This window comes from Lissotriton vulgaris, chromosome 12 (assembly GCF_964263255.1).
Source record: "Lissotriton vulgaris chromosome 12, aLisVul1.2, whole genome shotgun sequence".
In the NCBI taxonomy this organism is placed as follows: Eukaryota; Metazoa; Chordata; class Amphibia; order Caudata; family Salamandridae; genus Lissotriton; species Lissotriton vulgaris.
The window spans coordinates 402,016,805-402,088,893 of NC_141700.1; positions in this window are offsets into that span (position 1 = coordinate 402,016,805).

Sequence of the window (72,089 nt, forward strand, 5' to 3'; positions counted from 1 at the left end):
TCAGTAGGAGGAGATCACATCAACAGCTACCAGCTCTCAGCATGTCCAGCATCAAGTGTGTTTTCTCATTCCCTGTAACTGTATCTTGAACTCACGTAAAGCCCAAAGTTGGCACAAACATTATTTGTGTTATGACTAACATAGTGCGAGGATCAGGCCTACAGCAACCTTGTGTTAGAGTGTGCAGTTCTCAGTGTGCAGACAGTTGTACCAAGTGTTCCAGGCACGACTGATACCAGTACAATAATATAATATTCTGAAATAAATCACATCTTTCGTCTAGGTTAAAAGCTGTAATAACAATTAGGTGTCGTGTGCAAACCGAAGCAGAAAGAAAATATGGCGTTTAAACATTTAATAAGCACATGCTAACTTAACACAATCTATGGAAACGTAATAACCATATGACAGTATGCATCCAAAGACATGGCCACTGCCGGTGAAATATGGAATATCTAGAAGATATAGCAATAGCATGGCTATCAGGTGATCAGAGGGAATATTTAGCTCTGCCAATCACGGAAGAAGAGGTACAGGATGCTATCAAAACATTGCCCAATGGAAAAGGCCCAGGGCCAGTAGGTTTACTGGAGAATTTTACAAGGAATATCAGGAGATAATATGCCCCTATCTAGTGGATATGTATGGAGATGCTTATGATAAACAAGTTCTTCCTCCTACGTTACAAGAGGCGCTGATAATAGCACTACTAAAACCAGATAAAGAGCTGGATCTTTGTGTATTGTAATGTCCATTGTCACTGATCAATACGGATACAAAAAAATTAGTGCAAATTCTAGCACAGAGGTTACAACCCCTTATGAAGAATATTGTGGCCCACATGCATCAAAGCAGAAACTGGTCGCAAACAGGCAGATTCTCAGAATCTGCCCCTTTGCCACCGGTATTTATGCATTTGGGATACATCATCCCAAATGCAAACATTGCAATTTTAGTAATCTCTAAATTGGACTTACTTAAATTAGGATTGCATTTAAGGAATCTCAAATTGAGATTCCTTTAAGGGAATGCATTAAAGTAAAAAGATTAGCGAATTCGCTAATAGGGGTAGCAAATGACCATGAAGTTGAACTTCATGGTAATTTGCAAAAACCTTGAAAAATGCACTAAAGGGCATTTTTCAAAGTTCTATTTTACATGTATGTGCAAGATGTACTTGTATGCAGATTTCAGGGGTGCAATAGGGTGTCCTTTTGAGATCTTGCACCCTTCAAATTGCATTCTCAATTTGCGATTCTCTAATTGAGAATCGCAAATTGAGAATGTCATCCCATTGTTTCCTATGGGCCTCTTATTGCGACTCACAATTTGCGAGTTGCTGGATTAAGGAATGTTTACAAATCGCTATTTTTTAAGCAATTTCTACATGCACAGCCTTCTGCTATTCCTTATTAGCGAATCCTTATTTTTCACTAATAAGGAATCGCAAATGGCATTGTTGATGCATGTGCCAGTATATTACCAGATCCATCAGGTTTTATACCAACTAGGTCCACCTCACACAATATATGTACTTTATTTGCTTTATCACACCAGAATAATCTAGAGTTGGAGGCGGCGGCGGAATTACTTGATGCTGCCAAAGTTTTCAATTCAGTTGAGTGGTGATGCCCAGCGGTGCTCACTAGCCTATATTGTGTGAGTGTGTTTATGTTTATCTTTCATTAAATAATTCTTGATTCTCTGCATAAATGACATTTTCCTTTTCGCTCCATACATTTTGTAAGTTATTCTTCTTATGTATTCTTGTCTAGCAAAACCTGAATATCTCTTATCTGGGCGATTCCTTAGTAAAGTTGGATTGTATTTCCGCACACAAACTCTGTTATCTATTAAGATCACCACTCCTATTTTTGTCAAATAATTTTTTGTTTACACTAGGGTTTCTTCAATCTATTGCTGCTTTTATTCTTCCATCCAATCAAGCTTAATTATACAAAATTATTTTATCCAATCTTGGCGAGGCTCTATTGTGGCATCAGTATTCACTCCTCACTACTGACCCCTCCTTTACAATCCTCTGTAACTCGCACGCCTGCTGTTTCGACCAAACCCAGTGCGGCACTCAGTGATGTCAGCACAACCACTGAACCTCCCTTTACAATTCCTTGTCTTTGTCGCACACCCGCTGCTTCAACCAATCCCAGCGTGGCACTCTGTGACATCCGCGCAACTCCGGCAGCTGACCCTCCCCTCACAAGGTAATACGTACTTTCTTTAAATCTTTCACCAAAATTTAAATTAATGACAAGATATAAACATTCGCTAATCTGTTGATTTCATAAACCAAAAGATTATTTGATTCTTTCCTTACAAGTAAAACCCTCGGCTAACTCCTCATACACCGCGAGTATAACCTTTCCTTTTACCCTTCACTAAAGCTTAGTCTAACCTGTTACTCTTTCAGTGTTACCCTTTCTAGGTGATATAACATCAAACTTTAAGCAGTGAACTCCTTGCTTAACAATCACTCCCACTTACTCACAACTACTCACTACTCACTACTTTCTAAAACCGACAAGTAACCTCACTGCAGTGTGATTTCCATTCATCGCCCACTGTACACTTCCTGGGAATTTCCAGACAACATAAAACAATATACAGACGCATTTTGTAAATACATAAATCTATAACCAATAATCACAAAATTAATCAATAAAAACCATACCTCTGAAACCAGCAAACTCATCCAGCGGGTGTTGTGACCGTGTTTTTGGCTCTATTTCTGAGTGATGGCGACTTTAAGCTTGCTACCATCCTAGATCCCTATTCTTGGCTTGTGTTGGTCCTTTTCAGGCCTTTTTACAGACCTAGAAGCATAAACTAGAGGATAGCTGCTTTATATGATGATAGATCCCTTATTCTTGACTCTAATCCATCTATTGCCTATTGGCTTTGACATAATTATGTGTCCTTTCATCATCCTACCTATAGTAGAGGGTGGATCCTGTAGTCCTGACTTTATATTATGGTTTGTGTATGTACTCTGACAGAGCTAAGTGTATATTTCATCCTTTTCGGGCCTACAAGGCCCAGAACTAGAGAGACTCCATTTTGCTTTCTGTCCCTGCAGACTGAGATGCTTGCAGGGTAAAGGTGATGTTTTAGTTATGAGGTGTTGTTCGCTCTTTGCAAACTGGAGAGAACCGTCTGGAGCTGAATCTTATCAGGAAATGTCCCTGGGCTCAGGTCTCTAGACGAAACAAGCAGTTGATCACTGTGGGGGCGTCTGGAGCAGGCAGCCTGGTGCATGGATTCGGTGAGAGGAGGCTGATGACTGGAACTTTCCATGAGGAGAGAGCATTCCATATTAGCGAAGTGCAGAAGAGGAGTGTCAGTTGGAGCCGGGGAGAGGAGTCAGTCAGTTGGTGTTTGGAACAGAGAGAAGTCAGTACAGAGAGAGAGAGAGCAGTCAGTTGGTGGCTGGAGTTATCAGAAGCAGTTGTGAGCAGATGGTGTTTGGAGCTGGAGAGAGAAGGCAGATGATGTTTGGAGCTGAAGAAAGCAGTCAGAAGCAGTTACTTATCAGAAGGAGTTGTGATCAGCTGGAGTCTTGAGTGATGCCTTTTGGAAGAGACTGAAGTTATATCGTGGATTAGTCTGTGGGAGCAGCTGGAGTCTGTTGGACATTGGAGCTGGGATAATCAGACAGAGTGAAGAAGCTAGTGGAGCAAACGGTTATCAGAGCGGCAGAAACTATATCATTAGACTGAAGTTTAAAAGTGAAGACAGTTCGTGGTGGAGAGGAATCCAGTGCAGAGTGATCAGCGCAGATGCGTGTCCAAGAGTGCAGGGAAGAATCTAAGACGAGCCAAGGCACAGACTCCGCAGATCTGTGTATGTGTCTATTCCCCTTTAATTTTCAGGCTATGTGTTATAGTGCAGTATTATATTGTTGATATTGTTATAATAAAGGAACCCAGTTCTTCATGAACAGCTGTGTAGATGTTGTTATTATAATAGGGTTAACCCTTCTTCTAGTCAGATGCTGTTATGTGAACGGATGCGACTCCCGTCCAGGTAAATGGTAACTGAATAATGAGGGGGAGAGGAGAACTTGTGTTTGATAATAACAATTGCATACTGTGATTTGGCCATTCTTGTGTACCACATAAAATATAACAATTACATCCCCAGTAGGTATTAGATGTATGAGAGAAACTTCCTAACAGAGAGAGAGAGAGCTAAAGGTATTCATAGGAAAGTGATCGTCGTTGTAAGGCGGCGTTAATGAGAGCACCGTGGGGGAAACCGGTGTGTAATGAGATTGCCTCTAGGGAAAGCGGCGTTAATGAGAGCATTGACTGAGGTCGATGTGTATACCCACAGGATTGTGGCTTGTGTAATAGTGAGAGGACTGAGTGTGTCAGTGTGTAATGAGATCGCCGCTAGGGAAAGTGGCGTTAATGAGAGCATTGGTTATAGTCAATGTGTATACCCACAGGATTGTGGCTTGTGTATGTATGAAATAGTGAGAGCACTGGGAGGACACAGTGTGTATGTGGCTAGTGAGAGCACTGATTGTGGTCAGTGTGTAATGGTAAGTTATTGGAACTGCCCCCTTCACTATGAGTAGGAGGGTAGCATAGTCTGGGTCTGAGTTGCCGCGAGACTATAAGATATGAGTGTGGTGTAGGGCATGGACGTCCTTAGTAATCAGTGAGTATTCCTAGTAATCCCTATAGATTTAGTGGTGTTTCTGATGATATGAGCTTGTATATTGCTAATTCCCCATCCTCAGGTAGGTACCCAGGTGCCTGGATATGGGTCCTGAGGAGGGAGGTGGTTGCGTTTCGGCTGGGTTGGTGGTGTCTTGGTGAGCTGATTCTATCTGGTCCGAAAATCCGGTCGTTACAGCGGGCCACCCACCTGTGGACATCTATCACTAAATACTCATCTGGGCCCATAAACATGCTCACACAATATAGGCTCGTGAGCACCGCTGGGGATCAATTTTAGGGCTAAATTTGTATATTCATTGCTTATCAGTTCTTTTATCTACTAATAATACAAAGCCCTTACTATGACTAATGGATCTATCTTAGTTGATTTGATTTGATGATCAAGACATAGGTCTTAATTACCTGATTTTGTATAAAAATTACAACAGACTCAGAATAGTTTTAAATGTTTATCTAAATTATTCATAAAGAGCAAACCAATTTATAGTGTTAACTTCATCTTTCAGAGGAAGTAGAATCTGTCTATCCAATTAGTAATAAATTCACAATAGCAAGTGCCTCAGGAAAAGAGACCGAAAGCACATGGACACAATACACAGATTTATATTTACCTAGAATGATGCGAAAATCAGACCCCACTTACCAACCGTTAGGGGCCCCTTTAATAGATTCAGATGACAGGTTCTTCAGGACAGGATAGGGCAGGACAGATGACCTCTTCTGGATTCAATGCCCGCGTCTCACCCCTCTCTGATACTAACTTCCTCCTTGGTTCTTCCACGACCTTCTTCTAAAACCTACTACCTTCTTGATTCTTCCACAAACTTCTTTTAATTCTAATTTGTTCATAAAATTCTAAGACTGCTTCATCAGGTATTTAATTAGGATGCGGACAGCATCTGTCTCTCAGCGTTCTGGCAACGACTGACCTAACTAAACTAACTACCCCTATTATACTTTCTTAATGGCATGTTCCACCCCCAAATGTTTCAACCTTATAAAATGTGTTATTCTGATTGGACAAGTCGAGGGGATGATCATTACACCATGCTAAGTGTTATACTTTTTTCTTAAGAGCATTGTCTTATGTTCCCGCCCATTACTTTGTCCCTCCCAAGCTTTATTTCCCACCCATGTTCATAATGTTTCAATAATAATGTATATAATTTTCACAGTTGTCCATTGAATCTTCAGGATGTTCGGCTGGTTCCCAGGGCATGTAGAAAGAGTGTCCTTGGCCGGGTCCCAAGACTTGAGATCATTGCTTTGGAGTTGTCTCTACAGCACATGCTCACATCTCACATGGTTTTCAGACCCTTGCAATTCACGGAGGCCCAAATACGAACTAACAGTGAGGTCAAAAAGACAAAGGGGCCCATTAGGATGGGGGGCGAACACAGTTCCATTGTGTAAATGGACCACCAGCCATAAGGGCGGGGGTCCCCCGGGTGTTATTAGGATGCATACGCCACAGTGGCAGGCCCATCCTACATCCCTAACATTGTGGCGGGCGGTGCTTAGTGCACCGTCCGCCAGAATGTTAGGGAGGTATGTTGTGCACTTGCATGCACAACATGGCAGGCACTGCGCGGTGCCTGCCATATTGTGCATGGAACCGCTGGGGGTACCATAGGTACCCCCCGTGTGAACCTCCCACCCCCGGATTGCCTGGGTGCCCACAACGGATCCCCCTAGCAGCCTCTGCATGCCTGCCACCTAAGTATCGGCGGAAAATCCGTTCCGCTCGCGGATTTTGCGGATTTTCGGTAAATTCGCAATCCGCGAGATTCGCGAATTTCCCGCAAAATCCGCAAATCCACGAGCAGCGGATTTTATGGCTTGCTCGCACTGTTGCGTGAGTTCGCGGCTTCCCAGTTCAACTTCGCGCCCCGCGAATAAGCGCTAAATTGCAGAAATACGATCTTAGCAAAACTGAAACTACTTACCAGGTTCAAAAGTTAAAGCTCATCATTAGTAGCCATTTCCTGTAGTGCTTCCTGAAGGGCCCCTCCAGAGTTCAGTTGCCTACTTGCAACTATTATGTGACTCTGCTCTGACCCGCAGAATAGTTATACATATGCCACAAAGGTCCTGAATTACAGCTAAGGGAGACAAGCAGGAGCCAGGCTGGAAGTTCAAATCCAGTGACACATTAATCAGCCCCTAATTCATTATTGTCAGTTGGGGCAGGGCAGGTGTTGTAACTAATTTTGCAACAATGAAAGCACTTAGCAAGTGCAAAAGATCACTAATCAGGAAGCACTAAGGAAGCAGGTGCCAGCTAAAAAAATATTCTGTGACACATTAATCAGCCCCAAATTAATTCAGGTCACTTGAGGCAGGGAAGGTGTGCTTTGCTTTGCCATAATAATGTACTCTGGACAACCAGAGGGTGCTGTGATGAAACAGAGGGTGGCATGGGTGGGCCAGAGGGTGGCATGAGTAGTCAGAGAGTGGCAGTGGTGACAGAGATTGGCAGTGATGAAGAAGAGTGTCCCAAACAGGCTGGACACGTAGAAACAACAAGTTCGCAAAACTTGCGACCCGACAGGTAAGTTTGTACAAAACCCTCGCGAACTGGCAGAAACCCGCGCGAACACAAAAAAAAATCCGCAAATTCGCGAGAATTCGCGGATTTTGCGGATTGCGAGTTCGCAAATCCGCAAAATTCGCGAACGCGAGATTCGCAAAATTCACCCATGCTTACTGCCACCACAGAAAGGCATTCCTCAAATCACATTGTAATATGTCTGGCGGTGTCAAACGGACACCGCCACCATATTGCAGCCTTTTCTGCCCGGTCGCAAGTCGACCGAGGCAGAAATGCAGCGGATGGTCTTTCCGTCCGCTGGGGACCCCCCTGCCATAATAATATGGCGGGGGTTCTTTCCTACAGGGATGGCGGGCGGATTGCCCCTGCCACCGGCGGTGACCACCTCTAGCCCAGCGGGGGCAATCCGACTGCTATCCTAATGGGCCCCAAAGTACTAGATTCAAATAAAATGAATTCACTGAACACCACCTATCTCTACTCTAATCCCATTTACTTATAAAGACCATTCATGTATTAGCATTTAGTATATAACACAGTTTAGTTTCAGCAAAGCAGATGCCTAGCACGTGAGTCCTCAAGCGGCTATTTTGGTTCCTATTGCGCAGAAGCAAAGTTTTTCCTCCGAGCGTTAAGACATCATGCAGCTGACGCATGCGCAGTTTATTTTCCCGCGTTTTAGCAGCCATCTTTAGTTGCACTCTGGTTACATCTTAGTAAAACACATAGGCAAGCTTCCCCCTTTTCTAGAAAATGCAAAATGTTGAGTCGAATCAGTATTACAAACATTATTAATACTTTATTACAAGATTATATGAGAGGACCACATCAGAGCAAGTCTCTTATTCATGAGTCCTTGCTCCATCAGTGGGACTACCTCTTTACTGTGCTGACTAAAATCGGTATGCCCTCTAGCCTTATGCGATGGATTAAGATTCTGTATACCAAACCAGTGGCACGCATGAAAGTGAACAAATATATATCAGCCCCAATACAAATAACGCGAGAAACAAGACAAGGAGGCCTATTATCACGGCTTTTATTTGCAATTGCGCTAGAACTGCTGGCGTGCAAAATTAGACAACAGCACAAAACCACAGCCCTAAAATTCTCACAACGTCCCATAAATATCTCACTTTATGAGGATGATATGGTCATATATGTGCATGAGCCTAAAGTGAGCTTACTGCCTCTCCTACGGGAATATAATAAATGTGTCAGACACTCAGGGCTCCAGATAAACTGGAGTAAATATATTGTTATTCCATTAATGGAAATATCCAAACCCCACCCAATAGAATATCCAATAGAATGGCAAGTGACACCTGTTAAATACCTGGGGATCTGGTATCATCGAGACCCAGCTACAGTAATACAAACAACCATAATGAAATTAGAGGACCAAGTTAAACGGTGGATTCAGCTACCACTATCACTGGCGGACATAATGGCCATAGTCAAAATGGTGATACTGCCAACATTTCTATATTCATTTAACAATATTCCCATAACACCCTCAGAACCAATATTTCAGAAGCTAAAGACACTGATAATACGTTTGATTTGGGCTGGTAAGCAAGCGTGTATTGAACTACAAACGCTAACTCTGCCATATTCCAAAGGGGGATTCACTGTGCCAGACCTATTGTTAAACTTCCTCTGCACACAGGCACAATAGGCACATTATTGGTATCATCCAGTACCATCCATGGCACATGTGGCAGTGGAGGATGGAGATGCACACCCCAAACCACTCAGCAGTATCCTCATGCATCATCGCCCCTACATAGCAAGAAATGAAATAAATACTATACTGACAACTAATTAAGAATGGCACCGCATGGGTAAATTGACACACAAACTACCATTATATGCACCAGCAATACCATTGAAACACTATCCAGCCATCTTGGTGTCACAAGAAGAGACAGGAATGAATATGCTATAGCAAATAGGACTAGATACGTTGGGAGATTTATAGAGAAGAGTGTTTTTAGATAGCACTGATTTCAGTTATATTAGAAACCTGTCCCTATTATTGAAATTCGCCTATCATAGATTGAGAGGAGCAGTCAGGCAATTATATCCAGACTTTCTTGCAGAGCCACCAACCTTAACAGCACTCCAAATGATTATCACCACCCCGAATAATGTGCACTGAGTCTCCCAACGATATAAATGATTGCAAGAAGATATAGCAGGGAAAACAGAGAAAGCTAGGGAAAGATGGAATGTGTATCTAGACACACCTCTAGAAGAGGTAGAATGGTGTAGTTGCAGTGCAATGACTGAAATGCTGACTCCTAACAGAAACCTGAGAATAATAATTTATAAATATCTACTCCAAACATATCATACTCCCTTGAAGCTGCAGAAATGTGGATTAAGAGACGATGCTCGGTGCAAAAGATGTGGGACAAACAATGCTGATTTTATTCACTGAGCGTGGCACTGTATACATGTTAGGGAATATTGGGAGGAGGTAGTAAATATATTAAGCAAAATATTAGCAAGTACAGTGGAGTGTACAATACCAACCTGTCTCTTGGGCCAAGTGAAGCATCTGTAATCTGTGAAGAAAATACTGTGCACTATAGCATTGCTATTAGCCAAAAAGGATCTCCATATGTTGGGATAGTAAAAAAAGTCTGATTAGTGAGCTATGGCTAAGGGACATGGTATATTGTGAGGACACATTGAAAACCTACGAAGAAGAGCTACAATCAGGCTCAAAACCAAGAGATTATTGGGAACCCCTTATAGGCTCTCCGCTCTCTGCCCGCTTCAAAGCTTTTATGCTTCAACACCGACATTCTCAACTCGCAGAGGGAGCGAGGAAGTGAGAGGACATCATCCTTTTGCCCCTTGCTCCTTGCTCCTGGCTCCTTGATGCTCCCAGACTCGAGAAAACATTAAAAAAACTTAGGTAAAATTGCAGGAGCTTACTACAAGATGCTGGAGTTTGGCGTTGGCGTTTCAAAGGATAATTACTGCAGCAAATTACCACGGTAGACAGCGGCAGCAGGATCGAGGAGAGCATGAGCTGTGGCAGATGCAGCAGGCAGTGGTCCAGGACAAACTATGGTGGCAGACTAAGGCATTGGCACCACCGAGTATCCAGCAGCAGTGGCAGACCCACCTGTAGTAGAGGCAATAGAAGTTAAGGCAAAGCTAGTTACAGTGTTTCTTTGTTTCTTTGTGGCATTTGGGCAGTTGGGCAGTGAGTGAGGGAGTAGTCAGACTCTCTTGACAGGCATTTAAGAACTCTAAACTGCGTGGGCCCACTGACCCTACTGGTCGCCTGTCTGCCTGTCTGCTGTCCATCAGCTTCTTGTCTTCTGTTTGATTCCAGTCCTGGTCTTGCAAGGGACCTGACATGAGTGCGGGAGAGTGGGAGAACAGCGGCAGCGGGGCCAATAACCGGGCTCCACAAACTAGGAGCTGAACAGGGAGGTGCATTAGGAGCCGTAGGAGGCCGCAGGACCCCCGATGAGGCTAGTGGAGATGCGTGGTGCATCAGGAGAGCTTGGCGAGAGCTTGGGAGAGGAACGGAGCAGGAGAGGAGCAGGTTTTGGAGAGAGCTCGGTACAGATAGACCTGACATACCTGGAACAGAACAATACCCAGCCCGTCCAAGCCCCGCCAAACAGTTCAGTTCCAGCGGCAAAGTAATCTGCGGTGAGCAGGGCTACAGTATAATGCTTAAATCACAAAAGCACCAGATGTGGCCAGTTGGTGAGTTGGTGAGAGTGAAAACCAGTGAAACCTGAATGTTCAGAACTACCCCTCCCTCCCTCACATCCCCTCTACATCCCCTAGTATGCTCAAACCCTCATCACATCCTCTACGCTGCAGGACCTTGCACTGCCCCACCAAACTTTGCTGAGGAAATGGGAAGGGGCGCTTTCTCTTACCGGGGGCACACAGGACACAGGAGCACAGTGGTGGTGGCTACAGACTGTCGGTTTGGAGTGAGCTTTGTGGCAAAGGAGCCTTGGGGGTGCCGCAATCAGGAACAAAAGGACAAAAGGGCAAAATGACAAAAGGTTTAAAGGCAGCGTAATTAGCAGAGAAAGCTGCCGGAACAAAGGCATCCCACTTTTTGTCTCAGCCCAACTAACCAGCACAATCACGTGGCTAGCAGAGGGGTCTAGGCAGCGCATGTAGAAGAGTGAACATATGAAACAGCCCTAAAAACTAAGAGAGAGATAAAAAAAATGTGGTCCAGAGATAGAGAAATTCATCTTTGCTGAGCATGTTACAATTATGCCATTTCCCTATTAGTCTGTCATAGCTCCGGATGCTTTCCAAGTATACATCGTTAGTACATTTGACGTAGAACGTGGTGTCATCTAGTTGGCGTACGGCTTCGGATCTATAGTATTCTCTAGTAAGAAGTACAACATTACCCCCTTTGTCCGAAGGCTTTATGATGATTTTTTCATCCTTCATAAGATCTTGTAGGGCCATTTTTTGTTGCTCTGCAATGTTGTACTTGACAGGATGGCTTGTTTTTCTGTATTGCATGAGTTCTTGGGTCATGGCTTCAGAAAAGGCGTCGATCGCATCCCAGGGCATCTGCGGGACAAATGTTGATGGAGGTTTGTATCCGCTCTCTTCGCGGTCTTGTTCTATGCCCAACGCAAGAGCTCTTTGTCCTCTGTTCAGGGGCCCAGATGGGTCCTGTCTAAGGTCTTCTTCACACAACTCTCCAAGGGTTTCAGGAGCTTCAATTTCCCTGCCTGTGAGGGCATCCGTAGCTGTTGCTCTAGTCCCTACCCCTGCCTTTTCTTTTAGGTGGGGTCGTAGTTTGAAGTACTTGTGCAACTTCAACTTGCGTGTGAATCTGAAGAGGTCTATTCTTGTTTGGGTGTATTCGAGGGGGGTGCTGGGGCAAAACGTCAGTCCAAGGCTAAGTAGATTTGTTTCGGTATCGGTTAGAATTCTTTCGGTCAGGTTAACCACCGTCAGATTTTGTCTGGTGGTTTCTGCTGCCTGAGTCAGTTCTTGTTGCTTCGTGTCCGATTGCCCCAATTGTTGGGCTTGGCTCTGCCTCTTCCCTTTCCACCGCCGCTTGCCGCCGCCCCCTCTCCTTGTCCGCCTTGTTTTTTTGTTGTTTTCTGTGGTTGTTCTGCCATGTCCGGTGGTTTTGTCTTTCCGCCTCTTAACCAGGTCCCCTTGATAATATCGTACACCTGATGAAAAGGGGTCTTTTCACTGTCATTTTGCATTGGTCTTGATTTCTGCCGTGCTTTGGCTGGCACCCTTGTAGTTTGCTGTTCATCCCCGGATTCATTTTCCGTTACATCGGATTCAGACGTAAGGAGGTCGGGTGCTGGGATATATATATGACATATATCAATGTCAAAGCACTGCTCGACCAATTATATAAACAAACAATAAGAGAGGCTGTAGAGGAAAACCTCTCCCTAAATGAACAATCGATGGACGACGACCGCCTGCTCTGGGAGGCTTTCAAATGCCACAATATGTGGTATCTGTATAAGTAAAAAAGCTGGGATTTTGAAAGATATACAACAACAGATTACTAGATGTGAAAAAAGCTTGCAGGACTGGAGCAGACATATTATCACATGCACGACACGACTACTCTTGCCACAATCAGAGTAACACTGTCTGAATATCAGGATTATGCTGAAATTGAGCTTAAATATGTCACCAATACACATGTAAGAAAAGCTTATGGAGAAGGGGGCAGAGCAGGTCGAATATTAGCATTAAAAATAGGCAAAGACCGTCAACCCCACACAGTCATTAAAATAGAAGAAAAGCAAGACACCTCTGGCATACTAGAAGCCTTGATGGACACATAAAGTGAAATGTATGCATCCAAAGACATGGCCACTGCCAGTGAAATATGGAATATCTAGCAGATATAGCAATAGCATGGCTATCAGGTGATCAGAGGGAATATTTAGCGCAGCCAATCATGGAAGAAGAGGTACAGGATGCTATCAAAACATTGCCCAATGGAAAAGGCCCAGGGCCAGTAGGTTTACTGGAGAATTTTACAAGGAATATCAGGAGATAATATGCCCCTATCTAGTGAATATGTATGGAGATGCTTATGATAAACAAGTACTTCCTCCTACGTTACGAGAGGCGCTGATAATAGCACTACTAAAACCAGATAAAGAGCTGGATCTTTGTGTATTGTAATGTCCATTGTCACTGATCAATGCGAATACAAAAATATTAGTGGAAATTCTAGCACAGAGGTTACAACCCTTTATGACGAATATTATGGCCCACATGCATCAAAGCAGAAACCGGTCGCAAACAGGCAGATTCTCAGAATCTGCCCCTTTGCCACCGGTATTTTTGCATTTGGGATACATCATCCCAAATGCAAAAATTGCAATTTTAGTAATCGCTAAATTGCGATTACTTAAATTGCGATTGCATTTAAGGAATCTCAAATTGAGATTCCTTTAAGGGAATGCATTAAAGTAAAAAGATTAGCGAATTCGCTAATATGGGTAGCAAATGACCATGAAGTTGAACTTCATGGTAATTTGCAAAAACTTTGAAAAATGCACTGAAGGGCATTTTTCAAAGTTCTATTTTACATGTATGTGCAAGATGTAATTTATGCAGATTTCAGGGGTGCAACAGGGTGTCCTTTTGACACCTTGCACCCTTGAAATTGCATTCTCAATTTGCGGTTCTCTAATTGAGAATCGTAAATTGAGAATGTCATCCCATTGTTTCCTGTGGGCCTCTTATTGCGACTCACAATTTGCGAGTTGCTGGATTAAGGAATGTTTACAAATCTCTATTTTTTAAGCGATTTCTACATGCATAGCCTTCTGCTATTCCTTATTAGCGAATCCTTATTTTTCACTAATAAGGAATCGCAAATGGCATTGTTGATGCATGTGCAAGTATATTACCAGATCCATCAGGTTTTATACCAACCAGGTCCACCTCACACAATATATGTACTTTATTTGCTTTATCACACCAGAATAATCTAGAGTTGGAGGCGGCGGCGGAATTACTTGATGCTGCCAAAGTTTTCAATTCAGTTGAGTGGTGATGCCCAGCGGTGCTCACTAGCCTATATTGTGTGAGTGTGTTTATGTTTATCTTTCTTTAAATACTTCTTGATTCTCAGCATAAATGACATTTTCCTTTTCTCTCCATACATTTTGTAAGTTATTCTTCTTATGTATTCTTGTCTAGCAAAACCTGAATATCTCCTATCTGGGCAATTCCTTAGTAAAGTTGGATTGTATTTCCACACACAAACTCGGTTATCTATTAAGATCACCACTCCTAATTTTTGTCAAATATTTTTTTGTTTACACTAGGGTTTCTTCATTCTATTGCTGCTTTTATTCTTCCATCCAATCAAGCTCAATTATACACAATTATTTTATCCAATCTTGGCGAGGCTCTATTGTGGCATCAGTATTCACTCCTCACTACTGACCCCTCCTTTACAATCCTCTGTAACTCACACGCCTGCTGTTTCGACCAAACGCAGTGCGGCACTCAGTGACGTCAGCACAACTACTGACCCTCCCTTTACAATATCTTGTCTTTGTCACACACCCGCTGCTTCAACCAATCCCAGCGTGGCACTCTGTGACATCCGCGCAACTCCGGCAGCTGACCCTCCCCTCACAAGGTAATACGTACTTTCTTTAAATCTTTCACCAAAATTTAAATTAATAACAGCATATAAACATTCGCTAATCTGTTGATTTCATAAACCAAAAGATTAATTGATTCTTTCCTTACAAGTAAAACCCTCGGCTTACTCCTCATACACCGCAAGTATAACCTTTCCTTTTACCCTTCACTAAAGCTTAGTCTAACCTGTTACTCTTCCAGTGTTACCCTTTCTAGGTGATATAACATCAAACTTTAAGCAGTGAACTCCTTGCTTAACAATCACTCCCACTTACTCACAACTTAATTTCTAAAACCGACAAGTAACCTCACTGCAGTGTGATTTCCATTCATCACCCACTATACACTTCCTGGGAATTTCCAGACAACATAAAACAATATACAGACGCATTTTGTAAATACATAAATCTATAACCAATAATCACAAAACTAATCAATAAAAACCATACCTCTGAAACCAGCCAACTCATCCAGCGGGCCACCCACCTGCGGACATCTATCACTAAATAATCATCTGGGCCCATAAACACGCTCACACAATATAAGCTTGTGAGGACTGCTGGGGATCAATTTTAGGGCAAAATTTGTATATTCGTTGCATATCAGTCATTGGATCTACTAATAATACAAAGCCCTTTCTATGACTAATGGATCTATTTTAGTTGATTTGATTTGAGGATCAAGACATAGGTCTTAATTACCTGATTTCTTATAAAAATTACAACAGACTCAGAATAGTTTCTAATGTTTATCTAAATTATTCATAAAGAGCAAACCAATTTATAGTGTTAACTTCATCTTTCAGAGGAAGTAGAATCTGTCTATCCAATTAATAATAAATTCACAATAGCAAGTGCCTCAGGAAAAGAGGACAGAGACCGAAAGCACATGGACACAATACACAGATTTATATTTACCTAGAATGATGCAAAAATCAGACCCCACTAACCAACCGTTAAGGGCCCCTTTAAGAGATTCAGATGACAGGTTCTTCAGGACAGGATAGGGCAGGACAGATGACCTCTTCTGGATTCGATGCCTGCATCTCACCCCTCTCTGATACTAACTTCCTCCTTGGTTCTTCCACAACCTTCTTCTAAAACCTACTACCTCCTTGATTCTTCCGCAATCTTCTTTTAATTCTAATTTGTTCATAAAATTCTAAGACTGCTTTATCAGGTATTTAATTAGAATGCGGACAGCATCTGTCTCTCAGTGTTATGGCAACGATTGACCTAACTAAACTAACTACCCCTAATATACTTTCTTAATGGCATGTTCCACCCCCAAATGCTTCAACCGTATAAAATGTCTTATTCTGATTGGACAAGTCGAGGGGATGATCATTACACCATGCTAAGTGTTATTCTTTTTTCTTAAGAGCATTGTCTTATGTTCCCGCCCATTAATTTGTCCCTCCCAAGCTTTATTTCCCACCCATGTTCATAATGTTTCAATAATAATTTTCACAGTTGTCCATTGAATCTTCAGCATGCTCGGCTGGTTCCCAGGGCATGTAGAAAGAGTGTCCTTGGCCGGGTCCCAAGACTTGAGATCATTGCTCCGGAGTTTTCTCTACAGCACATGCTCACATCTCACATGGCTTTCAGACCCTTGCAATTCACGGAGGCCCAAATACGAACTAACAGTGAGGTCAAAAAGACAAAGGGGCCCATTAGGATGGCAGGGCGGGGGTCCCCTGGGTGCTATTAGGATGCATCCGCCACAGTGGCAGGCGCATCCTACATCCCGAACATTGTGGCGGGCGGTGCTGAGTGCACCGCCCGCCACAATGTTAGGGAGGCATGTTGTGCACTTGCATGCACAACTTGGCATGCACTGCGCGGTGCCTGCCATGTTGTGCATGGAACCGCTGGGGGTACCATAGGTACCCCTCATGTGAACCCCCCACCCCCGGATTCCCTGGGGGCCCACAACGGGCCCCCCTAGCAGCCTCTGCATGCCTGCCACCACAGAAAGGCATTCCTCAAATCACATTGTAATATGGCTGGCGGTGTCAAACGGACACCACCAACATATTGCAGCCTTTTCTGCCCGGTCGCAAGTCGACCAGGGCAGAAATGCGGCTGGTGGTCTTTCTGTCCGCCGTGGACCCCCCCTGCCATGATAATATGGCGGGGGTTCTTTCCTACAGGGATGGCGGGCGGATTGCCCCTGCCACCGGCGGTGACCATCTCTTGCCCAGCGGGGGCAATCCGCCTGCTATCCTAATGGGCCCCAAAGTACTAGATTCAAATAAAATTAATTCACTGAACACCACCTATCTCTACTCTAATCCCATTTACTTATAAAGACCATTCATGTATTAGCATTTAGTATACAACACAGTTTAGTTTCAGCAAAGCAGATGCTGAGCACGTGAGTCCTCAAGCGGCCATTTTGGTTCCTATTGCGCAGAAGCAAAGTTTCCCTCCGAGCATTAAGACATCATGCAGCTGACGCATGCGCAGTTTATTTTCCCACATTTTAACAGCCATCTTTAGGTGCACTCGGGTTACATCTTAGTAAAACACATAGGCAAGCTTCCCCCTTTTCTAGAAAATGAAAAATGTTGTGTCAAATCAGTATTACAAACATTATTAATACTTTATTACAAGATTATATGAGAGGACCACATCCGAGCAAGTCTCTAATTCATGAGTCCTAGCTCCATCAGTGGGACTACCTCTTCACTGTGCTGACTAAAATGGGTATGGCCTCTAGCCTTATGCGATGGATTAAGATTCTGTATACCAAACCAGTGGCATGCATGAAAGTGAACAAATATATATCAGCCCCAATACAAATAACGCGAGAAACAAGACAAGGAGGCCTATTATCACAGCTTTTATTTGCAATTGCGCTAGAACTGCTGGCGTGCAAAATTAGACAACAGCACAAAACCACAGCCCTAAAATTCTCACAACGTCCCATAAATATCTCACTTTATGAGGATGATATGGTGATATATGTGCGTGAGCCTAAAGTGAGCTTACTGCCTCTCCTACGGGAATATAATAAATGTGTCAGACACTCAGGGCTCCAGATAAACTGGAGTAAATATATTGTTATTCCATTAATGGAAATATCCAAACCCCACCCAATAGAATATCCAATAGAATGGCAAGTGACACCTGTTAAATACCTGGGGATCTGGTATCTTCGAGACCCAGCTACAATAATGCAAACAAACCATGGAACAACCATAATGAAATTAGAGGACCAAGTTAAACGGTGGATTCAGCTACCACTATCACTGGCGGAAATAATGGCCATAGTCAAAATGGTGATAATTCCAAAATTTCTATATTTATTTAACAATATTCCCATAACACCCTCAGAACCAATATTTCAGAAGCTAAAGACACTTATAACACATTTGATTTGGGCTGGTAAGCAAGCATGTATTGAACTACAAACGCTAACTTTCCAAAGGTGGATTCACGGTGCCAGACCTATTGTTATACTTCCTCTGCACACAGGCACAATAGGCACATTATTGGTATCATCCAGTACCATCCATGACACATGCGGCAGTGGAGGATGGAGATGCACACCCCAAACCACTCAGCAGTATTCTCACGCATCATCGCCCCTACATAGCAAGAAATGAAATAAATACTATACTGACATCTAGTTAGGAATGGCACCACATGGGTAAATTGACACACAAACTACCATTATATGCACCAGCAATACCATTGAAACACTATCCAGCCATCTTGGTGTCACAAGAAGAGACAGGAATGAATATGCTACAGCAAATAGGACTAGATACTTTGGGAGATTTATAGAGAAGAATGTTTTTAGATAGCACTGATTTCAGTTATATTAGAAACCTGTCCCTATTATTCAAATTTGCCTATCAAAGATTGAGAGGAGCAGTCAGGCAATTATATCCAGACTTTCTTGCAGAGCCACCAACCTTAACAGCACTCCAAATGATTATCACCACCCCGAATAATGTGGAATGAGTCTCCCAACGATATAAATGATTGCAAGAAGATATAGCAGGGAATACAGAGAAAGCTAGGGAAAGATGGAATGTGTATCTAGACACACCTCTAGAAGAGGTAGAATGGTATAGTTGCTGTGCAATGACTGAAATGCTGACTCCTAACAGAAACCTGAGAATAATAATTTATAAATATCTACTCCAAACATATCATACTCCCTTGAAGCTGCAGAAATGTGGATTAAGAGACGATGCTCGGTGCAAAAGATGTGGGACAAACAATGCTGATTTTATTCACTGAGCATGGCACTGTATACATGTTAGGGAATATTGGGAGGAGGTAGTAAATATATTAAGCAAAATATTAGCAAGTACAGTGGAGTGTACAATACCAACCTGTCTCTTGGGCCAAGTGAAGCATCTGTAATCTGTGAAGAAAATACTGTGCACTATAGCATTGCTATTAGCCAAAAAGGATCTCCATATGTTGGGATAGTAAAAAAAGTCTGATTAGTGAGCTATGGCTAAGGGACATGGTATATTGTGAGGACACATTGAAAACCTACGAAGAAGGGCTACAATCAGGCTCAAAACCAAGAGATTATTGGGAACCCCTTATAGGCTCTCCGCTCTCTGCCCGCTTCAAAGCTTTTATGCTTCAACACCGACATTCTCAACTCGCAGAGGGAGCGAGGAAGTGAGAGGACATCATCCTTTTGCCCCTTGCTCCTTGCTCCTGGCTCCTTGATGCTCCCAGACTCGAGAAAACATTAAAACTTAGGTAAAATTGCAGGAGCTTACTACAAGATGCTGGAGTTTGGCGTTGGCGTTTCAAAGGCTAATTACTGCAGCAAATTACCACGGTAGACAGCGGCAGCAGGATCGAGGAGAGCATGAGCTGTGGCAGATGCAGCAGGCAGTGGTCCAGGACAAACTATGGTGGCAGACTAAGGCATTGGCACCACCGAGTATCCAGCAGCAGTGGCAGACCCACCTGTAGTAGAGGCAATAGAAGTTAAGGCAAAGCTAGTTACAGTGTTTCTTTGTTTCTTTGTGGCATTTGGGCAGTTGGGCAGTGAGTGAGGGAGTAGTCAGACTCTCTTGACAGGCATTTAAGAACTCTAAACTGCGTGGGCCCACTGACCCTACTGGTCGCCTGTCTGCCTGTCTGCTGTCCATCAGCTTCTTGTCTTCTGTTTGATTCCAGTCCTGGTCTTGCAAGGGACCTGACATGAGTGCGGGAGAGTGGGAGAACAGCGGCAGCGGGGCCAATAACCGGGCTCCACAAACTAGGAGCTGAACAGGGAGGTGCATTAGGAGCCGTAGGAGGCCGCAGGACCCCCGATGAGGCTAGTGGAGATGCGTGGTGCATCAGGAGAGCTTGGCGAGAGCTTGGGAGAGGAACGGAGCAGGAGAGGAGCAGGTTTTGGAGAGAGCTCGGTCCAGATAGACCTGACATACCTGGAACAGAACAATACCCAGCCCGTCCAAGCCCCGCCAAACAGTTCAGTTCCAGCGGCAAAGTAATCTGCGGTGAGCAGGGCTACAGTATAATGCTTAAATCACAAAAGCACCAGATGTGGCCAGTTGGTGAGTTGGTGAGAGTGAAAACCAGTGAAACCTGAATGTTCAGAACTACCCCTCCCTCCCTCACATCCCCTCTACATCCCCTAGTATGCTCAAACCCTCATCACATCCTCTACGCTGCAGGACCTTGCACTGCCCCACCAAACTTTGCTGAGGAAATGGGAAGGGGCGCTTTCTCTTACCGGGAGCACACAGGACACAGGAGCACAGTGGTGGTGGCTACAGACTGTCGGTTTGGAGTGAGCTTTGTGGCAAAGGAGCCTTGGGGGTGCCGCAATCAGGAACAAAAGGACAAAAGGGCAAAATGACAAAAGGTTTAAAGGCAGCGTAATTAGCAGAGAAAGCTGCCGGAACAAAGGCATCCCACTTTTTGTCTCAGCCCAACTAACCAGCACAATCACGTGGCTAGCAGAGGGGTCTAGGCAGCGCATGTAGAAGAGTGAACATATGAAACAGCCCTAAAAACTAAGAGAGAGATAAAAAAAATGTTGTAACCCGAAAACCCAGAAGCACTTCAAACATTCTTCTCCTGGTGCAGGGAGGATAATGCTTAAGGGGAAATTGATTAAACCAAAGAGGATGAACACTGTCTTCGACAAAAAAACCCACAAGGGCCAAGCAACTAGGGTCACAAGGAGTACGGCTCAGAACTCCAGACAAGAGTTGCACCCGGGGAGCCCCTTTTAACAATCCTTTCAACTAGGGCTCATCACACACTATTTAAAGATGCTGGGTGGCTTGCATCCCTTGGGCATGCAAGCCAGGGGGGTTGAAGAGACTGAAGAGCTCATAGCAAGCAACCCTCAAGCACTCTGACCCAGCCAGGCATACATCAAGCAGCTCGACATAAAAGAACTTCCACTCGGGGGAGGCCATCTCCGGCCCAATGACGGGGGCCAGGACTGGGACACATCGGTATAGGATGATCAAAACATGCCCCTGATTAGCGGACTTAAGGCACAATATACAGAGGAACAAAATGCAGCATATAAAGAAAGGATTGGCGGTTCAGACTCCGAGAGTCTCACAACAACCGTTGGGATCGGAATGAAGCCCATAGATTTGATACACAGCCTTTCACCAATCACTGATTTGATCCAACTGCCCCCGGAAGGAAGACCTGTCAGAAGTCTTGGAGGGTAAAATGCACATCAGTCCACAAGACGTCTCGCAACCAAGCTCAATAGTTTCATCATCTGGGCACGGACATCTTGACTCACCAGAGACCGGAGATCTCACCCACTCCTTCTTACAGAAGTTAGAGCAGACAATTGAAAGGACCCTGGACCTCACCCCCCTTCTTATTGGGAGAGGGGAAGCTGAAAAAATTCAGGGCAACAAACAAGCAGGGATGTCCAAATCGACAGATCAGAAGGATCAAGACGAGCAAGAAGATTCCTCTCTTCTGACAACTATCAGGGAACCTCAGAAGTCAATAGCAAAGGCCCTGATATGGCAGCAACTAAAATGGAGATCCAAGTAGATCTCCTACAATCAATATACCAGTGTCTTGAGAAGCAGGGCTGCAAATTGGACGAAATGGAGCTATCAAGCAAACACAATCAGATAATGATTGCCCGGACAAGCTCAAACGCCGCCATAACAGAAAAGTGGGCCGAATTGCCAGTAATAATGAGGGACATAGTGACACTAACCAAGAGCAGTGGCGAATCGTTAAAAAAACAGGAATAACGGAATTACTGGACAAGGGCAACCCCAAAGTGACCTCCAAGGGCGAACACGGCAGAGCAAGGGAAATTGAAACAAAAGACTTAGAGAATGAGTTGAACAGCCAAAAGATTCTGGACTCCCCGACAAAGAGTGACACAGAGGAAGCTCTAGCAAGAGCGGTTACAAAGGATGCCGAAGAGCAGAAAAAGACCACGGAGGGGGAAATAGAAGCCAGAACAGAAGCACCCTTAACAAGGAGGGCAAAAACAAAAGCTGAAAAAACAGCTGAAGAGATCAAAAATGAAAAGAAGATCCATCCTGCCGGCAATGTTGAACAGCCAGAGATCTGAGGCGAAAAGCACCTCACTACCACCCTACCTGATTTTTAATCTCAAACAAAAGGTCAAGAGCCAGAGCCTGCTGACAGACACAGGAAAAGACAAAGAAAGAGAAAGGGATGACGTAACACAACACAGCGGTGATCAAGTAATCCAGGCTGACCAGGCGAACCTATCACACTAAGCAGTGTTAGCACCAACGGCCGTCTAGCTGCTAATAAGCTGGGACAGCTTGGGTAAGGAGGACACCGCCACACAAATAAGGCTCTATGACCTATTGGAACTGGAGGGCCGCAAAGGCCCTAGGGAGCACACTGCATTCCCACCGATGGAGCAAATGCATACGGCCAGTACGCTGGGAAGTAACAACAGGGCAGAAGAGGAACATCACTGGCGAACCTGGATCAAACCCCCGACAGTCTGAGATCAAACAGCAAGTGCAATGGGGGGTCACGCAATTAATAAATTCTGTTGAACCACCTACACTACACGAGGTAGTGCTTACCTCTAGGTACCACATGGAAGGGCCTCACAACATCTTAAACAGAACTAATATCCTCCGACTCTTTGGCCATGTTAAATCACTGTCTCAGGTCACATCAGAAAACATAGAGTGGGTAAAGTTCAGAAGGACACAGGGAGACAGCCATTGCGATTTAACCGTCCTGGGCTTTTTTGAGCATTCCCTTCAATGGGCAGTCCTCGGGGAAGCCCAACAACTCGCAAATTATAACATAGAAGCAACAGAACCCATCCAATCTAATTATCCCTTTGTCTACATACCTCATAAAGAGATGTCGGGCCTACATCGATCCTGAAAGGCACCACCCACAACAGGAAACTAGGAGAAAATACAAACAACCACTCTAAAACTCCAATAAACATTGCTTTATCTCAAAGTGACAACCTGCAGAGAGTGCTAATGGGTAAACTGAAACAGGCCACAAGAGGTGACAGCAGGCAACAGCACCCCTAGCCAAAATCAAGCACTCGGTAAAGAAGAAAGGGCAACTGTGGTGCAGGAAGATCAACACCAAGGCCTAACGTCAGACCTCCCCCAAGAACTAACCCCATATCGTGGAGCATCCCAGAGGTCAACAAAAAAGTAGGGAACAAGTAAGTACAGGACTACTTCACAAAAGAGGACATTATTTGCTGTCAAGAAACTTGGTCAATTATATCAACACCCATAGCGGGATTTCATGAACATCGGATTAATGCAACAAAAAGAAACATCTTCGGTCGTCCAAAGGGGGGGTCTCTCTATCTTCATAAGCCATACCAGAAGACTCAAGACCACAGAAATAAGAGTAAATTCCCTTGTCTGCAAGCAATGACAATCGCTGGGCCTGCCGTTTAATCTGCTGCTCATAAACTGTTACATCAATTAGTCACTGACCACTGCCAGCATGGAATCTCTCATCAACATGCTGGAAGATATATTAATAAAATATGAGCACTACTTCGTAATCATTGCAGGAGATTTTAATCTGAGAGGTTTTGAAAGTGCCCTGGGAAAACATATTAAACGGCACAAGGCAGGCCTACAGCTCTGTCTTCTTAAAAATGTCAAACTTCATTCTACCCACTTCCTGATGAAACTACGATCACCCTTGTGATGCTCCATACCATCTATACAGAATATGTCCACTATAGACTATATTTTAATCAACGAAAAAACAGCGGACAGGTTGGAAGAATTCATGGTCAATTACAGAGGAGAAAGCAACCACAGGCCTCTACACGCAAGATTTAACTTAGGAATGGAAGCAGCAGAGCTTCTGAAAATGTTGGGAGAAACAACAGGTGACAAACATTTCGAAGCCATTAAAAGAATAAAATGGACAACCTCTCTCGAAGGGAAAATGCAGAAGTGGGTATCAATGTGGCAGACCTGTGGACCATGGGAGACCGAATCAGAGGTGATCCGTCTTTGTCCCAGACGAAGCAGAACAAATGAAGCTCGAGGGCGCTGGTTTTGCGGAAGCTGAAATAATGCGGGAGATTAGGAATGGAGGAATGATGGGGCGCCAGGTCTAAATGGCGTCCCAGGCATGGTCTTTAAAATGGCGCAGACACTCTTCTCCACAGTCCTCACCCCCCATACAACTTTTTACATGGACTTCAGTAATTCCACAATGATGGAAAGGATCTATCCTCTTCCCAATTCATAAGAAAGGTGACCACTCCAACCTCGCAAACAAGAGGCTAGTGGCCCTGCTGGATTTAAAAGCCAAAGCTTTTGCCAAACTACTATTGAGAGATCTAGAGGATTGGGCTATCAACAACAACACATTTCCATTCTACTAGACTGGCTTCAGGAAAAATAGCTCAACAACAGATAACATCATTGCCCTGGCCTACCTCTCAAAATGTGTTGTGAAAGTCAGGCACCCGCCGCTGTTCTGATGTTTCATTGATTACAGCATGGCTTTTGATAGAGTCGATAGGGGCAAACTCTGGAGAAAACTGTCCTCCTGGGAGGTACCTCCTAAGCTACTGATGGCCTTCATATCCCTCCAAGAGGAGTCTTGGGTACAAGTCTAGATAAGCCCCTCAGCTCTATCATAAAAAGGTGAAACCAACAACAGATTGAAGCAGGGTTGCGTCCTGGCCCCCTACTATTGAACCTCAATACAGCAGACATGGGGGCAGCCCTAAAAGAGACAAGTCTAGATCCACCGAGACTGGGCAAGGGGCGAATGGCAATCCCACAGTCCTCAGATAACACCATAGTGATGGACCATACAAGGGTAGGTTTTCAAAGAGCCCTTAAAGAGTTGGGGAAGTACAACAAGGAAAATCACCTGACAGTTAATCAAAGGAAAATGAAGATAATGATATTTGTTATGTTATGTTATGTTAGCATTTGGTAAAGCGCAACAGCTGCCGCAGCAAAGAGGCGTCCTGGCGCTAAGAACCACGGAGAACTCTAACAGAGGAAGAGAGGAAGACAGCTAGGAGACCTAGGGAGAGGGGAACAGGTGAGTTTTGACGGCTTTCCGGAAGGCAGACAGATTTTCCAATGAGAGGATGTTCAGTGGGAGGGTGTTCCATAGTTTGGCTACCAACACCCTAAAGGAGCGTCCACCAGTGCGGGCAAGCTTTGTCCGGGGTACAATCAGTAGGTGTTGACCTAGTGAGCGTAGGTTGCGTTGTGGCACATATGGTGTTAAGAGTGGGTGGAGCAGTTCTGGGAGTCCAGTTTTAAGGATTTTAAATGTCATGATGAGTGTTTTGAACTGGATTCGCGATTCTATGGGTAGCCAGTGCAGCTTTCGTATTGTAGCTCTGGCTAAACATCTGCGGGGGAGACCGACCAAGGCTCTAGTCGCGGTGTTCTGCACGCGTTGCAGTCATGCTATCTCCGCTTTGTTGGTGCCCAGTAGTAAAACATTTGCGTAGTCCAAGCGGGAGAGAATTGTGGCTTGGACAATTAGTTGACGAACCTTGGAGTCGAAGAATCCGAGTATTGGATTGAGGCTCCTCAACAGGCCCACACAGGTAGCTGCCACTTTTTTGGTGTGGGTCTGGAAGCTAAGTGAGGAGTCCATCCAGACGCCTAGGTTTTTGACCAGGGTTTTAGGAGGTGGGATGGTACCCAGCGACGAAGGCCACCAGTGCTCGTTCCAGTAGCTGGTGTTCTTTCCGAGGAGCAGCACATCCGTCTTTCATGCGTTAAGCTGCAGGCAGTTGTCCGTCATCCACTGGGCTACAGCGGCCAGACCATCCCTAAATCTTGAGGCCGTGGTAGAAGGGCTTTCAGTTAGAGTGATGGCCAGCTGCGTGTCATCTGCGTATGACACCAGCGTGAGGTCCCATTCTTTAGCCACTGCGGCGAGTGGCTGCACATATAGGTTGAAAAGGGATGGGCTAAGTGCAGAGCCTTGAGGGACACCCTGTCCGATGGGGTGGGGCTGGGAAAGAAATGGGGAGCTGACACCCGGAAAGATCTGTCTTTCAGGAAGAAGCGGAACCATTCCAGAGCAAGACCTGAGATTCCCACGTTAGCCAGACGATTTAACAGTATGTTATGGGAGACCGTGTCAAAGGCTGCGCTGAGGTCTAACAGGATCAGCGCAGCACTTTGACCGGCATCAAGTATCGTCCGTAGGTGTTCAGACGTGGCTAAGAGGGCAGACTCGGTGCTGTGGCCCGGCCTGAAACCGTTTTGGGATGGGTCTAAGATGTTATTATGATCCATGTGTTAAGACAGGATGATGTTTACGTGGGCCTCTGCAAGTTTAGGCAGCCATGGGAGCAGTGAAATAGGTCTAAAGTTCTCCAACTTGGAGGGGTCCAGGGTTGGCTTCTTAATGATGGGAGAGACCCAAGCTTGTTTCCAAGCGGTCGGGACACTGGCCGAAGAGAAGGAGAGAGTAAGTATGGATGCCAAGGGAGGTAAAAAAAATTCTAGGGATTCGACGAATTGGGTCGGCCACATCGGGTCTGCTGGAGATCCAGACTTTACTTTCTTACATAATTTCGTAAGATCCTCATGTGAGATTTCAGGTATGAGCATCATAGTGGTGCCATTACTGATGGAGTTAGGGGAGTTAGGTGGGGCAGTAGAGTGCTGTGGGAACGATTTGTAGATTTTTTGCACCTTTTCTACGAAAAATGTGGCAAGGTCCTCACATTGTAGCGCGGAGGTGATGCTGGAGGAAGGGGATCTGCTGCTCTGCAGTTCTTCAACTAGTTTAAAACCAACTTTAGCGGGGGTAGGGCTAGAGTGAATTTTTTCTGCATAGAAGGTGGCGCGTGCGGAGCAGATAGCTTTGTGGTAGAGTTTTTGTTTAGACAGGTAGAAAGCTTTATCCCTATCATTGTATTCTCGTCTCCAGATTCTCTCAGCTTTCTTGCATTCTTTCCGCATGGATCTTAAGGTGTCGTTATACCATGGGTTGGAAGGGGAGCTGCGTCCCTTAGTCCATTTGAGAGGGATGAGGGCATCTAGTCCCTTCGTGATCCAGTCATGGAAGGCAGCATATGTAGTGTTGATATCCATATGTGCCTCATGCCGGAATTCTACAAGAGCGAAGTGCAGGTCACTGGTTGAAAGTTTGTGCCACGGTATTTTTAGGTGTCGAGTAGGCTCTGCCTGCTTGAACGTTTCTGTAATCAGTATGGTGAATTTAATTAGGTAGTGCTCTGTCCATCCCATAGGTTTGGGCACTTCTGTCGTCGTCTCCAGGATGTTAGTGAAGACAGGGTCTAGTATATGCCCAGCCGAGTGAGTGGCGGCCTGGATCAAAGGGTAGAGTTGTAAGGCTGATAAGTCAGCCAGGAGGTTTTTGATGGTTGAATCTTGAATCAGATCGAAATGGAGATTAAGGTCTCCTAATATGGTGAAATTGGCCAAACTCACCACTAAGGAGTTTGCCACTTCAAGGAGAGCTTCAATGAATTTAGAAGCAGGTCCGGGGGTCGGTAGATGTAGAGGCCAGATAGGGAGAAGTGGGGGCCCGTCGTGATCTTGAATCGAGCACTTTCACCGCTCGAGATATTTTCTTTGGTAAAGGAGCAGATGAATTGTTTTTTGTAGATGACATCGATGCCACCTCCTCTGGCGTCTCTATTTAGCGATTTCATTAAGTAGCTTTCTGGCAGCGTGAGGTTAGGTACACTAGTCATATCGTCACTGAGCCAGGTTTCACATAGAAAGAGTATGTCAGGGTTTTCTTCAAGTAAGAGAGTGTTTACTTCTAAGTGGTGTTTCATGAGAGACCTAAAATTGAGTTGGAGGACGATAAGAGGGGTTTGTTTATGCGTGCCTGAAAGGTGCCTAGATAGGCAGGGACTGGGCGCCGAGAAATGGCAGGACTTACATTGGAGGCGTGTCTGTCCGAAATGTCCAGATATCACTTCGCAGCACTGTTCAGGGCGGCTAGGAAATTTCTATCATAGTGGTGGTGTTCCCGTAGAGTTTGACCAGGGGGACAGGTGAAAGGCGATGTCTTGGCGATGACGGGCATAGACGGGCTTGACTTAGGCGTGCCTTCGTCGCGCAAACGGTGCGCCCGCTGCGCCCGTCCGCTGCGCGGCCGAGAGATATACATGATGAAATAAGGGGGAGGAGGATGGGATGGGCGTGTCTTTGAGAGGGGCGTGACCGGAAATGGCGGCAAGAAGAGTGTCTTTTCCTTGAGTCCGCGGCAGCGCAAAATCCGCTGCGTGGTCAGTTTAGGATCGAGCTTTTGTTCTAAGTGGTGCCAAGGAGAAGAGTGAGGTGAGTTTTAAAAACACAACAATTTGTGACTCTCAAATTTTAAAAACAAAGTTTCTAGTGGTGCTCCCGGCTTCCGCCTCAGGAGAGAAAGTGGTTTTGACCAGGCGCTTGCAATCAGTGTCTTTTAAGGTCTAGGCGGGGAGAGTGGCCTCGAAGGGGGCGTGGCCTCGCGGCTCGCCGGTAATGGCGGCAAGAAGAGTGTCTTTTCCTTGAGTCCACGGCAGCGCTAAATCCGCTGCGCGGTTTGTTTAGGATCGAGCTGTGGTCCTAAGTGGTGCCAAGGAGAAGAGTGAGGTGAGTTTTAAAAATACAACAATTTGTGACTCTCAAATTTTAAAAACAAAGTTTCTAGTGGTGCTCCCGGCTTCCGCCTCAGGAGAGAAAGTGGGTCTGACCAGGCGCTTGCAATCAGCGTCTTTTAAGGTCTAGGCGGGGGGCGTGGCCTCGCGGCTTGCCGGTAATGGCGACAAGAAGAGTGTCTTTTCCTTGAGTCTGCGGCAGCGCTAAATCCGCTGCGCTGTCAGTTTAGGATATAGCTTTTGTCCTAAGTGGTGCCAAGAAGAAGAGTGAGGTGAGTTTTAAAAACACAACAATTTGTGACTCTCAAATTTTAAAAACAAAGTTTCTAGTGGTGCTCCCGGCTTCCGCCTCAGGAGAGAAAGTGGTTCTGACCAGGCGCTTGCAATCAGCGTCTTTTAAAGGTCTAGGCGGGGGCGTGGCCTCGAAGGGGGCATGGCCTCGCGGCTCGCCGGTAATGGCGGCAAGAAGAGTGTCTTTTCCTTGAGTCCGCGGCAGCGCTAAATCCGCTGCGCGGTCAGTTTAGGATCGAGCTTTTGTCCTAAGTGGTGCCAAGGAGAAGAGTGAGGTGAGTTATAAAAACACAACAATTTGTGACTCTCAAATTTTAAAAACAAAGTTTCTAGTGGTGCTCATTGGCTTCCGCCTCAGGAGAGAAAGTGGTTCTGACCTGGCGCTTGCAATCAGCGTCTTTTAAGGTCTAGGCGGGGGGCGTGACCTCGAAGGGGGCGTGGTCTCGCGGCTCGCCGGTAATGGCGGCAAGAAGAGCGTCTTTTCCTTGAGTCCGCGGCAGCGCTAAATCCGCTGCGCGGTCAGTTTAGGATCGAGCTTTTGTCCTAAGTGGTGCCAAGGAGAAGAGTGAGGTGAGTTTTTAAAAACACAACAATTTGTGACTCTCAAATTTTGAAAACAAAGTTTCTAGTGGTGCTCCCGGCTTCCGCCTCAGGAGAGAAAGCAGATACCCAGACAAAAAACAAGCCGTCTGGAAGATGGGAGACCACCAAATTTGGACCACTGCTGACTACAGCTATCTCAGAGTTTGGCTAAACGAGAGGGCAACATCAGCAGCTCATACAAAACATCTAACTGCTAAAATCAACAGAGTAATTTTTCAATAAGAGGACTAAGCCAATGCCTGACCAAACCCACAGCCGAACCCATGCTGAAAGTCCTCAGGGCAAAATGAATTCCATTCATTAACTACGAATACCTGGCATGTCCAGGAACTTTAGACAAACTTATAGCAGCAGCGCAGGTCAAAGCCCACAAGATTGTGCTGCAAGTACACAGGAACGCTAGGAACACAAGATGACAGTTTGAACTAGGGCTAGCCAAACCGGAACTGGCCCTCCAGGGAGACCTAATAAAGTATTATATTGGAGTCCTTAAAGCAGCACACAACTCTCTACAATATCATTTGGCAAAAATCTATAATGAAGAGCCCGCCCCCTGATACATCAAGATGAGCAAAGCAATAGAGACCCTAAACACAGATAGAAACAGTCTGCCCCTAACAGAAATCCCGCATAAGGCCTGGTTGAACACCATGACAGGGCAGGTCCGCTCCATTTCCAATGAAAAGTATCTAACTGCACTCTGACATAACATCCATACAAAGGCACGGGACGAATCTTACATCCTGGGGAAAGTCCAACCATACCTAATGGAAGAACTAGGGGCCTAGGCCCTTAAGAAAATCCTTTTTATGAGGCTAACGGCGCTCAGAATTTGGGACTTTAACCCAGCATGGGCACGAACAGACGGAGCCATTTCATGTCGCCTATGCAACTACCAACAGGAATCTTGGCTTCATTTACTGTGCTATTGTCCAAAATTCATCAACGAATGACAGAGGCTTCTTCGTCCCATTTAACAAGTCATTGGCATCAGAACTTGCAAGGAGGCATCAGATTGGTGCCTCTCGGAAACAAAAACACACCACCTTGCAAGAGCGGCAAAATGTATTTACCTGATTGAACAAGCTCTAGACGCTAGAGTATAAAGGATTCTCCTTAAGCTCTCAAAATCTGAGTTGTCAAATGCGCCAACAAATAGTTTCTGCAAACACATATGGGCAAAGAAGATCTCACCACTACTTGAAGTTCGCTGTCTGGAACCCTGCGGCATAAAAATTAAGGGGCATATTACCAAGCAATAGCGATATATATCGCTATTGCTTGGTTAGCGAGAAAAAATTATCGCTGAGCTGAGGCGATTTTTATCGCAGATAAACCTTGGTATTACCAAGGTTTATCGCAAATGCGATAAAAATCGGACGCAATGCATGAATATCACTGAAAAGTCAGCGATATTCATGCATTAGCGAGCTAATGCTTTTAGCCATGTTTCCACCTCCCATTGGATAACATGGCTAAGAACTGCTCAGGGCAGGTGTTAGCTTTTGGAGATATTCGCGCTGAGTACCACTTTCTGCCCAAAAACCAAAAACAGAATGAAATGCATGGTGGTCACTACACCCCTTGTTATTCACTTTCTGGATAAAAACCACACTTCAAACAACATAAAATGGCAAGTCCTGGAACAAGCGACTCTTCCGCCAAGAGGAGGAGATATTACCCCCAGGTCCCTCCTGACCTAGTCCCATTCCTTAAAACATGGAGATGACCATCTCCACGACAGAAAAAAGAAAAGGAGCATCCTGGGATACCCTACCTGCTTCCTCCCACTGGGAGTACATAAGCGGTACAAGCCCAGCATGCAGCCTGTTCTTTCTTCTGTCTTCCGACAGAATGGATGTGGAGTTTAGCTATCTCTTACCTGTGGTGGCTTCAGGGTTGTCTCGTCGGGCTGCTGGGCTGTCCTCTCCGTCCCTGAAGTCCTCCTCTCTGTTACGCAGTGCTGCTAGGCTTCTCGACGTCCTGCTCCGCGTTCTCCTGGCCTGCCGGGATTGCCAGGAGCCGCGTTGGATGCCGCCCGGCACTTTGCGGCTGGGGCGCTGGTTCTCCCGGTCCCCTTCCGGGTTGCTGTGCACGTCTCCCTGGGGCTTGGCTGGTTGTGGGAGGCTCGCTGCTATGGGTGTTGGCGGGTCCTAGGGGCTCTGCCGGGCTTTGCTCCTTGGATTCCGGCCTCCGTGGAGTTTGCTGTCCTGCCATCACTCCCCGGCGTCTCCGGACGTTTGCCATACTGGTCTTGGATTTTGGCATGTGGCTGGCTGGCTCTCAGGATTCTGGATGGGATATGCCGTGCCACTGGGATGCGATCCCCTCATGCTGTGGGGCCTTTGCCTTGGCAGTTCCCATATGTTTGGGGCTGTCTCTTTACGATCTTCCTCCAGTTGGTGCCACTTGTTGCTCCGGTGGTTCTACTTCCCCCGGTGCTGTGGTCTCAGAGGTGTGGTCTGTTCTGCCTGGCGCTGATGTCCTGGAGGGCACCTGGGCAGTCTATTGGGGGGCGGTGAGCTGTTGGGGCGCTCCTCCTGCCCTCCTGGTGAGTACCGCGTAGCGGTCCCAGTTTATTTCTTTTTTGCTGTATGTCCAAGTTTCCTGCTGTCTTTCTTTTGAAGGTTCCGCCTGGGCCTGGTCCTTGGCTCCTTGCCAGATGCCAGTGTGGATCTTGCTGTGGCCTCGGCAGGGCAGACTTCTCTGCCCAGCGCTAGTGTTCTAGTGGGTGCCTGGGCAGTCTGTTGGGGGTTGGGGGGTGTGCTGTTGAGGCCCTCTTCCTGCCCCCCTGGTGAGTACAGTGTAGCGGAAGTCCCTGTTTCTTTCCTGTTCACTGTCCTTGTGTACTGTGTGGCGATTAAGGTGGTGTATGGGCGGGTTGGCCTTGCTGGACATGGTTCTGTCTCTTGACCTGCTGTTCTCCGTGGCTGTTGCTGGTGGGAGTTGTCCTCTGGGAGTCTCCCTGCCGGATGAGTGGGGTGTGTGCTGTTTTCCTCAGTTTCCTCCCCTCGTATCCGCAAGTCACTTGGTCTCCTCTACTACCTTCGCTCTTCTGCTGCTGGGGTTACTGTTGGCGTGCTTGCAGCCTTGGTTTGCCTTCCCCATGCCTCCTCAGCTGTTTGTGTTCTGTTGGTCGGGGCGGTGGGCTGGTGGTGTGTTCTTCCTGCCCCCTTGGAGTCCTTTCTCCTCCTCTTGGATTGCGACTTTGGAGGGGTTCTGGAGTGTTTCCTCCTTTTGGCTCTCTCAGGAGTGCTCCGGCCTGCTTTTCTTGCTGGGGTGGTCCCCTGTTGCTCGGGCCCCCATGCTCTGCATTTGTTCAGCCCCTGGTGGGGTGCGCTTGTGCCCTTGGAGTTGTGTGCATTCTCACTTCCTGCCTGCGCCCTGGTCCTCTCTGTTCTTTTGTGTTCCAGGGACGCCTCTGTTTTCTCCTGTGTGGGTTCCGGTTGGGCCTTGTCACTTTCCCTTGCGACCTGGATTGGGCTTTCTTCCTGTTCCCCTGGCCTACGTGCTGTTTTGGGGGTTCCGGTTGGGCCTTGTCGGGCTCATGCTCTGGCCCTCTCCTGCTGCTGCGGCTCCCTGTGCTTTCTGGTTCTGGGCTTTCTTTGCTTTTTCCGTCTGGGTCTGGTCCTTCGGGGGCTTCTTCCTCAGTTTTGGGGTCCTCTGGCCTTCTGGCTCCCGCTTGTTGGAGCTTGTGGCTGGTTGGCATCCGGCCGGTGAGAGGTGGGTGTCTGTGTGCCGTGTTGGCCTGTCCCCCTGGTGCTTGCCGCTTGGAGTTAGTCAATTGCTGCATGTGTTGTGCTCTGAGGCTGTGTTGCCCTGTGGCTTTGGCTTCTGGTCCTCCTGCTGCCTGGCCATCCCTGGTGGGGTGTCTTCCTGCTGGGCCGTGGCACTCTTTCTGTGGCCTGCTGCCCTTTGGTTCCTGGCGTTCCTGTGGGTTCGGCCCTGGTGCGTGCCTGTCGGGTTCCTGCGGTATCCGCTGCTGGTCGCATCTTGCTTCCTCCCGGGTGCTTTGCTTGGGCCCTGCTTGGGGCGTCTGGCTTTTGGCGGGTTCCTGTGTCCTCCCCTTGTTTCCTTGTTGGGGGGCTGTTGGGCCCCTCCTCTGTCCTGGTGGCACCTTGTCCTTGTTCGGCTGTTGGCTCCGGGCCGGGCTGGTTGTTGTCCCGGTGGGTCCTGTTGTTGTAGGTTTTGCTTATTGCCTTCTGCCTGGTGGGGTTTGGTTTCCAGTTGTGATTTCCTTCTCCCCTCTTGTTTCTCTGGATGGTGGGTTGCGCTTTGGGGCTTTGCTCCGCTGGCCGCTCTTGCCTCCGGTGGTGGCTGGGTCTTTGTTCTTTCCTGGTCTCTGCCTTGTATGGGCGCTTGTTCTTCGTGTGCCTGGCTCCTGTGCCCCACCCTGTCTGCCAGTCCTGGCTGAGCTGTGCCCTTTCCCTGCTGGTGGGTTTTGGGTGTCAGTCTCCCCGGGTGTGTGGCCTCTCTGCGACCTCCTTTCGCCCCTTGCTTCATGCCCTTCTGTTGGTTCGAGCGGGGTGTATGCCTGTCTGGGTGCCGGCCTGCCTGCCTGCCTGCCTACGGTTTTCGCTGTTGGGCGCTTCTTGCTCCCTTCGGGTGCTTTTGCTTGCCCCGTGCTCGGGGTGTCTACCTTCTGGTGGTGTCTCCCCCTGGTAACCGGGGGGGCATGGGTTTGTTGTGCCCTTCCTCTGGGCTGATGGGCCTTGGCCTTTTTGTTGGTGTTGGCTCTGGTTTCTTCTCCCCTGCCTCCCTGTTTCCCTCCGGTGGTGGCTGGGATTTGTTGGTCTTCCTTAGCTTTTGCTTTGGGTGGCCTCTTGTTCTTGGGTTGTTCAGCTCCTATGCCCTGCCCTGTTGGCAGTGCGTTTTCCCTGCTTGTGGGGTTTGGGTGTCTGCCTCCCCTGGTTTGTGGCCGGGTTTCTGCTTCCCGCCCCTCTCGCTCGGCCTTAGGTTGCGGTTGGCTTTGCTTCAGGTCTGGGGCTCTGGGGGCCTGTAGTTGGCCCTGTGCTCCCGAGCGGGCTGTTTTCGGCCTGTGCCCTTTGCTCTCTCGTTGGTGCTGGGGTGTTCCTTCCGGCTTCCTTGTTGAGTGGTGCGCCTTTGGCTTCTTCGAGCTCCTCTCCTTTGCTTTCGGTGCCAGGGTTTTTCCCGTGTGATCTGGGGGCCGGGGCTCTGCCTCTGTTGGTTTTGCCTTTCCGGTCCCTGTTTTGGCATCCCGTTTGCTTTGCGTTTGGGTCGCTGGTGCGCCTCTTGGCTTGGTTGTGTTGGGCTTTGTGCTGTGGGGCACTTCTTTGCTTCGGGTCCTTTTTTGGTCCCTGCTGGGGTTCTTTCCTGGCTGCTCCTTCTCTGGGGCTTTGTCGCGGTCCTGGGTTGGTCTTCAGTCCTTTCTGGGTCCGCTCCCTTCGATTGGCTGTGGCACTGGGTCCGTCGTGTGGGGTCTGGACTTCCTCCCTCTGGTTCTCCTTTCTCGGGGAGGTCTGGCTATGGTTGACTGTTGTACCTTTCCTGTGCCCCTTCCTGGTTGGGGGTTCCTTTTTGCCTCTCCTTCTGGGTCCTGGTGGTGCGGTGTTGTGTGCCTCCTGGCTGGCTGGCTTGCCTGTTCTGCGGCTGGTTTCTTTGGGTTGGGCTGTGGGCATTGTTGTTGGCCTTCTGCCTTTGGGGTTTCGCCTTCGGTGGATCCGTGGTGTCTCCCTTTCTCTTCCTGGGGGTCAGTTCCTCCTTTGCCGGTTCTGGGGTTTTGGTTTCCCTGGTCCCGTGTGGGCCTTTGATGTCTTTATTGGTTGTGCCCTGGTTTTTGGCGGGTCTGTTTTTGGGTTCTGTTTTTGGGTTGGGCTTTTTGCTCTCCCTGTCCTTTGTTGTGGACGTTTCTGTTTTTTTGTCCAGGTGCCTCCTGCTTTGGGGGTTTGCCCCAGTCTTGGTCGTTTCTGGGGCGCCGGGTTCATCTCCCGGTTAGTTGGCCTTTTGGGTTCTGCTGCTCTTCGGAGTCTCTGTTGGGGGTGGCCTTTGGTCGGTCCTGCCCTGTGGCCCGGTTCCTATGTGGTACCCTGTTGTTGCCCTCTTTTTGGATCTGCTGGGGGCTTCCCCTGCTGTGTTGGGGTCATCCCTCTGCTTTGTTCCTTCCTGTCCTTCGGCTCGTCCGCCCTGTGCAGGCAGTTATTTTCTGCCCTTGCCCTTTGGGCGTGGTTGGCCTGTTGGTCCCTGGTTGTTCAGCGGCCTGGTGGGGCATGGGTCCGGGGGCTTCGCCCTTGGGGGTTTCTCGCTGGTTGGTTGCCCTTTCCTGGCTCCGTTCTCAGTTGGGGCACGCGCGCTTCTCCTGAGCTTCCTTTGGTCGTTGGGAGGGCCTTGGTTTTGGCCCCTCTGCTTGCTCCCTTGGGGGCTTGGCTCTGCTTCTGTGCCTCCCTTCTGGCTTGCCTGGTTGGTGGTTCTTGTTTCTGTGGCAGTCTCCTTCTGGCTTTTGGGGTCTTGGTTCAGGCCTGTGGGGTGCTTTTTTTTGGTCTGGTGCCCTTGCTGTTGGTGGGGTTCCAGAAGGCCGGGTTCTCTGCTTTGGTATTCTCTATGTTTCAAGGAATGGGACAAGGTCAGGAGGGACCTGGGGGTAATGTCCTATTACTTACCGGTAATCTTCATTACTCCTGGTCCCGTTTCCCTGGTTCTGTGTGGGCCTTTGCTGTCTTTATTGGTTGTGCCCTGGTTTTTGCTGGGTCTGTTTTTGGGTTCTGTTTTTGGGTTGGGCTTTTTGCTCTCCCTGTCCTTTGCTGTGGAGGTTGCTGGTTTTTTGTCCAGGTGTCTCTTGCTTTGGGGGTTTGCCCCGGTCTTGGTCGTTTCTGGGGCGCCGGGTTCTTCTCCTGGTTGGTTGGCCTTTGGGGTTCTGCTGCTCTTCAGAGTCTCTGCGGGGGTTGGCGTTTGGTCGGTCCTGCCCTGTGGCCTGGTACCTATGTGGTTCCCTGTTGTTGCCCTCTTTTCGGATCTGCTGGGGGCTTCCCCTGCTGTGTTGGGGTCGTCCCTCTGCTTTGTTCCTTCCTGTCCTTCGGCTCGTCCGCCCTGTGCAGGCAGTTCTTTTCTGCCCATGTCCTTTGGTCTTGGTTGGCCTGTTGGTCCCTGGTTGTTCAGCGGCCTGGTGGGGCATGGGTCCGGGGGCTTCGCCCTCAGGGGTTTCTCGCTGGTTGGTTGCCCTTACCTGGCTCCGTTCTCAGTTGGGGCACGCGCGCTTCTCCTGGGCTTCCTTTGGTCGTGGGGGGGGGGCTTGGTTTTGGCCCCTCTGCTTGCTCCCTTGGGGGCTTGGCTCTGCTTCTGTGCCTCCCTTCTGGCTTGCCTGGCTGGTGGTTCTTGTTTCCATGGCAGTCCCCTTATGGCTTTTGGGGTCTTGGTTCGGGCCTGTGGGGTGCTGTTTTTTGGTCTGGTGCCCTTGTTGTTGGTGGGGTTCCGGAAGGCCGGTTTCTCTGCTTTGGTATTCTCCATGTTTTAAGGAATGGGACGAGGTCAGGAGGGACCGGGGGGTAATATCCTATTACTTACCGGTAATCTTCATTACTCCTTGTCCCGTTGACCTCGTCCCATTCCTTACTTCCCTCCCTCCCTCCCTTGCGGCCGGCCTTCCTGTTGTTGGCTGCATGCTGGGCTGGTACCACTTATGTACTCCCAGTGGGAGGGAGCAGGTAGGGTATCCCAGCATGCTCCTTTTCTTTTTTCTGTCGTGGAGATGGTCATCTCCATGTTTTAAGGAATGGGACGAGGTCAACGGGGCCTGGAGTAATGAAGATTACCGGTAAGTAATAGGACATTAAATACCTACTATAGAGACTTGACTGCAAATGAATAGATTCCTGTAATGCAATCAGGAAAGGCTTAAACTCAACGGAAGAATGGCATAACTGTGTGACTTTAATAAAATAATGTGCCACAATTGGAAGGTTTTTATCTTTGCAAACAAACTTCTGACATGTTTGTGATACGTCTTTTTATTTTTATGTCTTTATATTTGTTTGTCTCCTCCATGTTTCGATTTTTAAAAATGTACAGCTGATGTAAATGCGATAATCCCCTTGCAACCTACTATCAGGCTTCCTCGAGATAGCTTAGGGGTTTAACACGGACGAGTGTTACCAACACCCAGGGTTCGTTCCAGCTATCCTCACTTTTTTGTTTTTATTACTACTTTTCCCACTAACAAAAATACAAATATATTTTTGCAATATGTTCTCAATTTTATTCTCTGCCAATCATACTAATTGGTCACGGGACCCGAGCTCCATAAATACAGAACGTCATGAATAGCTATACTCCTGCTCTACACACGACACAACACGAACCTCTCTTCCGCCGCCGCTACCAGCACCAAGAGGACGCTATGTGATACGGCATCCTCTTCTATATCTTTGACAATCAAAGCATGGCCAGAATGCGAGTTAGCCGTATTCACACCGAACCGCACACTAGTCTGCATGGGAAGCAAATACTGATTACTGATAAGAATGGTCTTGGGGAAGTTCTGTTTATGAGCAATTCTTTTCTACAAGCACTTCCCTTTCTATTTCCTGTTTTTAAAAACATCATATCCAGGTTTTCTGCCGATAGCTAATTAATATGCTATCCCTAGGCACACAAGATCTCAATACGTCTATAAAGACCCCTTGAAAGTCACTTGTCGTAATTAAGGTGTGCCACCATTGGGGATTATTTTGACTTGGGCAGGGACTGAGCCATCTCTCTAATTTCAGTTGAGACAATGTTTCTCTTATTATTTTTCTAGGGATATATAGGGGATTTTGCCCCCCCCCCATTGACATTCAAGAATTGATCCATTGAGATCATTTATCAATTGGTCTTCCTTCGCACACTGGGCTGCGACTTCTACAGCCAGTACGCATTCCCTCCTTTTCAATTGTTCCCTAATATACATCTCCCAACCTTCCTGAATGAATTGCCCCATCTCAACCTATTTCCCCAGACGCCAGGCATCTCAGTCCTGATGAGATCCTAATTAAATGCCAAAGGGTCGAAACATCGTCGATGCATACAAAGTCATATGGTCTCTCTGAAATTTGATGCAATGATTCATTGTGTTGTATCCTAAATTGTACAAAAAAGACAAAACTGATGTCTTTTCTTTGTAAAGCAACCAATATACAATTTTTGTATTATGCTTGCACTACACTTTCTTATCTTCAACTTGTTTTTGTTTGTCTTTTCACCTGGGGTACACTCGCTTTCCTTGAGTAACACTCATATATATATATATATATATATATATATTCAATGAAAAAACCATTGGTTTTAGGCCATATATAGTTAGGGATTTGCATTTACAAAACCTTATTTTACTCGCATAAAACCATTGAAATTCCATATATAGTTAGATGCGCTAACTATATATCGCGCACCCGCAATCCACTGCTGATGATGTCACATATTACATCATTCATGACATGGTCAGTGACATCACTGATGACATCACTGATGACATCACTGATGACATCTCAAATGACATCACTGATGACATCACTGATGACAACTCAAATGACATCACTGATGACAACATCCAGTGACTGTATGTTTCTGTGAAGTTAAAATATGTCTTACATATTGAAGAATGAGTGGATGTATAAGTGTCTGGATGAAGGATTTAGTAGGTGCATGACTGATTGTATGAGGGAGTGATTAAATGTGTCTCACTGAGTGCATGGGTTAGTGATTAAACTGTATTAATTTGTGCATCATTATATCTGTTGTTCTGTAAACTGCTGCATGTGTTGATCAGTAGCTATATGAATAACTATATGGGTTATTGATTGGTTGCTCAAGTATTTGTATGGGAGACTGAGTATGTGTGTGGGTGGCTGGGAGGTGTGTGACTCTGTGCATAGATGTGTAAGCAGTTGATTCACTAGGTGTATGAGTTTAACAGTGCATGTGGAAACAGCTATATGGGCGGTTGACTGTGTGCATGAGTGTATTGGTGAGTGAATGGATATCTCAGTGCTACATGTCAAAGTAAGTACATATGTAAAACACAGTACATGTGAGAGTTAACATATATAAATAACTGTGCATAAGAGCCAGTGAATGTGTGAGTGGCTGTATGGATCATTGTGAACATGTATCAAGGATTGTATAAGAGAGTAAATATGTGTTAGAATATGTTTCAATAAGTAAGGTGTGTATAACTGTATAGTTGATGAATTGGAGGTGTGTTTGATTCTTTGCATGACTGTCTAGGTGTATGAGTAACTCCATGGATGAATGACAGTCTGTGAGTGTCAGTTTTCACTGAGTGTATCTAAGGATATATCAGAGTCTGTAGAGGTTCATCGTATTAACACATGAATGATGTCATCTGTGATGTTGTCAGTGATGTCATTTGAGTTGTCATCAGTGATGTCATCAGTGATGTCATTTGAGATGTCATCAGTGATGTAATTTGAGTTGTCATCAGTGATGTCATCAGTGATGTCACTGACCATGTCATGAATGATGTAATATGTGACATCATCAGCAGTGGATTGCGGGTGCGCGATATATAGTTAGCGCATCTAACTATATATGGAATTTCAATGGTTTTATGCGAGTAAAATAAGGTTTTGTAAATACAAATCCCTAACTATATATGGCCTAAAACCAATGGTTTTTTCATTGAATTTTCAAGGTTTTGTAAATGCAAATTCCTAACTATATATCCACTATAACCTATGGTTTTTTCAGTGAATTTCAATGGTTTTTTAATAGCAAATATGAAAAGCTTTAAAATGTCAAGTACGTGATAGATAAAAACATTTTCGTATTTATGCACGCTGATGTGCTTTGAACGCTGCACCCCCCCCTCCCCTCTTTTCTCTTAGTAGTACTCTCTCTTTGCAGATAGTGAACGGTAGTTAACGCAGACCTTTACCCCCGTTGTAATCCGTCGTGCCTGCTTGTCTCTCCATTTGATTGATTGTTATCCAAGCATTTACTGTTTTAGAATTGGTTCTCTTTGGATCATTCTCTATTTACAAACAAGCACAAAGTCGCAATACTCTGTTTAGTCTTTGCAGATAGTGAAAAATCGTGTAAAAAAATAAAAGTAATCGAGCAAAATCAGTAGGGCAGTAATTGGATCTCTTTTTGACCTCGCTAAAATAGAAATATTAGGAACAACCCTTCATGAGAAATACGAAAATAGTGAGATGAACTGAGCTCCACACCATGAGGGCTGCAAGACAGCTCGACTCCGTCACCCACCCCGCCCAAAATAACGACAAACCCTATGCAAATATTAAAAATATAGACAACACACCAGCAAAGAAACAGGGTAAAACATTTTATTAAATAACTATTTACATAACTATTTTATACTTTTTATTGCCCGATCCGGCTAGCTCAATCGATCGAACATGAAACTCATGCACTCTGATAGCAAGCGTTGCTACTGATGCTATGCAGACCAAAACTGGTTTTCAGTTTGTACATTTTTCTAGATTTTTCCATCCAAGGTTGGTTGACTTTGTAGAACGATGGCTTCAGATTTTCAACATACGGTGTGGTGGCGCGGACTGGGAGGGGGCGCTTCGCTCCTGCCCCCTCCCCAAGTAAGATTTTCATACGTGAAAGTACGTTAATGGTTTTGGTCCCTGAGTTGCTTCAATGTCACTGCCATTCTCAAATGGCATAAGTTCTGGATGTTGGGTGCCATAGTTCAGAGTTCTGAGCAGTGCTTGTAACACTGTCTGAAGCTTATTTCCACCTACTGCAGCTTCACTATTCTCAAAGTAAGTGAGTGTCGTTTGTGGACCTGACTGCATTTGAAAACAATGTGATATGTTACCTTCCTAAACAGCTTGACGGAGGCCCCTGAGGGGCGGTGTGATGGCCATGGACTCGGAGAAGACGCTTGGCTCCGACACCCTCCCCAAGCACTGGTGTAGCCTGAGATCGCCCCCGACATAGGCGGCCGGCTCCCGGGGTCCGGCGGAACTTTTTGCCTTTTGATGACTCTTCAATTCTGGACCTTGTCCCACAATCCGTTTGACCTGAAGACACGCTGTAGTGGGGCGCCCCTTTACCGTTTCAGTTGCCATTCCGCCCGCTTTTGCTACACTGTGCCTCTTCCGCCATTCAGCTGTTTACCGCCCGCTCTTGCGATTACAGCGTCTCGCTCATCATGTAGTTGAGTTGCTCCCGCTCTTGCGGTGCAGCGATAGGCGGCTGCCACAGGACTCTCAAAATGGCGGCCGGCTCTTCGGTTTTGGGCCTGGTCCACTAAAATGGCCCTGGGACACCTTTGAACTCGGACGCTTCCCTGATAGGGCTTGGGTCCCATTCTCGAAAGCGTCCCCTCAGCCGTGAAGATTCTACAAAAGTCTTGGGGGCCTCCGACTCCCGCAGGCTTCTGGTGGGGAGCGGCTGCCATGTCTGCTCGTGGAATGGCCACGACGGAGCTACGAGATGGTAGTGCTCTCATGCTGACGCCAGCTTTAGTCTGAAACATCCAGAAACACTGTAGACTACCAATTCGATCAGTTCCGGTAGCGCCCCAACGTGACCCGGTAGGGAAGAACTTGTCCTCCCCTCTTTGACTGATGGTTCTTGTTGCCTGTCCCCTCTGTTGTCATTTAACAGAACTTTTTGGACTGCTGAAAGGGGTTGTGTTCCGAACGCTGGTTGGTGGAGACATTTTGACTATATTCTTGACCTACGTTGTCGCGTAATGCGTTATATGACACGCCGCGTTAGCGCACCCGGAAGTGATCCGAGGCGCGGCGTGCAGCGCGTAACGTAAGCATAATAGGTCATGTGACTTGTTAATAAAACTTTTCATTGGTTCATTTTACTTTTGTTATTTTAATGATGAAAAGCTTGGTCATATGACCTAAAAATTACGCTTTTTATTGTTTTCGAACATTACTTTTTTTTAAAACATATGTTATAATATTCCAGGCTAATGTACTTTCCCGGAAAATGTACAACTGTCCTGCAAGTAAAATATATTCCTTTTTTGAGAAAAAGGGCGTTTCTTCGTTCCATGACGGAGCCGTTGAGTAAAAGAGACTCGGCCTGCTGTCTTAGTCGCCGATACGCCTGATTATCAGATTCTTATCGATCACTTTATGTTGCAGGAGTGGAAAACACAACTGCCCTTGACCATTTATCTTTACTGCGTTCCTACATATTATACCTTTTATCCGTCATGTAATTGGACTGCTTTATTTCACTTGCCTTTTACTGATTCGAAAACAGTGACTAAAAGTAAAAACTTTACCAATGTAAATACTACTACCGTGTTTTGTTTTAAAAACCTTTATTGTGAAAATGTCAGTATACAAATACGGGCCTATAACCACGTGGGCCGGCCACGGAGCAAACTGAAATCGTATATGATGAGGAGACATTTACACTGTAGAGGAACGTAACGAGCGGGCCATTAGGTTGCAAGAACTAAGGTGTCTAACAGTTGCGGAATCGGTGGACGTACATTTTGTAATTAAAATAAGACAGGGCCACTTACAATAACATTTTCTAGATATACATTTGCGGGCAAGGAGTTACGAGTCCCATTTATACCGGCGCCATTTTGGGCGACGCCGGGCAGGTCCAAGATATAGTCAAAATGTCTCCACCAACAATCGGCCAGACCAGAACCCCTTTCGGCCCTTTATGCTACAAGATGGTGTCTTCCATTCAGAAAATATTGTTGGCAGCATTTTGAAAGGAAAGATAAACAGCCGTTCTCCTAGTGAGTCTCACATTGTTACATTTAGGAAGAATGTTGAAGAGTAATATGTGGAAAATCTGAAGCCATTTTTCTACAAACTCTCAATCAGCCTTGGATGGAAAAAAAAATCCTGAAGAATGTACAAACTGAAAACCAATTTTTGTCTGTATAGCATCAACAGCAACGCTTGAGTCAGCTTTGTGTCAAGCCGCCATTTTCATTCAATCAATAGCGTCCCCCTGCACACATTCAGGAACCTGGTCGTGTCTTCAGGTGAAACGGATTGTGGGACAAGAAGCAGAAATGAAAAGGAAAAAAGTTCCGCCGGACCTCGGGAGCCGGCCGCCTATGTCATGGGAGATCTTTGGCCACACCAGGGCAATAGTGAAGCTGCAGCAGGTGCAAAAGAGCTTTAGACAGTCTTACAAGCACTGCTTTTCTAAACATTTTTTTGTATTTTTGCACAGTTTTATATTTTTTTTTTGTTTTTGATGGAGGGGAAACAACAAAAAACAGGCATTGAAAAAAGCTCAACAGTGCAGGGCGCCTTGTGCTGGTTCCGACCTATTCACACATCGATCCACTACTGACATCACCTCATAAGCCAACGGGGCACCCCACACTGACTTTCGGCGCAGCATTGTAGGATGGCCACACCAGTGCGGCAACTTGCTGGACACCACCTCGGTGCCATCCGGATCTCGGAGCGTTCGAGTCACTGTACCGCAAGAGTGACCGGAACTCAGCTGGTCACGCCGTCTTTCGGCGCAGCATTGTAGGATGGCCATACCAGTGCGGCAACTTGCTGGACACCACCTCGGTGCCATCCGGATCTCGGCGCGTTCGAGTCACTGTACCGCAAGAGTGACCGCAACTCAGCTGGACACGCCGTCTTTCGGCGCAGCATTGTAGGATGGCCACACCAGTGCGGCAATTTGCTGGACACCACCTCGGTGCCATCCGGATCTCGGCGCGTTGTGCTGCCTTCGGCCTATTCGCACATCGGTCCGCTACTGACGCCGCCTCACGTGCCAACGGATTTTCTACGCTTTTTGTAGCCCTATGCCGCATAACAGGTCATGTGACTTGTTTATAAAACTTTTCATTGGTTCATTTTACTTTTGGTTTCCTAAAGATGAAAGGCTTGGTCATATGACCTAAAAATAACACTTTTCATTGGTTTAGAACATTTTTTTTCCCAAACGATGAAAGCCCCACCTTGTTTCTGGATCATTCAGACTGAAGCTGGCGTCAGCATGAGAGCACCACCATCTCGTGGCTCCGTCGTGGTCATTCCGCGAGCAATCATGGCAGCCGCTCCCCACCGGAAGCCTGCAGGAGTCGAGGGCCCCCAAGACTTTTGTAGAATCTTCACGGCTGAGGGGACGCTTTTCGAGAATGGAGCCCAGCAGGCAAGCGTCCGAGTACCAAGGTGTCCCAGGGCCATTTTAGTGGACCAGGCCCAAAACCGAAGAGCCGTCCGCCATTTTAAGAGTCATGTGGCAGCCGCCTATCGCTGCACTGCAAGAGTGGGAGCAACTCAACAACATGGTGAGCGAGACACTGTAGCCGCAAGAGCGGGCGCAACTCAGCTGGATGGCCGCCACCTGGGGAGGCCCGTTCACGCCGCCTCCCCCACGCCCCCCCCCCCCCCGGGCCGCCCCACGCCAATTTTCGGAGCAGCATTGTAGGATACCAAAACCAGTGCGGCAGTTTACTGGACATCACCTGGGTGCCATCAACATCTCAGCGCGTTCTGCTGCCTTGGGACTATTCGCACAACAGACCGCTACTGACGAGGCCTCCCCCCGCACCACCCGGGACGCCCCACGCCAATTTTCGGAGCAGCATTGTAGGATCCCAAAACCAGTGCGGCACCCAGGCGACATCACCTGGGTGCCGTCCAGAACTCTGCACGTTGTGCTGCCTTGGGACTATTCGCACAAAAGACAGCTTCTGACCATTGTTGCTTTTTTGGGTGAAAAATGTTTAAATGTTTTTACAGTTTTTGTTCCGTTCTTATATATTTTTTTAAAAACGGGTGAATGGGGCCTTGAATCGGGTTATTGTCATGTGTGGGCTTTGCAAGTGTACTGCTACAGGATCGGACATTTCAAACTCAAATGCACGTTCTTTTTCTTACCTTTCCGAAGCATGGAGCGCAATAGCAGGCAGAGAAAGGGTGATGCAAGTGTTGAACACTGCCTAGCCTGGAAGTTGCTGGCATTCCCCCCCCCCCCGCCCGCTCCTGAAAGAGGACACACACACACCGCCGCCCCGAGTACTTCACAGATCTTTAAAAGACCATGCGCTTGTTCATGAGGCTTAAATGGTTTATCACCCCTTCTAGAACCCCTGCATCGACCCTCTGACGTTTCCTGGAAAAATTACCACGTAACACAATACCAAGCCCTGTCAGCTGAAACCCCCGAGGAATCGTGGGGCATATTATCAAGGGGGTTTATCTCCGCTTTTTTGGCTTTAAAAGCCATGAAAGCGGAGATAAAATTATCTCCCCATTACCAAGCTGTCGCTAACACCAGTTAGTGACAGCTAAAAGGAGATAGCGACCATCTTGGGCCCCGCTTTGTATGTCAGTGATACTTATCACTAATGACATGCAAAGTGGGCGTGCCAAGATGTTAGCGACTGGAAACAGTCCCTAACATCGCTATCTCCTATTACCAACTTTTGGAGATATTCGCGCTAAGCGCGAATATCTCCAAAAGCTAACACCTGCCCTGAGCAGTTCTTAGCCATGTTATCCAATGGGAGGTGGATAACATGGCTAAGAGCATTTGCTCGATAATACATGAATATCGCTGACTTTTCTGCGATAATAGCAAGGTTTATCTGCGATAAAAATCGCCGATGTGCGGCGATAATTTTTGTCTCTAAACAAGTTAGAGACAAAAATTATCGCTAGTTGTTCGTAATATGCCCCCGGGTTTTTGCTTGCAGAAATCGGGAGGCGGGAGACTAGCACTGAAATCAGTAGTCTCACGCCTGAATCGGGAGGGTTGGCATGTCTGGATTCTCTACAGCTGGGGCCATAAACTACATCCGCAGGGGTAGGTGATAGCCTGGGACCAGCCTAGCATCTAAAATGGCTGCCGTGCACGACAAAATTGTGGCATTGGAAAAAAGGCAAGATGGCGCAGACAATGTTTATCAATAAGGATTCATTTATAACAAAATATTTTATCGCAGTGACAAATTGGCGGTCAACACTTCCTGATTTCCATCGAATCGAACGTTAACAGACGTCACGCAGCAAAAAAAAAAAAAGCTCACGCACAGCCGCTGGAAGAGATGTATCAACATATATGAGCCTCCTCAGCCACCCTCAGGAAACATAGGGGATTAGGATACGTCTCCCGCACCCCCTTATACCTAGTAATTTAATTAACGAAGCACAAAATGGCGAATTCCCGTTTCGCTACCAGTTTGCGGCCCAGTTTGCGGCCCGTGAAGCGCTTCTACCGTGAAAAATCATTTTTTATTTTATTTTCCCCACGGGACCTTTTATTAACCCCAACAACATTCCTAGGGGGTCAAGAGGGGTATACCTTGCCCCCTTTCATTAAATTCCCCCTTCGTTTTTCACCTCTTCTTCTCTCTCGATACTACCGAGAGATAAGATGGCGGCCGCTCCGGACTGTTTAGAATGTTGACAGACACCGGAGAGCCAATCAGCTTTCTGCACGCAAAGTTCCGTTTCGCGAAAAGTAAGCGAACCGGAGCGCAGCCTGGAGCGCTGTTACAGATATATATCTTGTTTTGAACGTTAATTTCTCAAAAACTACTGGAGCACATATATTGAGACCTAGCAAAGGCACATCGGGCTAACAGTCCCTACAATTCTGCCAAGTTTCGTGCAAATCCATTGAGCCGTTCGAGCTAAAAGTGAGTCCAACCGCCCTATGGAAATTAACATGGGAAAAACGCGTTTTGGGACCCCCCTTTTTTCTCGGCCCCCCCTTGATGAAACCCCCCCAAATTTTTAAGGGCTGCTCAGAAACAAAATGTGCCATTTTCCTGAAAATGTCGGCCGATTCCGTCCACAAACGCCAAAGTTATTAGACATAGAATTTTCAAAAGTTCCATAGACAAAAAATCCTAACTATATATACCTACTGGCGATAGCCAGTAGGTAATATATATATATATATATACATATATATATATATATATATATATATATATATATATATATATATATATATATATATATATATATATATATATATATATCAAAATCATTATTCTTTGTCCCAAATCAACTCAGTTCCGCTGACCGCAGTTTTTTGAAATATTGGCTGAGTTGACTTTTTTCTCTCACTCATTTCTCTATTTGTTAGTAGTATTGATGTCATTTTGGAAAGTTCACTATATTGATTGACTCTGCACAGAAAAGTCTGTGAATTAACAAGTGTTTGTAAAATGAGTTCTATGTGACCATTTGCTAAGGTAGTCATGGACATACTGGGCACTCTTGTTCTTTTGTAAATACATTGAGAAGTGTAAATTACACTTTACTCCATCAGGAATTCCAGTCATGCATTTAGGGTGCAGGATCTGGAGGATTTCTTTCTCCAAGGGGTGCAGATTTAATAGGGGCCTGGGAGAACCACCACCATCTCCCTGGCATCCAGATGGTGCCTGGAGACCAAGGTACCTACCCTCCCTCTTAGGCCAGGCCGTTTAAATGCTTCCTAAACTCCTCCTGTGTGCTCACTTTGGTATCTACAGCATTCACCCTGTCAACTATTCTGGTCCATATTTGCCTTTTCTGTGCAGTGGTGGTATATTGGTCTTGGGCTCCTAACAATCATGCATCTACTCTGATGATTTCATCTACCATGACTGACAATTCCACCTCTGAAAAACGTGGGTATTTCTGCCCTGACATTTCTAACTTATATTGTTTAAATAAAATAGCTGGCTCAAAACTGGAAAAAATTGATAAAGGAAAAAGTTACAGGGAGAAAATAATACTGTCCTATTGGCCGACTGCAGGGTATTGATGCTGTGGAATGAGACAGGATCATGGTCTGATATGGGGTGTGTTTTATTGGGTGGTATGGAGGTGAAGGGAATTAGCCAACATAAATCAGGTGTTTGTCTTTTGCAACCGTCCAATGGGCACAGGAATAATACATTCAGACTACTTTCCACCACAGCATCCCTCATTTGGGAGACAGCCACCAGGACACCACCAGTTCAACTGTGAGATCTAAATCTCCTTGGCGAAATCCCACTGCACTGATGGCGTCGGAGTACTAATCGCCAGATGAGAAGTCAACTGCGTTCGCAGCGTGTGAGCTGCAACCATTGCGGGTAACACTGCATCAACGCAGACAGAGGCACAGCCTGCATAGATCCGAAAATGGGAGGTGGGAGCACCGCCTTCTCAACTTTGTTTTTGGGACCGTTGCCTCGGCGGTCCGGCGGTAAGTCTGCAAAGATTGTAATCAGACCCTTAGAGTGTTCTGATTGGATTCCACTGCTAACTTGAACGTACTCTTTTTTCTTCTGAAATCAACATAATGCATATATTTCTTTGGTGTCTCCTTCTGCTTGTTCTTTTGCTGCTTCTGGCACTCTGTATTTACAAATCTCCCACACTCCCAAACACACCTTGTGCCACTACCCTCTTCAATTATATTGTTATTTTTTATTTTTTATGGTAGAGCTAGACAGCTTCAAAGTGCTAGCAGGTCTATCAATAAAAGTTTTTGCACTGGCATACACTTTATTTACCTTTTAAATTTTAAGTCAGTTTTATTCATGTATTCATTTTTAAGTCTTCTGCTACATATTTCGGTAGCCCGATGGTAGTTGCATAGATGTATTGTAGAGGTATTGTTTCTGTTTTACCCATTTGACTGAATAATTTAATTGGATTTTAGTGACACACATATACTCTCACAGACATTGCAGATTCTAAAACCATGAAAAAGAAAAAGGTTACACGTTCAAGTACTAGTCTCCCAAATAAGCAAAAGCCGTGTAGCTGAAACAGTTTTAAAGCAAACAAGCTGGAAAAATGTCTTCACTGTAGCGAACACGCAAAGAGTAATTGATATATCGATCTGACATGTTCTCTATTTTCAAAAGAAGATTTTGCCTGCAAGCACAATGCAGGCAAGCAAACAATTAAACATGTTTCCATGTTCTCTATCTTGGAGCGCAAATCTTAAAACGCTCAGGTAACAACTCATTAATAATGCTATCACATATTGATTTACTGCAGAAATGGTAGGTACTGTACAAAATAATTATTTGGTGGAAAGACAGAAGATCGCATCACAGTGCGAAAGTGTACAAATGAATTCCAGGAAATTGAATGGTTCTGTGAAATGAAAAAAACTAGCACATACATTTTAAAGAGAGCAAGCAGCTCCTAGGTGCTTGGCACTGCATTGTTAGTTTGAGTACAGTACACGGTAAATAGAATTCCATTCTTTACACAAGATCCCTGCAATTCACTCCGACAGTTTCCCGTTCATTCAGCATAAAATACGATTTGAATGTAAGGCCTTATTCTTCGCCTGCAAGATTTATTCACGAACTACATCTGACATTTTTGTATGTTGTATGCTGTATTTTTTGCATGTTTAAATATTCAAATAAATCACAAAAGTCAATACCATTAACGAGACTGATGAGGTTTTGTCAGCATTTGAATGAGTATCCAACCTGAAAAATCAAAACATTCAATTTTTCCTTTTTAAAAGAATTTGAAAGGATTATAACACTTGGAAATACACATAAGCAGTGACCTTTAAAAATATATTTGTTCATGTAATCTACACAGTCTGGAGTACGAAGACATTTATAAAAGAATCTCTATGGCCTCTGCAAAGAAAATGTAGACAAGCAAAAGCCTTTGTTTTATTAGCTTTTTGAGATATTCGTGTCCAGCACACAATATGAAGAAGAACAATGAGCACTTTATTTTAAATGCATGCACACTGTTTTATAGATAGAATACCAATAAAAACTAAATAAGAACTTATGTGAATGACATTTTATTTTAAACGAAAAAAATGTATTCGCTTTTTTTCAGATTGGAGGACGAGCACTATACAATATGGTGAGAATTACATTGACATATGTATTCTTATTTTCTTGTCATGTGTTCTTTTAGCGAATGTTATCCTTAAATATTTTTATTTATTATGGCTGTTTTTGTGCACAATGTATATATGAAGTCTCTGGCTCAAAAATAATAACAAAAATTGGTGAATGTTGTCGCAATATGGGTGTTTATCACTGTTAAGGAAACTAAGTGGAAGATTCAAAAGCATGTTTTACATGAACCATCATTAAAATATTTGAAAATATTTAGGTAAAAAAACCTGCCCTTGAATTTGAAATAGAACTGACTTTGGTTGGGATTTTGGGGCATATTATCAAGGGGGTTTATCTCTGCTTTTTTGGCTTTAAAAGCCAAGAAAGCGGAGATAAAATTATCTCCCTATTACTTAGCTGTCGCTAACACCAGTTAGCGACAGCTAGTAGGAGATAGCGACCATCTTGGGCCCCGCTTTGCATGTCAGTGAAATTTAGCACTAATGACATGCAACATCGCTATCTCCTATTACCAACTTTTGGAGATATTCGCGCTGAGCGCAAATTTCTCCAGAAGCTAACACCTGCCCTGAGCAGTTCTTAGCCATGTTATCCAATGGTAGGTGGATAACATGGCTAAGAGCATTAGCTCGGTAATGCATGAATATCACTGACTTTTCAGCGACATTCATGCATTTCGGACGATTTTTTTCGCTTAGGAGATAAACCTTGATAATAGCAAGGTTCCTAAGCGATAAAAATCGCCGCAGCACGGCAATAAAAATAGTGCCGCTAAGTCAACATAGCGATAATTATCGCTAGTTGTTGGTAATATACCCCTTTATTTTTTAGAAACAATGCAGCCCAAATTGCAGTTACTGGAGGATTTCAAACTGAGATGTTTGCCGTCACAGACTTATGCTAACCTAGTCAATGGGACTAAGGCCCAGATTACAAGTTTGGTGGTCTTGGGACCACCGTGATGGTGGCGTCGGATTAACCATTGCACCGGTGGTGGTCCAACCACTGTATTACAATGCATGTCCTTACATAGAAGAAAGACCGCCATGGTCCCACAGTGGTCACGTCATGGCCGAAAGGAAATCACAAGCATGGTGGTAGCAGAAAAGGGCAATGTGTTTGTCAGAGGTTGGACTGCCAGTGTTACCACTGGCCCAATTACGAGGCGCCTTACAGTCAGCGTGAATGTGGTGGTCCAACCACCACATCTGAGCTGGCAGAAAGGATGGATATAAGGCAGAAACTCACTTGTACTCACCATCACAGGTCCTGTGCCACCATGGTTTCGATTGTACATGTAGTGCCGATGCTGTACGTGCTGGATGACATCCAAAACCAACACTGTTGCGGACACAACCAATGGTAAGTTATACTCTTGCTGTTTCCATAGACTCCTCAGTAAAGTGATGCCCCACTATGGACCTGGTAAGGGGTTGAGGTTCCTGGGCCTATCCATAATATGTGGAACCCTGTTCGCAAATCGTTTTCAATATATAACCCAAACACTGTTCTATGATGCCCTCTTTGGCTAGGTCACTGGCACTGCATAGGTGCACTCTACACAAATTGAAATGTGTCTACATCTCATAATCAGTGATAGTGATGTGTGCATTTAATTGTGTCACACAACAGCACATCCTCATTAATATCACACCTATCAATCTTTGTGACACCCTCACATTGCCCACATCCTAGGTCCTGTCATGAGATCAAAAGTGCATTTGTATGGAGGTGTCAGTAAACTCAAGTACACCTTCTCTGCTGCAACTCAGTCTTGGAATCCCACACATCACCCACATCAAAAGGTAATGTCAGTAAATGGGATGACAAATAGCCAGTGTGAGAAGCATTCAAAGGGCATAATGTTAACACGCTCTGCTGAATAGGTATGCCTTTACCCGGGGGAACCCCGAACAACTGGGGGCTTGTGCCACGGTCTATTTTGCACATGCCTTAAAACCTCTATGTACACAGGACCTGTGGAATGAAGTATATCACAGACAACCAATAGAATAAGCAAGTGCCGTGCATTTGTAGGTAAGGTGTATGTGCAAGTCATGAAAGTAAACAGCACTAACAGCATTTGTCATACATTTAGCTAAAGTAGGTGTAAGGTACACACATGAAAATGGATGAATGTCCATACAAAGGTCCACAAAGGTATGACAATATAACAGCCTCCATGTGTGGATAAACAAATATCTAACTTGAACACATAACACACATATCCAACCTACATTATAGGGAGAAGTGCAACCTAAATGATGCTGACATTGGCCAGACCAAGCTAAAATACATAATATAACACACATTGCAATGTCAGCCCCAATTGGAATTGATCCCACAGATCCATCCATTGACCATTTCTCCTTGTCCTGTGTAACCCCAGCACTGGGTCTGAGGTCAGATCATACTAACTTCAACTGGATCAGGAATCAGGAATGAAAACAATACAACTGTAGTCAAAAATCACAACCTATAGAATAACATCAAATAATAAGAAAAATAATGGCATGATTAATGTCTTTCGAACTATGACAATTTTTAGCGAATTGAAGAAAAACATCAGTTTGAAACAGGAAAATGGCCAGTTAATTTCAGAAATCTGTGCCACTGTAAAATGTTGTGCCACCAAACTTGCCCTTATTGTCACTGTCAGGGAACCTCCTCACAAAGGGGCATTTATGGGGCATAGTAGGCACCTTTAAGATGGAAATTTGGGAGGAAGATAGGTGGATGGTGGAGTGGGTTTGGTTTTTGGGAAGAGTTTTCTTGGCTTTCTTAGGGGTATGGCTGGGTTTAGTGGGGTGGAGATTTGGTTTATCATGGGTGGAATGCGATGTGGAATGGACGGATTGGTATTTGGTAGAGTTTTTTGGACTTTAGGAGGGGGTCGGATGTAACAGGGTTAAGAGCTTAGGCAAACAAGACACTTTCATGGGGAAAATGGAAAGGCTGTTCGAGAGGGAGTTGGGTTTTGGAGGTAGAGGGAATGGAATCGAGTGGTGTGTGCTCTGTATCTATTGTGTGTTCTATAAGTGTCTGTTATGTGGGTGACTGAACATTTGTGTTTTTAGGTGTGTGTGATGTGGATGTGCCGGGTATTGTGAAGGGGTCTGTGGGTATTTGTTTGGTGCCTGCAGGCATACTGGGTGTTTTGAATGGGTCTGTGAGAATGCTGGGTGTTGTGGAGGGGTCTGTGGGTCTGGGTTTAGTGTCTCTGGGTATACTGGGTGTTGTGGAGGGGTCTGTGGGTCTGGGTGTAGTGTCTCTGTGAATACTGGGTGTTGAAGAGGGGTATGTGAGTGTGTTATCTGGGAATGCAGAGTGTTGTGGAGGGGTCTGTGGGTGTGGTGTCTGGATTATGTTGTGGTGGTTGGGGTGGTGAGGGGATGAGTGTCTGATGAGTGGTTGCATGCCTGCTTTTTCAGGTGTTTTTTGTTTGTGGTGCTTTGGTCTGATGAAATATGTGCATGCAGATGTATGCATGTGCTGTGGACAGGTATGGGAGTTGGGAACTCAGATGAGGAACAGGCAGGTGGTGGGGTGAAAATGTGGGATGGGTGAAAGGCTGCCTTGTGGGAGGAGGCCAAATCCTAAAAAGACCTGTGTAGGTCAGATATATTTGTGGATACCTTCCATGTAGGCAACCATCTGTGTCACCTGGCTGCCTCGCACCTGAATGGCATTCAGGGGTGCAGCCTAACCCACGGAGATGTTCCCCAGGAGGTCAATAGCCTCCTCAGTCAGGACAGCAAATGTATAAGGGGCAGGCGCTGGGGTGCCTGGAGTGAAGGAGACAGCTTCCCTCATATGGGAGGGGACCCGACCAACTGGTCTGGCGACAACAGCGAGGGTGGCAATTGAACTGGGGTGGCAGACAAGGATGGAGGTGGAACTAATCCTGTGGGGTCCAGCATGACTCAGGATCAGAAGATTATGATGGACTTGAGCTTGTGTCCTCTGTTGCACTCCCCATACCCTCCTGGCCACTGGGCCCCTCTGTGTCTGTTCTGTCACATCCAGAACCACTGTGACCAGCTGTGTCCCCAACAAGATTGTCCCCTTTTCATTCAGTTGCCCTGGATGCATCTGAAGTGACATGTAAAATACGTTTATTGCAAGTGTGTTTCCACCCCTGACCGTCAAATATAAACAGGAATCATTTATTAAGTGCACATATCATACCTGCTTCATTGTTCACTGTATAGGCTTCTACATTACCATGAGTGCATGCATGCTACATAACCTGCAAACAGTTAGTTTCACTTCTGTCATAACCCCAGACAGCACAAAATGAATTGCTGGACTTGTCTACACTCCATCCTTATGCCCATGCCTGGATAGTTGATCACCTTGCATACTTTGGCACTTGCACTAGTCTGTATGAACATGAAGTTACCAAATAGGATGGATGCAAGTTTTTATATTCACACATTGTTCACTCAAGACCCAGATTACAACAAATTGTCATTTTCATCATAACAGATCATGATACCATGATAATTTTTGGAATATCTCATGGAATCAGGGGCCCGCCAGATCATTTCTTTTTTAAGGAATATTACTGGCCTGGAGGAAAATTTGTAAAAGATGGGTTGAAGCTGCCCCTCCTTTGCATTCTGAGTGACTGTCTTCTTTGTTCACAACATCTAAAATCGATCTGAGTAGAATGCAGAGCAGTAAAAAGAAAGCATTTTGGGATGTCTTATTAAAATGGCCCAATGCTTAGGTGATCTATAATTAATTGTATTTAATGACTTAATTATATACCTAAAAGAAAATGTGGGTCCTATGATTATGCCTCTTTGAAACTCTTCTGACTGAGTTGAGCCTCCTAGTTTCCTCCCTATTGGCCAATGTTAGCAGTCACTGAGTCCACCTGGATCGAAGAGGAGAGTAATCACCCTTGCAATCCTGGGGCCAGTGTCATTCTAAGCCTATTGTGGTACCGGTACGCGAGGCGCTTCCTACTGGTCCCCATCCAATTGCCTACGTCTTTCTAACATCGAGTAATGGTATGGACTGCGTGCTTGTTCACTGTGGTCTGAGGCGAATGAGGACAAAAATAAATAAATATGTGCTGTGGAAGAAATCATATTACATGCAAATTCTGATTGCGAACTAATGACACATTTGAGTTTGTACTGCATCATATGCCTACTAACTGGAAAGTCCAATGACAGCTGTACTGAAGCAGTTTAGCTATGTATCACAGGTAGCATAGAAAGGTTGACTTGAAACATTGAGGTTCAGAGGCTTGGGAGATAGATACTCCAAAATCACATAAGACTTCACAGAGCCAAAAAAACATCCCCACTCCTGCTTGGTACAGGTGATAACACCAGTCATAGATCACAATCCTACAAGCCAGTACACCTTTGAAAGTTGTTGGGTGTCAGTAAATGTCAATGTCATGAAGACATGGAAGCACTATAGTCCTAACGGAATGGCACATCACAGCACCATTTGATATAGCACACACAAATTGCCTTGTAAGACTGAGTATAGAAACACACACAAGATCTATACATTTCTACATCTCACTCCATGATACATTTCACTAGTCACTGAATGAATCTTCAAACACCATTGCAGGTAAAGTAACAACAGGGAAATGTACACTGGACAACATATAGCCACTGTTGCTGATGGCACCTGTGATGTTAGCAAGCTCATGTCACTGTTGAATCCGAACTTAACAATGGGAAAGATTGTCCAGTCACTGCAGAAAGAGTGAACTGTATGCCCTGTCTCATGTAATAGGGCCATCATCACATGAGAGACAGTAGTGAGGGAACATCACTCCTTACATAAGGAAGACAAGTGGCCCATTCGGTACAATTGTCACCCACGACTTCAAATAACATGAGCAACTTCACTACTACCATGTGTTTGCTCAAGACAGTTCATCAATAGTGGACTTGGACTTATGCTGTGTTTCTGGTCATTAAGACAATATGCACAGCACGTCAGCGTGCACCCACTACCAGACCTACACAAACAGTAACTCTGGTTGTATGGTGCACACCCCAATAATGATTGGGAAATGCTTGCCAGTAACACACAACGTTGACAATGTAACATGTGTGACACTGGCCAGTACTCTCCACCTTGTTGCTGTTATTGGGCCCTCAATTGCCAATCAAGCTCCAGGCAGGCCACCTCCAGTAGTCAGGCTATTGGGGGGTGAGGCTCTAGCATACAGTCCATCCATGTAGGATGTCAGCCCCATGGTTTAGCGACTCAGATCCTCCCACCTTTTAAGACAATGGATGCTGCACTGGCGTAAGACCCCCAGTGTCTGCACTTTCCGAGCAATGGCTTTCCAAATGAATTGCTTCTGATGGCTGTTGACCTGTATGGATACAATAGATGAATACACAGATTATATCTGCAAGTCTTAGGATATCTCTTTGGTTGGCGCACATTTTGTATACATCTAAGACAAGAATTATTCAATAGTTAACACACTACATGTGTCAGTCTCACATGTTAAGCACAACAAAGACATGAATCCTCATTTTAGTATCTATCTGCCGACTACCATCAACCCTGGTCTACCATCAACCCTGGTCATGACCTATACTGAAGTACTAACATCATATAGCCCAGGGCCATTGTACATGCACAGTGATGTAAGACACTATGAAACACATCATGCCATTGGGAACTTCTGAAGGGTAAACTACTTTTGCATGATTGTACAAACAAACACCTTTACAGTCAGAGCCATTGATTTGATTCATTTGGTCCATGCAGGCTAGTACCATAGTGTAGACTATATCCTCACACGTAGGTCTCAAAGAAAGGGCTGCCACATGTGTTAATGAGAGCACCACTCTGGGACTGTGTGGACATGTTGAGTAATTAATGGGATATCATACTATGTCTGAGTGAGTTTGTGTGGTATGCAATGCCATCACAGGACCCACCTTTTGTCATATGTGTCATTGTTACATGAATTACATTCAACATACCACTGCATGTCTAGTTAAATGGGTTGTTTATAACGAAGCAGGTAATTGACATATCAAAAACTCTTCTTAAGTAACCAACTCTCTGTACTGTTAATGTGTCACATCTGCACTAGGCATTGGCAATTCAAGCATCACTTATGGATAAGTGACACCAGACCTGTGGGAGTAAGGGGCCAGTCAGAAGTAAATGACACACATGCACTTTATGGGTCAATGGAAAGAAATATCAGGTCAGGGGGTTAGTTAACTTTGTCAACATCAGCCGGTGCAGGTAAGAACTGTGGGGCAGTTGGGTGGGGCGGGTTGGGGGTGAAGTCGATGGACAACAGAACAGGGATTTTCTTTAAAAGTGGTTTTATTTGATTTTTAATTATTATTTTCCCTATTCTGACATCTGTCGACTTCACCCCCCTGCCCCCCCCCCCGCTCTTACCTGCCCCGGTCGTGACTTGTCACCATTCTAAATGTATTCCATGTACAATGAATCAGGGTAGGTAGGTTTTCAGAAAATTAATTTTGGGAACATCCAAAGATCGGTATGTCTACAGGGAGACTACTCTGTACATCAGTTGTATTGCTACAGTAACTCTGGTACAGCCTGGCCGTGGCCCACACTGGGTACAACTTATTGTCAGGCCTTGCTCTTTGCAGGTTGTGTATACTGATCCCACATTAACCCTCATTTCAAACACTTCTAAACATTAATGTTCATCTTGTGGCCATGGAATAGGTGACCTCAAGTTAGTGTGGCACTCTGAAGGGATCTGTGAGATATATTTAACTTACAGACAGAAGTTTGGTGTGCCTTGATCTGGATTGAGTGAATTGTGAGACTGTACACATAACTAACATCATCCTCATCTGCTTCTTACAGTATACATACAAATCTCATGCAGTAAGCCCTATACATTTGGATGCACATTTACTATGATCTGATCAGCAAATCAATCACAGGTACCATGAAAAGTATACATGAATAGATAAGTGAATTCACCACAAGTAGAATCCAGGGTTTGGCACACAACACGCATCACAATGGTGATGTTAAGTACACAAAGTACAGTAGATGACATGATTGTCCTATATAGGCATCAATAAAATGAACTACAGTAATCTGAATTCCGTTTGGGATTCAGAGGTACATTTTAGCATGTAGGAATGGAAAGGATGGAGTTGCACAGAGGATAATATGTATTTAAGTTAGTTACCTGCTCTTCTAGTAAGCCATAGAGCTGGCCATACAGGGGAAGGACCTCTTCTAAACGTTTCTCCAGCTCCTCTGGAGAGAAGACAGGTTCCCTCTCACCTTTTTGGCCTGGCATGATTGTTCCCAGAGGTGGCAAACAGCAGCTAAAATGGAAAAGGAGTTGATAGCAGCAGTGTCAGGAGGCAAGGGATTTTTTTTAAAACCACAGTGTACATGTAGGCCATGAATGCGGTCATCAACGTAGATGCACACAGCCATTAGACTGCGACTCAAAAAGCAATGTTAGCCTATGGTTGTGGCCATCGTGGTAATCACTGTCCACCATGCAGTCGACTTCCACCAGCGGGAGTAGGTAAAAATGTCCTATATGTGAGGTCAGGCATCCGCCATTTAACGGTTGAACCTACCACTACAAACAGGACTCACATGTTGACATTTGAAAAATTCCATTCCCATGTAATTTCCAGTATAAAATTCATCTAAGTAGTGCATTACTTTACATCTTAATTGACTTTGTTTTACCTAAAATGTCAGGAAATCATCATTATTGTACTCATTTTACATTTCTGAATGGATGATATGCACATTTCACAATGGCCATTATTGATGTATGTTGAACAGTGCACAATGATTATGCGGAATGCTTTCTGAAGCAGTTATGTTTTGTCACTTGACTTTTTGTTACCGCTCATATATGTAACTCTGGACACTATGCCTAATGTTCAAAATTGTTTTCACTGCTCAGATAGGTACCCTAGGAGAAGGAGGAGACAACAGCCTCTAGTGTACCACCAATTTCCAGTCCTTCAGACCATGTAAAAAAAGGCATGTTATCAAGACGTTTTGTTTAAACAGACAAATAATACAGGATTCATGTAAACAGTTTAAGCCTGATCAACTACCTCAAAACACAAATCCCACATTTATTCCTCCTACAGTGAGACGTATGGCAGTGTTAAAGTTTCTGGCCACAGGTTCCTTCCAATACACTGTGGCTATATCTGGTGATATCTCACAACAAATGTGCAATGGTGTTCTCAAAGACGTGCATTCTGCAATGATGCAATAAATTGACATCTACATATGGTTCTACAGACATGAGGATTTAGCCCATGTGAAGGGGGATTTCAATGGATTTGGTCACATGCCACATCAGGTTAGTTCCATTGATGGTACTCATATTGCCTTAGTTCCACCGAAAGCCAGGGAACCAATGTACTATAACAGGAAGCACTTCCATTCTATCGGTGTGGCAGTTGTCTGTTTATCGAATTTGTTCATCTCAAACGGCAATGCCCAGTTCCCAGGATCAGCCTTTGTCCTGTGGAACAGCACCATATCAAAGATTATGTCATAACTGTTACCGGAGAGGGCCTGGTTTGCTGGTAAGTTTGTCTGTCCTAACTTTGTATGAGCAATGTCAAGTAGTATAATCAGAAAGTGTGTAAAATGTTGTTGCACTTATGTCTGTCTTCTATCTAGGAGACTCAGTGTATCCCAACCGTATATGATTGTTGGCAGAGCTGAGGAATCCAACCATGCCAGAAAAGAAGTTCATATCAATGTGGCCCATGGACGAACACGGTTGCCAATGGAGTGGGCTTTGGGGCTCCTGTACGCCAGATTCAGATGTCTGCACCTGACTGGGTAGCCCTCCTCTACTCACCTGTGAAGGTGTGCCAAATCACCGTTGCCTTCTGCATTCTCCACAACATTGCCCTGCGACAGAACATCTCTTATATCGCAGAGGATGGAGACCATGATGAGCCAATGGGTGAGAATCCAGAAATGGAAGAAACTGACTTGCATTAAGAACTCATCAACGTCTTCTCATGAGTGTAAGTATGATGTGAGATGTCATGACTCTGTATATTAAAGCTACTCTTGTTGTGATGATGTGAGGAAGATGTTTATGTAAAATACTAGGAAGATAAAGCTCTAGCAAAACCTGGTGAAAGGTGTTTGTTTTGTTAGTGTTCCTTTGTTTAGCTTAGAATTTTGCCTTGGACTGTGTTCTCTAGAAGTTGACTATGTGAATTGCTGCATATATATGTTGTCATAGCTAATCGCTTTCTTTTGGTCTGTTTTAGATACCTTCACCATGGCATATTCATTTGGGCATTTCAAAGTTGTGACATTAGCAGGTATATCATGCTGTTTGGACACACAAAGTGGATATAGATTGTTCCTGTGAATGTCTGTCACAGACTTTGACTGTATGAATCCTGTACCAAGACAGCTTGCAGACTGATAGGATGTAAGTGAAGAGGGTTCCATTGTGCTTGTTCCTTGTGGTGTGATGGTCCTAATACAGAATGTAGGCCATCATGTGCTCCAACCCAATGTTGTGTTGGTCCCAAATCATGCTATTCTGCCTTCACATTGGCTAAATCCTCATTGTGAACTAACTGTATGTAGCTGTTGATGTATCATCTCATTTTAGGCCAAAGTGCTTGTGGCACATCACTGACATTTGTTTATGATATTCAACCAGATAGAGCAACACTGGATTGGAGTGACCCTTTCATCAGAAGCTGTTGCACTGCCAAGTATCCGTTTCTTGGTTTAAACGATGAGGGGTTCCTTTTGTGGGGTAGGCGATATGGCTCCGGCTGATGATGTAGGCCTATTTCTGTGTTGCCTATTCTATAGGACATTGTCCCATGTGTCCCCTCCTTCCATGTTGTTAACATCAGAAAAAACTAAATGTGATCAATGACACATAATATTAGAGCCATGTCTGATTTGCTATGTTTCTGACATAATGTCAGCCTATGGTTGGAACAATGTAATAAATATGGTATAGGACCAGACAATGTATGTATGTGTTGGTTGACATGGTTGTGATCCTGAGTTACACATTTGTTACATTGTATTGTATTGTAATTGCATTTATATAGCACTTACTACCCCTGACTAGGTGTCGAAGCGCTTTTTCGGCGAGTAGCACGCTACTCCGGGACCTATAGAGGATAAGTGTTGAAGTAGTATAGTGAAACATGCAAGTACATTTTAAGAGGTGGATAGGTTAGTCAGTTATTTGGATTTGGAATGATAGCAGAAGGATAGAGGAGGACAAAGGTTTGTATTTATATAGCGCTTGTTGACGCACGCTATTCAAGAATTCTATAAAGGATTAGTGGTGAATTAATATGGTGAAATATGAAGTAATTTCTGTGGTGGATATTAGTCAGTTACTTGGAGTGAGAAGAATAGAACCCCTAATGAGTGTTGAAGCGCTTTTCTGACATGTAGCACGCCACTCCGGTACCCATAAAGGATTAGTGTTGAAAATTAGAATAGTATAAATATGAAGTAATTTGAGTAGTGGATATGTTATTCAGTTATTTGGGTAGTATATTAGTATAGTTGAATATGGAATTTGAGAAGTGAACATGTTAGTCTGTTAATTTTGATCGAAAAGGATAGTGGAGGGAAAAAGAGTGAAGGTTTTGTTTTTTTTTTGTTTTTTTTAGGTCTTAGCAGTAGGACGAGGCTTTTGGATGAGTAAAAGGGAGTTTTGGAGGGGATTAGTCATAGGAAAGAGTTTAGAAAGGTTTGTTTTAGGGGATCGGTATAGTAAAAAGAGGTGTCAGATGATGCAAGGAGGGGAAGAGTAGGAGAGAGTCTAGAAAGGTTATTTTGGCAATCATAGTAGTGTTATGGGGTTTGGGATAAATGAGAGAGTGGATGTAGAGGATACATTGATATATGTATAGGATGAGATATAGGGTAGTGAATTGGAAAGGGTAGTAGAAAGAAGTTTGAGATGAGTCAGAAGGTTGGGCTAGAAGATATATTGAGTGAAGTACAGGCTGAGAAATAGGGTAGCGCATTGGAAATGCTAAATTAGAAGAAAGTGATAAATATATAGATCCATAAGTACATTGAAAGTATATAGATACATAAGTAAGTATATGTAGATTAAAGATATTGATAGAGGCACAGGATGAGAAATAAGGTAGTGCATTGGATATGCTTTTTCAGGAGAAAAGTAACAGACACACAGATCCAAGTACATGGAAGGTACATAGATGCACAACGGAAGTATGTACAGGTAGACCAAAGATGATTTGTATTTATTTATTATTATTTTTTCCCTTAACAACATAATATTATTTTACATGTTGATACAAAGTAATGCACAAATATAGGTACATATCTATAGTGAAATCAAATGCTTATATACAGAGGGATATGCTGTAACTTTCTGTTGTGTATGGTGCTTATGTGGGGAAGAGCCAAATCTTGAGTAGTTTTCGGAAGATAAGGTGGTTGTCGGTGGACCGTGTGTTGGGGGTAAAGAGTTCCATGATTTGGCTGCTTGACAGAGAAGGATGTGCCACCCATGGTTTTTTTCTTGTATGGTGGGATTCTGAGGCGAGATGCTCCTTTAGAGTGGAGGTTCCTTTGTTGAATGTGTTTGGTGATTTTATTCCTGATGAAGAGTGGTCCTATTCCATGTATTGCTTTGTGGGTGATACAAAGCAGCTTGAACGTGGATCTTCTGGCAACCGGTAACCAATGCAGGGCTTTGAAGGCAGGGTAGATGCGGTCTTGTAGTTTGAAATGCAAGAGTTGTCTGGCAGCTGAGTTCTGAATCGTTGTAGTCTTTTCATGGTCATTAAAGGTGATCCGTGGTAGAGGCTATTGGCGTAATCGTGTTTGGACAGAACAAGGGAGATGGTAGCTTGGACCTTGTGTGGAAATCCCAAATGAGGGAAAATTCTTTGCAGCGTTTTTATATAGCAAAGCTTGATCTTGCTAGTTTATCCACTTGGGAATTCAAAGACAGCTTGGAGTCCATGGTCATTCCGAGGTTTCTTACTTCCTTTGATACTTTAGGCAGTGATCCCAGTTCATCAGGCCATGCGGCAAGCGGGTTGTAATGTTTCCAATTGCCACACGTGAGTATTTCAGTTTTTGAAACATTCGGTTTGAGATCGCTCCAAGTCATTCAATTATTCACGGTTCTGAGACAGCTGAAAAATTGTGATTTTCCAATGTCTTTGGGGCATTCCAGTTGAAGGAGTATTTGCGTGTCATCTGCATAGTTATAGCACATGAGGTGAAATCTATTGATCAGTACTGGTAATGACTTCATGTAGATGTTGAAAAGCATGGGAGAGATGATAGAAACTTGAGGGAACCCTGCTTTTGTGGAGTACGGTTTGGAGAAAAGTGGGGTATGGATGACATTAGTTCTGTTTCGAAGGTAGGACGCGATCCAGTCTAGAGCAGTTCCTTCTATGCTAGCTTCATAAAGTCTTCGTGTCAGAGTGTCATTGTCAACCGTGTCAAAGGCAGCTCAGAGGTCCAAGAGAAGGAGCACAGCAACCCCGTGCGGTCAACTGTATTCTTTAGGTCTTCCCAGATGGCAAGGAGGGCAGATTCAGTGTTTCTTCCCGGATGGAATCCTGTTTGGAAGTCTGAAAGTATGTCATTCTCTTCAATGAATTGTGACATATGGGTGAACACTGTTCTTTCTATCACTTTGCCCAGGAAAGGTCCATTTATAATGGGTCTGTAGTTATCAGGGTTCAGCGGGTCCAAGTTTGTTTTCTTCAGTAAAGGGCGTATTTATGACTTTTAGAGTTCTTCTGGAAATCTTCCAGTAGTTAAGGAATCATTGATTCTTCTTCTTACTGGAGTGGCAGCAAAGGTTGTTAAAAGAATTGTCATGAAAGTTTGTGGCAGACAGGGGTCAGAAGGGCAGCCGGCAGGCCTGCTTGCTTTGACCAGGTCCATAAATTCATTGTGTGAGATGTGTTGGAAGGAACGGAGAGGCTTGATTAGAACATTGTTGGATTGTTGTTTTGTACAAGGGTTAGCTCTGGTGGTTTGTTTCTGTTTTAAGTAAGAGTCCAACGTGTCTGCTTTATCCATGTAATGATTTGCCAGTTTGTCTGTGAAATCTCGAGTAACAGGATGAGTTCCTTCTAGGCAATTTGGTTTGCGGAATTCATTGAGTATTTTATAGAATTCTTTATTTGCACATTTAGCGTTTTGAATTCTGTCTGAATAGTACCTTTTCTTAGCTTTTTTGATAGTCGACTTGTATAATCTGCAAATTTTCTGTAGGTGAAGTTTGTCTTGTTTGCCGTTTGTTTTGAGCCAGGTACGTTACAGCTTTCTAATCTGTTGTTTTATGTCTTTTATTTCTATGTTTCTCCAAGGCACTTTTTTTCTTTTGTTCTTTTGTGTGGTTTTGAGTGGTATCAGGATGTCAAAAGCTTCCTGTTGACACTCATATAGATTTTGAACAGGATTTATGGTTTTCAGATTCATACTGGATGTTAGTTGTGTCCCAAGTGTTCCAAATTGAGTTTGTTCCACGGCCGATAGGTGGATGGATGTGAGGTAGTTTTAGGTGAGTCGCTTAGTGTTGTTTTATGTTGGAAAGCTAGCAACTGGTGGTCTGACCATGTGACTGGAGTTATAGTTTGAAAAGTAACTAGTTCAGTATTAGCAAAAATTACATCTAGGTTATGTCCAGCGGTGTGTGTCGGATTGTGGACAATCTGATGCAGGTTCAATGGGTCTAGGCTGGTGATTATTATTTTTGGAAGGGTCATATTGGGTTTACCAAACCAAATGTTAAGGTCACTGAGAATGCATAGGTTGGAGTGTATTGTTATCAGGTCTGAGACTGTGTCTAGAAGTGCTTCAAGGAATGTTGCCTTGCTAGATGGAGGTCTGTAAAGGAGCAGGAGTTACAGGAGGAAGACGGTGTAGGATTGCATTTGTTAGAAGCGCCTCACAATTCTTTTTGGAGATGTTGTCAATTTTAGTGATATGTATTGTTAGCCTGAAAACAGCTAAACCACCTCTTTTTTGGTTATACGATTTTCGCTGATTATTTGATAGCCTAGAGCAGGGGTCTCCAACCTTTTGTGGAGTGAGAGTTACTTCTGGTCAGTGAAAATCGTCGTGAGCTACTAAACCCCAAGCAACTCGCGCATTTTTCCGAGCAACCTCCCCCACCCAGTTTCATTGATGTTAAGCCTATTTCTTAAGAGCCCATGGGCCCCATACTGTGGTTTGAACACAATAACACTGAAATAAACGACTTTGCATGTGTGCTATTGGAGTGTTGAACAATGCAAGCACTCAACCCCAGTCAACTGATCTAAGTTAAACCCATCATCATTATTTAGCTCACTCTGCCACCCCTGTTCAGACGTGGCCATATGCAAATCAGTCTGACCCTGTGCCTCATGGGAACAGTCCAGCCCAAACTGCCAAGCCATGTCTTCCCTGGACTGGAAGTAAGCATCCTGGAAACAGGTTTCTGGGTAAACTGTATGACATTGTTCTGCATTCTGTCCATCAACTGTTGTTTTTGAATTTCTCACCCCGAGTGGGACGGGTATGCTCAGACGTGAGTCCTGAGCTCTCCACGCCACTGGAGTCAAGCTATCCTGGCTGATGACGGCTGATAGCCAGAAACCGGTCCTAGGATGCTTGATTCCGGTCCAGGGAAGACATGGCTTGGCAGTTTGGGCTGGACTGTTCCCATGAGGCACATGGTCAAGGCTGATTTGCATATGGCATGTCTGAACTGGGGTGGGGGATTGAGCAAAAAAAACGATGGATTTAAGCCCAGATCTCTGTACTGGGGTGAATGTATGACATTGTTCTGCATTCTGTCCATCAAATGTTGTTTTCGCATTTGTCCCTGAAGAGCGCACAGTGGCCAAAGTGGTGACAAAGCTAAGGACTGTGAGCTGTTTAAGGAGGTAGAGCAGGTGCTGGCTCAGGTGGGTGTACTGAACAGTTTGTGGTGCCTGGGGGTTGGTGTGTCTGGATTGGAGTCTGGACTCAGTGCAGCCTTTGCCAATGTGGAGTAGAACTGTGGAGGATAGGGGGTATGGTGAGGAGGAGTAGTACACTGTGACCAGGGCCAGCGGGTATCTATTGCTCCCCCAGTGAAACTGAAGCCGTCAAGTGTGGTGTGATTGAGGGGCTGAACAAGGTTTCAGGGTGGTAATGGTGGCCCACAATAAACTCTGAAATGTATTTGGGTGCAAAGACATAATTTAATCACCTTTTCACTGCACCACTGAGTACCCTAAAACTGTGTGTGCTGCTGACACCGCAAAAGAGCTCCGCCACCTGCTTGCAACACGAAGGAGCACCCCAGCTGCCACCTCTGTGGTCCCAGTGCTCTGGTTATCTGTCAACTGAGACTGGATTCTATACGAGGCTGCACTTCACCGGGCAGCGAAAGGGCTTCACCACTCAATGTTACTTAGCAAGAACCCCCCACCTTCTTTCGGATAAGGGGGTTGTTCATAGCGAGCGGATCGATGGACACACGTGCCTTACAAGCCCCTCGACTGGGTAAAAGTAAAGGCTGCTATAACGTCACCAGGGGTGGAGCAGCCCAAGAATCTACTGCTGCAACAACTTCACCATGTGTTTGGACAGGAATAGTGACGACTACTAACTACACAAAAGGTTGGAGACCCCTGGAGGGCTGTATAGTATCACCACTTATAATCGGGAGTGGAAACCCTGTAAAAAGGTGGTATTAAAGAAGGGCAGCAACAGAAAAGCCTCCCTTTCCGCCCTCACTTTCGCCCCATTCCCTTCTGGCAGGAGCATCAGAAAAGATATGCTTTCCTTCCAGCCCCCACACCTCCCACCACCGCCTCAGCGCGGGGCAGAAGAGGAGCAGCCCCGGACTGGCCCCCAGCGGTGTGCTCCCGCAGCTCAGGCCCAGCACTCTGTGCCTCCGTCACTGTGGATGTGGAAACTCTCGATACAATTCATGTGAAAAAAAATAACTTTCAGTAAGCTAGGGAGGCAGCTCTGGGGCCCGACCCCTTCAAATAAAAAAGTAATAACAATAATATCAAAGGAATTCTATGCACGCAGGGTACTGAAATGTAATTACCAAAATTAAAGAGGCGGAGTGAAAAATACTTAGGGGTATTGAAAGGGATAGGAATGATAAGTCATTGTGAGAGAGAGTGCGGACTCGGAGAAACTACTGCAAGGCCTTAATAGTGAAAGTGTTGTGCAAATGGGAAGCCCTGGCAGAGATCACAGATGGCCAATTGCAAGTGGTGCCTAATCAGAGAGTTAACACACAACTTTAGACACTTGCACTGTCGAGTTTAAAGATGTTATAAATCTGTCACACCCTTCTCTTCCTCACAGCCACTGAAAGTGTATTTTGCCGAAATTACTTTACAAAGGAACAAATACATTCTCCAAATCGTCACTAAAAAGGCATGTCGGGCAATTTGAGGCTTTATAAACGCTTGGCTGGCCCAAGACGTGATCTGCCGGTCAACCTCGTTAGGCTGGATCTCACTTCCATCCTTTGGAACAAGACTTTTGTTTTGACTTTTGATTTTGGACCAAAGTTTTGCCTGATTTAAGGTCCCTCATCGTCACGCTCGCTATGCACAACCCCCTTATCCGAAAGAAGGTGGAAGGTTCATGCTAAGTAACACCGCGCTGTTTACCATATGAGTGCAACGGCCTGATACATTCTAATCTGCACAGATTTTGGAATCTGCGCAGATAAGGATATTTCAGGCCGTCGCACTCGTACAGTAATCAGCGCGTTGCAATGAGGAAAAGGCACGCGCGGGTCCCGGCAGTTCTTTGCTGCTTGCGTGACCAGAAAACCAGCTGCGAGGAAAAGGCAGGGGTGGAGAGGAAGGGGGCAGCTGTGGGCATCATGAGAGCGGACCCATGCAGGGTCATTGAACATGGAAGGTATGACTTCACTCGAGTCTTTAGTGTACCTTTACTACTTTTTGCCGGAGGAAGAGTGTGTTGTGGCTTACCTGATGTTAATCTGGTGGACGGTTCTATGCGCGGGCCCGGCAGTTCTTTCGACGTGCAAGCCAGCTGCTCCACAATGCTCCGTCCTGTAACGCCTGGCGCCCGTCGCACTCATAAACAGTGCGTTGCCAGTGAGGAAAAGGCAGGGGGGGGCGTGCCGTAAACAGTCACCAGACTGTGCAGGATAGGAACCTCATTCTCTTCGGCCTGCCCCACCCCAGCTAAGCTCAGGCCAATCGGGGCAGTGGGTTTGGGTGAGGACGGGCAACGGAGAAGAAAAAAGAAAGGCCTAAATAGCCCAAACAACACCAAAGGGCTACTAAATTAAGCAGCACTCGGCACGAGCTACTCACAGGGTCTCGGTGAGCTACCAGTAGCTCGTGATCATCCGGTTGGAGACCCCTGGCCTAGAGGAATGGCTTAATGTGAACCATATCCTCTCCCAACCATGATTCGGTTATGAATAGTATGTCTGGTTTTGCATTGGTGAGAAGGTTGTAGATGTGATGCTTGTTTTTATGGAGGGATCGAGCATTTATTAGTAGACAGTTAGTGAGTGTCCTTTGTTGATAGTGGGACTTTGTTTTGTAGAAGAGTGATAAGTATTGTGTGGGTTTGTAGCAGGTGTGCTTTTAGTGCTGCTATTAGCTGTATTAGGATATCAATCGTGTAGCTGTTCTGTATCTTGTTCCTCATCCAGCATGCTAAGAAGGCATTTTGATGGGTCTGCATGTGTTTGAGCTGGAGATGGTGTTTGCGAGTGAGTTGGAGTGATGTGTTGCTTTTGTGGTGTAACATTGTTATGAAGTAGACATGTAGGGCCAGCCCATTAACATTTTCCAAAGGAGAGTGGTTCTCCTCTAAGGAGCCCTAAAGGTACTGTTCTTGAATGTGCACACGCTTCAAACATCGGTCTAGAGGACTATTTGACATTGTTTGCCTGGCGATCTGACCAGCTTGTTGTTTTTTTTATTTTCCCCTGTTGTCGGGAGGGAACATATGAATGGGTAAACGTAATTCAATGAAAGGGGAGGTGGGACCAAGGGTGGGAGTGTGGGTAGACCTCGTAAAGGAAAGAAAGCCAGAAGAGTGTCTAAACATGCCACCAGTAATTGTGTTATAGATCGTATTGACAGCCTTGTGGAGGAATGTGAGGCAATCTTAACTTCTGATAACAGTGTGGGGGAAAAGTCTCGACAGGATGTAGTTGGGTTAGCAGGTCGGAAGGGCCATCTAAGGATATTCCTCCCCCTGCTATTCCTGCTATGTTTCTCCCTAAGTTAAAAGATCTGAAGGGTATGGACAGTGGGAGGGAGGGACTACCAACTGGTGCTTGTGTTAACTCTCTCGTGTCGGGGGTAAGCAGTCCCTTATGTCTGTCACTCCAGTCCCCTGTACTAATAGGTTTTCCGTTCTGGCAGATGTCCATAGCGAGAGTAACAGGTGGGAATTACCTCAGTCTCCTGGACTAGTAATGAAGACCTCTTCCAATCAGCTATTAGACTTCCAAACTCAAACTATCATTAATAGTAGCAGCGATGTACTTGACACCCAAGATCTGGTAAAGTTAGTAACTCTCTTGCGGGATGAGATAGAGTCAATGAAGGTATTGATTGTAAATGTAACTGCTATGTTAAGGTCTGTTCCTAAGTGTGCCATTTGATAAAAGCTGTCCCAAGCCAACAAAACTCTTTCCCATTGAAGGCTGGTAATTCCCAGGTAAAATCAAAGCCTATTGAAGCAGTGGGTGGGGCATGTAAGGCTAGCCCTTCATATAGCGAGGCAGCTACGTCTGGAAAATCCCTATCCACTTCACATCTATATAGTAGGACCCAATTTCCTTTTAAAACCAGTCTTACTAATTTTTCAAGGATTAAAGAGAGAGGGTCTGACACCTAGTGGGAGATGGAATACTTCCATAGTGGGTGGTAATCAAAAAAAAAAAAAAATAGTAGGGGGGGGGGGTTTGAACTTTAGTACAGTACAGAGTGCTAATAAAATATATTTGACCAATGTCCCCAAGATAGCACCAGCTATAAGTGCTGAGAGTGCCGACTCCCTGACTAATAAAACTATTCATTGGCTCCGCCATGTCAAAGGATGTAGGTCTATAATCAGGGAAGATATTGCTAAGGCAAGCAGACTGACTTCGGACATGGAACAATTTGATTGTATTGAACTTACACTTCCGTCTGAGGAAATAGCTGAAAATGTATTTGCCCTTGAGTTTAGAACTAGTCCCCCAGCCGGTTCAAGTATCCAGCTAAAGAAGGCCCCACCTGGTTTTTAGGTGCATTCTTATTCTGGGCGGCGGCCATAGGGGCGTATTGGCAGTTCTGGGTTAGAAAACATCGATTGACTCCCTGGTGTATATGCGGATGGGTTGGGTAGTGGTGGTGCAGAGGACAAAGGTGCCATTGATGACACTGATAGTTCGCCCTCAGAAATGCTACACACGTCAGGGAAAGCAGCATGCATGGCTGATGAACTAGTTGCATGTCCTGGTATTTCCCTAGGAGGCAGTATGGACATTTTTAATGGTTTTTCTGTGGGGCGATGAACGTCCATAGCTGAATCCAGTAATGCCCTTTGCTCTTGGCCCCAGAGTCACTCTACTATTAGCCATCAAGGGCAAGGTATGTCTTCTTTGTACACAGGCCATGGCCCAAATAGGGGTTTATTTGGGTCATGGAATATTGCAGGTTTGGGCTCCTAAATTATAATACCAGATTGGCTTACATTCATTAATGAGTTTGATATCTGCGCCTTTCAAGAGACATGGCTCATTGAACCGCAATTCTGTGCAGGCTACCTAAACGTCTTTGTTCCTGTACCCAAAGGGGCCAAAGGCCGTCCAATGAGAGTAATGATATTCAGGTATTGAGGTTAGATTTGGGGCCTTTAGGAATTTTGGACATTTATAATGTCTATGCGAGGGGAGTTCTGGGAGGTAAGTCCCAAGTTCTAGCGGCTTTGGACGCCCTCTTAGAGCGTTATTCAATGGACACTGGCGTGATTGTTACGGGTGATCTAAATTCCACCTTCCAGCCGTTGGCTACCCCCAATTGGCACCTCACTGATGATGAGGATTCCCTCTGGGGAGTACCCAAATTGGAGCTCGACCCCGTAAAAAAATGGTCAGAGGTGGTTTTTACAGATTAATACCATCTGCTATGAGAATAGACTCAGGGCCCTTAATGGTAGGACACAGAAGGATAGACTAGGGGCTTACACGTTTAACAATGGACACAGTATAAGCAGGTTTGACTACATCCTCTGTAGCATGAGAATCTGGCACACGGTTATGGACATGGTGGTCACGGATCGCCTTCAAAGCAACCATAATTCGTTATGTCTGACACATGGTTGGTGGTTGTCAGAGCAATCTCAGCCGGGTGAGGCCAAATTCTGCATCCCGGACGCTGTC